Source organism: Heptranchias perlo, chromosome 15 (assembly GCF_035084215.1).
Source record: "Heptranchias perlo isolate sHepPer1 chromosome 15, sHepPer1.hap1, whole genome shotgun sequence".
NCBI lineage: Eukaryota > Metazoa > Chordata > Chondrichthyes > Hexanchiformes > Hexanchidae > Heptranchias > Heptranchias perlo.
This window is the reverse complement of record NC_090339.1, coordinates 2,035,277-2,107,365: the sequence shown is the minus strand read 5'-3', so window position 1 is coordinate 2,107,365 and position 72,089 is coordinate 2,035,277. Positions and strand designations below refer to the sequence as shown.

The 72,089-nt window shown below is 46.2% G+C and overlaps 1 protein-coding gene across 1 annotated transcript; it reads right to left on the bottom strand.

Moving 5' to 3' along the window:
* Positions 1-32,482: 32,482 nt before the first annotated feature.
* On the bottom strand, positions 32,483-51,287 carry LOC137332663 (interferon-inducible GTPase 5-like). Its single transcript, XM_067996611.1, has 2 exons — positions 51,120-51,287; positions 32,483-35,853 (listed from the first exon to the last, which is right to left on the bottom strand). Exon 2 carries the CDS (start codon positions 35,844-35,846, stop codon positions 34,662-34,664), a length of 1,185 nt encoding a protein of 394 aa, XP_067852712.1. The 5' UTR covers positions 35,847-35,853; positions 51,120-51,287; the 3' UTR covers positions 32,483-34,661.
* Between the last annotated feature and the right edge of the window lie 20,802 nt (positions 51,288-72,089).

Sequence of the window (72,089 nt, the reverse complement as noted above, 5' to 3'; positions counted from 1 at the left end):
CTGCCTTCCTCACTGGTGTACGTTCCATGGACAGTGATGACTCTCTGCCTTCCTCACTGGTGTACGTTCCATGGACAGCGATGACTCTCTGCCTTCCTCACTGGTGTACGTTCCATGGACAGTGATGACTCTCTGCCTTCCTCACTGGTGTACGTTCCATGGACAGCGATGACTCTCTGCCTTCCTCACTGGTGTACGTTCCATGGACAGCGATGACTCTCTGCCTTCCTCACTGGTGTACGTTCCATGGACAGTAATGACTCTCTGCCTTCCTCACTGGTGTTCGTTCCATGGACAGTGATGACTCTCTGCCTTCCTCACTGGTGTACGTTCCATGGACAGTGATGACTCTCTGCCTTCCTCACTGGTGTACGTTCTATGGGCAGTGATGACTCTCTGCCTTCCTCACTGGTGTACGTTCCATGGACAGTGATGACTCTCTGCCTTCCTCACTGGTGTACGTTCTATGGGCAGTGATGACTCTCTGCCTTCCTCACTGGTGTACGTTCTATGGACAGTGATGACTCTCTGCCTTCCTCACTGGTGTACGTTCTATGGGCAGTGATGACTCTCTGCCTTCCTCACTGGTGTACGTTCCATGGACAGTGATGACTCTCTGCCTTCCTCACTGGTGTACATTCTATGGGCAGTGATGACTCTCTGCCTTCCTCACTGGTGTTCGTTCTATGGGCAGTGATGACTCTCTGCCTTCCTCACTGGTGTACGTTCCATGGACAGTGATGACTCTCTGCCTTCCTCACTGGTGTACGTTCCATGGACAGTGATGACTCTCTGCCTTCCTCACTGGTGTTCGTTCTATGGGCAGTGATGACTCTCTGCCTTCCTCACTGGTGTTCGTTCTATGGGCAGTGATGACTCTCTGATACTTTGCCCAACTTCACTTTATTCATCTGTGAGCCTCGACAGCAAGTACCAGCCATGTAACTGTAGAGGGCGGCACAGTCCTGCCTGACCCAGTCCTCACTTGACATCCCTTAGGGTTGGCTGTTCAACGACAAGAAGTGGGAATCCTGACTTATTTTCCTGCTGTGGCCAATTGTGGAAACCTTACTGCTGCACTTGCGGAGATGAGCGAACTCTGCACAGACTGCTGATTGAACATCGGACCTCTCCAGCCTGTCTTGCTCAGAAACAGACTTTTTGTTTGAAATCTCAGCCATCAGGATAATCATTAGCATGCTCTCCAACACATGGGGAGTAACCAGTTCTTCGAACCGAAATGTGCATCTCGCAACAATCAATTGATCAGCTCATCGTTTGGAACTCAGATGCATCGAAAAACGGAAACTTCAACTGAATTGAGCAAAAGAAAAGGCTCGTCACCTCAAAGTAAATTAGGACATTCTGCTAAAACAAAAGGATTTTTAACAACGCAACATGATCTGACCTGAATGGAAACTGCTGAGAGTTCAGGCAGTCCCCAAAAGCACTCCAAAGCTCCTAGTCTATTTCCTTCATAGAATGTGGGAATGAATAGGGAATGTTTGCACCAGCAATATATCATAGTATCACAGTATGTTACAGCACAGAAAGAGGCCATTCGGCCCATCGTGCCTGTGCCTGCTCTTTGAAAGAGCTATCCACTTAGTCCCATTCCCCTGCTCTTTCCCCATAGTCCTGTAAATTTTTTCCCTTCAAGTATTTATCCAAATCCCTTTTGAAAGTTATTATTGAATCTGCTTCCACCGTCCTTTCAGGCAGTGCATTCCAGATCATAACAACTCACTGCATAAAAAATGTTCTCCTCATCTCCCCTTTGGTTCTTTTCCCGATCACCTTAAATCTGTGTCCTCTGGTTACCGACCCTTCTGCCACTGGAAACAGTTTCTCCTTATTTACTTTATTAAAACTGTTCATGATTTTGAACACGTCTATCAAATCTCCTCTTAACATTCTCTGCTCCAAGGAGAACAGCCCCAGCTTCTCCAGTCTCTCCACATAACTGAAGTCTCCCTGGTACCATTCTAGTAAATCTCCTCTGCACCCTCTCTAAGGCCTTGACATCCTTCCTAAAGTGTGGTGCCCAGAATTGAACACAACACTCCAGCTGAGGCCTAACCAGTGTTCTATAAAGGATTAGCATAACTTCCTTGCTTTTGAACTCTGTACCTCTATTAATAAAGCCCAGGATCCCTTATGCAACTGTTCCTTTCCCAGTAATGGCTGCTCAGATCAGTGACCAGTCTCACCAACCTCAGTTTTAGATTTGCAGAAGAAGTCTGAGGGGACAATAGTGTTGAGTTAATTTCCAACAGTACAGTTGTGGCTCTGACCCACCCCCTGCATTGTTTAGGTTACCACATCAAATCACTTTTCAAAATAAAAACACTCATGATTAAAAGGGAGTCATTTTCATGATACAATATTTGGGACTTGTGACACACAAACAAGGCCTATTTTCTTTGAACTTGCAATCAATGCATATTCACTTGGTTCAGCTTTAACTTTTTCGAAGGCACAACACTAGCCTCTAAATGTTACGCCTACACCTATTCACCAGTACTCACAATTTCTGGTGTCGACCTTTTGCACTGGTCAAATGTGCATTTTGCTGCACTGCTGCAAAAGCCAAGCTTTGTAGATCTTTCCAAGAGTGCTTTATCTAGCTGCCTGACATTAATCTACAAAATAGCAACAAGTCAACACGTTTGATCACATACATTATACACTGATATCAACAGGAACAAAAATGTCCCGAGCTTTTATAATTACTAAGAAGAATTATCACAGGTAGGGGGCAATATCCATTTCAAGTGCTTATTACAAATGCTGGTCTGCCAAAGACCTTCTCCAGTTTAGTGGAGTCAGTCACTCCCTTAAGTGGCCTGAGCTGGTCTATACGAGGGAGGGGAAGGCTGGTTATCATAGAAAATCATTATGCTCCCTGGACTATTTATTCACAGACAAGAAAGTTGATTTTGCCTTTTGCAATATGCAAGGGAAATCACAAATTAAAAAGAAAGGCACTAATAATTTTTATAAAATATTAGTCATTCCCCTGTGGTGTTGCAGACAGAGAATCACAAATAAATGTAGTCTTCAAGTTAAAGAGAGCGAGAAGGTGGAAAATAATTGAATCAGGGCTGAGGTGGGGCTGCGCAGATAGAAGGTGAGAATTGGGAAGGTGGACGATTATGGGGAAGGTAGAGTGAGGTGGGGCAGGGTAGAGACTGACATGGCAGGGTAAACAGGTAGAGCAGGGTTAGTGGGTCGAATATAGTGAGAGGTCAGAGGAAGAGAGTTAGATGTCCATAGGGTGGGGGAGGGAGGGAGGGAGGGAGGAAAGAGAAAATTGAAAGGTCAACACACAGGATGTTAAAGCAGATTTGGAAGAAGAAAGAAAGAAAGAAAGACTTGCATTTAAATAGCGCCTTTCACAACCTCAGGATATCCCAAAGTGCTTTACAACCAAAGAAGTACTTTTTTTGAAGTGGAGTCACTGTTGTAATGTAGGAAACACAGCAGACAATTTGCACACAGCAAGGTCCCACAAACAGCAATGTGATAATGACCAGCCAATCTGTTTTAGTGAAGTTGGTTGAGGGATAAATATTGGCCAGGAGACCGGGGAGAACTCCCCTGCTCTTCTTCAAATAGTGCCATGTGATCTTTTACGTCCACCTGAGAGGGCAAATGGGGCCTCGGTTTAACGTCTCATCCAAAAGACAGCACCTCTGACAGTGCAGCACTCCCTCAGTGCTGCACGGAAATGTCAGCCTAGATTCTGTGCTCAAGTCTCTGGAGTGGGATTTGACTCAGAGGTGAGAGTGCTGCCATAGTGACACTGGAGGCTAAAGGAATCAGCTGCGCTGTTGGAACCAGTGACAAAAATGGGAGGGAAGAGTATCGGCAGGGAAGGACAGAGCAGTCAAAAATAAAAATGGATTGAAGAAAAATGAATGAAATGAAGATTGATTGTTCATGAAGGGTTAAATTCAGTTGACTGAGTCACCTGACGTTAGCTGGGATAACACAATGTTCATAACACCACCTACAGGTACAATATCACTAGAACACTGCAACAATTCACCATTTTTAATATAATAGATATTATATACCCTCGTATCGATAAGCTTTACCTGAACTTAAACCAACACTGTATCTATGATCGGTTTCATTAAGTTTTCAAGGGAGAGGTTTGAGGAAATAGCAGGAAACTCAGCTTTAGAGCGTTTTGTGCAAGCAGCATAAACATTCACTTTTTACTGAAATTCACATGGACATGGTCATGAGCAAGCTGCAAATGAAAGTGGGATTAATTTTTTTAAATTAATTTTGCTCCAGAGCTTCAGGATTTTGCTCGAGCAAAATGAGATGAACTGAACCCTGTAAAACATCGTCTCTGGGACAAAAAGTCACTGCATAAGAGAGTCCACAAACACAAACTGAGTTCACTGTGGTTCGATAACTGGACCAGCTAACAGGGCACTCGTCATTAATCAGAAAAAGCACAAAGCAACCTTCAGACACCAGCTGCATTATATTTAGGACTGCAGTTAACAATAGCAAAGATACACTCCAATGGTAATAGGCTGCTTACAGAGAGATGAGTCTGAGAAACAAGAATCCCCATTTCATTCACACCTTCGCTGGTCTTTTGGATTGGATCTATTATGAAAAATGTAAAGAATTATAATATGATGACATTCTCCACGCTATATATTCAGTAGTTTAAGCATTAGTGAGACTCACAATTAAGTTTAGATAGAAAGGTAATTATCAACAAACACAGGCTGTGCAGTGTATGAGTGTAACACAATTGTGGAGTTCGGTGAGAAGCAAAGCTTTCAAAGTTTACGATGTCATGAGGACCTCGATATTGTGGCAAGAGTCCATAATTCCATCCAGCATAAATATTGTATAATGGAATATTCAAAAACAGTCATACTTATTATTGGTCACATCAGAGTTAAACCATCTCGAACTGTGGAGTGACCACAGTGACAAGAGTAGAAACTAGAAGTTTGACTTTGTCAGATTGCATTCATTGGATGACGATCAGGTTGAGTGCAGTCCATTACAGGACAAAATGCACGTGGCCTGTGGAGGGAACGTGCTTTAGGAGCAAATAGTCTTTTCTCAAACCACCCCATCTTATGTTACATTAATAGCAGTTACATCAAAAGGTTCAGGTATATGACGTTACATTGACAATAACTAATCCAATTGCAAAAAGAATTAAAGGGACAGTTAATCTACTGCACTAAGGAGAATAGAATGTGGAATTCTCCACCACAAACCATTGGTGAAGCAGAGCTCATGAAAAATAAATTTCACCTTAAAATAAATTTTACAACTACTTGACAAAGATGATAATAAACAGCATGGGGAGCAAACAGGAGAATGAGATTCGATTAAGCAGCTGGTTTATATGGAGAAGATCACCAGCACGGATTTGATGGGCTGAATTACCTGTTCCTGGGTTATAACATTGTATGACTTTTCCTGGTATCATACTGGAAAATTATAGTATATGTGTCTATATGTGTACACACACACACACACACACACATATAAAGACATGATGTAGACTTTTTTTTAAAAGCCCATCTCACTTTGGCGTGTACAATTAAACCTAATAAATCATTTGGATTCAAGTTCTAGCTTTTGCAAGATGAAAATTCTTTCTTTCTTGAGACCTGTATAACATGAGTTACAGCACCACTGCGATTTGTAGGTTTGAACCGAGCTCTCATTATATTCTACCCACTAACCCTGCTCGACCTTTTTTTTCCTGCCATGTAAACTGGGGAAGTTATGCTAAACCTTTATAAAACCTCAAACCTCAGCTGGAGTATTGTGTTTAATTCTGGGCACCACACATTCGGAAAGATTTGAAGGCCTTCGAGAGGGTGCAGAAGAGATTTACTAGAATGGTACCGGGGATGAGGGACTTCAGTTATGTGGAGAGACTGGAGAAGCTGGGGTTGTTCTCCTCAGAGCAGAGAAGGTTAAGGGGAGATTTTACAGAGCTGTTCAAAATCATACACGGTTTTGATGGAGTAAATAAAGAGAAACTATTTCCAGTGGCAGAAGGATTGGTAACCAAAGGACACAGATATAAGATGATTAGCAAAAGAGCCAGAGTCGACATGAGGAAACATTTTTTACACAGCGAGTTGTTATGATCTGGAATGCAGTGCCTGAAAGGGTGGTGGAAGCAGATTCTATAGTGACTCTGGGCAGTACAGGCCCGAGAGTGAGACCACATGTACAGATTCTATAGTGACTCTGGGCAGTACAGGCCCGAGAGTGAGACCACACGTACAGATTCTATAGTGACTCTGGGCAGTACAGGCCCGAGAGTGAGACCACACGTACAGATTCTATAGTGACTCTGGGCAGTACAGGCCCGAGAGTGAGACCACATGTACAGATTCTATAGTGACTCTGGGCAGTACAGGCCCGAGAGTGAGACCACATGTACAGTTGACGTCAACTCACACCGGCAGAAATTTGAAAGAGTGACATCCCAGGTAGGTGATTGGTTCATGAGTATTACTGTTTTTCTTCTCTCTCAGTTCGGTCAGTGGGTTAAACTAACCGCTTAAATCAATAACTTAAAGCAGATAAGATGGGTAAGATGGATATAGAGGGATATGGGCCAAGTGCAGGCAATTGGGACTAGCTTAGTGGTATAAACTGGGCGACATGGACATGTTGGGCCGAAGGGCCTGTTTCCATGTTGTAAACTTCTATGATTCTATGATCTATAAATCGATGAGTTAATAAAACTAAGAATAGCGAGTGATTAAAAACTCTAATAAAGTAAATAATTAAAACCAGGTTGGATCAGGGATGGCAGAACACGTGGTGTGTCGTAACTGCAACATGTGGGAGTTTGTGGGGCCCAGTGAGATCCCGAGCAATCACATCTGCAGTAAGTGTCTGCAACTTGAGGGACTGCGGCTCAGAGTGGTTGACCTGGAGGCCGAGCTGCACACGTTGTGATGCATCTGGAAGGGGGAGAGTTACCTGGACACTTTGATCCAGGAGGCAGTCACACTCCTTAGATCAGGTAGTAGTTTAGATTCGTTCAGTGGTCAGGGACAGGAGGGTGTGACTGCGAGTCAGGCAGGTCTGGGGACCCAGGATGCAGTGATGGACGAGCCTCAGCCCCTGACCTTGTCCAACAGGTACGAGGTACTTGCTACCTGTGTGGATGAGAGCAATGACTGCAAAGAGGATGGGCAAACTGACCGGGACACCATGGTACCGGAGGCCATTCAAGTGGGGGGAGTAAAAAGGAATGTGGTAGTGGTAGGGGATAGTATAGTCAGGGGGACAGACACTGTTCTCTGTGGCCACGACCGAGAGTCCCAAAGGCTGTGTTGCCTGCCCGGTGCCAGGGTTAAGGACATCTCCTCGCGGCTGGTAAAGAACTTGGAGCATGAGGGGGAGGGTCCATTGCCATGGTCCATGTAGTGACCAACGACATAGGAAGAACTAGGAATGAGGTTCTGCTGAGACAGTTTGAGGAGCTTGGGTCCAAAATTAATTAGCAGAACCTCAAATATAACAATCTCTGGATTACAACCTGAGCCACACGCAAATTGGCACAAGGACAGACAGATCAGAGAGTTAAATGCTTGGCTCAAAGAGTGGTGTGTGAGACGGGGGTTTCAATTCATGGGGCACTGGCACCAGTACTGGGGAAAGAGGGAGCTGCTCCGTTGGGACGGGCTCCACTTAAACCAGACTGGGACCAGTGTTCTGGCGAATCGAATAACTAGGGCTGTAGATCGGGCTTTAAACTAAAAAGGTGGGGGGAGGGGTCAGGTGAGGTGAAATTTCGAAAGCTAATGAGAAAAGTCAAGGCAACAGAGCAGTGTAGTGATTTGGGTAAAGATAAGCAGAGTGTGGCAGGAAGGGACAGAGAGTTTAACAGTAATAGTACATCAGCAAATAAGGTCAAAGCAGGAAAAATGATAAAAAGTGAAAATTAAAGGCTCTTTATCTGAATTCACGGAGCATTCGTAACAAGATAAACAAATGAGTTGCACAAATAGAGAGAAATGGGTTTGATATAATAGCCATTACAGAGACATGGTTGCAAGGTGACCAAGGTTGGGAACTAAACTTTCCAGGGTACTTGACGTTTAGAAAAGACAGGCAGAATGGAAAAGGAGGGGGTGTGGCCCTGATAATAAAGGATGACATTAGGACAGTGGTGAGAAAGGATCTTGGTTCAGTAGATCAGGGTGTAGAATCAGTGTGGGTGGAAATAAGAAAACACTGGTGGGAGCAGTTTATAGGCCCCCTAACAGTAGCTATATCATTGGACAGAGTATTAATCAAGAAACAATAGGAGCTTGTAACAAAGGTAATGCAATAATCGTGGGGGACTTCAATCTTCATATAGACTGGGCAAATCAAATTGGCAAAGGTAGTCAAGAGGATGAGTTCATGGAATGCATTCGAGACAGTTTCCTCAAACAATACATCATGGAACCAATCAGGGAACAGGCTATTTTGTCTTGTGTAATGAGACAGGGTTAATTAGTAATCTCACAGTGAAGTGTCCTCTGGGGAAGAGTGATCATAATATGATACAATTTCACATTGAGTTTGAAGTGACATATTTAAGTCAGAAACTAGTCTTAAACTTAAATAAATCCAATTACATATGTACGAGGGGTGAGTTGGCTGAGGTAGATTGGGAAATTAGATTAAAGGGCATGATGGTAGATAAGCAATGACAAACATTTAAAGAAATATTTCAATATTCTCAACGAACATACATTCCATTGAGAAATAAAAACTCCACGGGAAAAGTGATCCATCCGCGGCTAACTAAAGAAGTTAAGGACAGTATTAGATTAAAAGAAGAGGCTTATAATGTTGCCAAGAAGAGTAATAAGCCTGAGGATTGGGAGAATTTTAGAAACCAGTAAAGGATGACCAAAAAATTGATAAAAAGGGAGAAAATAGAACATGAGAGTAAACTAACAAAAAAAAATAAAAACAGATTGTAAGAGCTTCGACAAGTTTGTAAAAAGGAAGAGAATAGTAAAACTAAACGTTGGTCCCTTAGAGGATGAGACAGCAGAAATTATAATGGGGAATAGGAAATGGCAGAGACGTAAAACAAATATTTTGTATCTGTCTTCACAGTAGAAGACACACAAAGCATACCAGAAATAGTGTGGAACCAAGGGGCTGATGAGAGTGAGGAACATAAAGTGAGTAATATCAGTAGAGAAAAACTACTGGAGAAACCAATGGGACGAAAAGCCAATAAATCCAATCCAGCCAATTACCGCCCCATCAGTCAACTCTTAATCATCAGCAAAGTGCTGGAAGGTGTCGTCGACAATGCTATCAAGCGGCACTTACTCACCAATAACCTACTCACCGATGCTCAGTTTGGGTTCCGCCAGGACCACTCGGCTCCAGATCTCATTACAGCCTTGGTCCAAACAAGGAGAAAAGAGCTGAATTCCAGAGGTGAGGTGAGAGTGACTGCCCTTAACATCAAGGCAGCATTTGACTGAGTGTGGCATCAAGGAGGCCCAGTGAAATTGAAGCCAATGTGAATCAGAGAGAAAATTCTCCATTGGCTGGAGTCATACCTAGCACAAAGGAAAATGGTAGTGGTTGTTGGAGGCCAATCATCTCAGCCCCAGGACATTGCTGCAGGCGTTCCTCGGGGCAGTGTCCTAGGTCCAACCACCTTCAGCTGCTTCATCAATGACCTTCCCTCCATCGTAAGATCAGATGTGAATATGTTTGCTGATGATTGCAGTGTTCAGTTCCATTCATAACCCCTCAGATAATGAAGTATTCTGTGCCCGCATGCAGCAAGACCTGGACAACATTCAGGCTTGGGCTCATAAGTGGCAAGTAACATTCGTGCCACACAAGAGCCAGGCAATGACCATCTTCAACAAGAGAGAGTGTCACCACCTCCCCATGACATTCAACGGCATCACCATCGCCGAAACCCCCACCATCAACATCCTGGGGGTCACCATTGACCAGAGACTTAACTGGACCAACCACATAAATACTGCGGCTACAAGAGCAGGTCAGAGGCTAGGTATTCTGTGGCAAGTGACTCACCTCCTGACTCCCCAAAGCCTTTCCACTATCTACAAGGCACAAGTCAGGAGTGTGATGGAATACTCTCCACTTGCCTGGATGAGTGCAGCTCCAATAACACTCAAAAAGCTCAACACCATCCAGGACAAAGCAGCCCGCTTGATTGGCACCCCAATCACCACCCTAAACATTCACTCCCTTCACCACCGGCGCACAGTAGCTGCAGTGTGTACCATCTACAGGATGCACTGCAGCAACTCGCCAAGGCTTCTTCGACAGCACCTCCCAAACCCGCGGCCTCTACCATCTAGAAGGACAAGAACAGCAAGCGTATGAGAACACCACCACATGCACCTTCCCCTCCAAGTCACCATCCTGACTTGGAAATATATCGCCGTTCCTTCATCGTCTTTTGGTCAAAATCCTGGAACTCCCTTCCTAACAGCACTGTGGCAGTACCTTCACTGCACGGACTGCAGCGGTTCAAGAAGGCGGCTCACCACCACCTTCTCAAGGGCAATTAGGGATGGGCAATAAATGCTGGCCTTGCCAGCGATGCCCACATCCCATGAACGAATTTTTAAAAAAAATTGAAAATAAAAAAATCCCCTGGACCTGATGGCCTACATCCTAGGGTTCTAAAAGAGGTGGCTGCAGAGATAGTGGATGTATTGATTGTGATCTTCCAAAATTCCCTAGATTCTAGAATGGTCCCGGTGGATTGGAAGGTAGCGAATGTAACCCCGCTATTCAAGAAAGGAGGGAGAGAGAAAACAGGGAACTACAGGCCAGTTAGCCTGACATCAGATGTCGGGAAAATGCTGGAATCGATTATTAAGTAAGTGGTAACAGGGCACTTAGAAAATCATAATATGATTAGGCAGAGTCAACATGGTTTTATGAAAGGGAAATTGTGTTTGACAAATTTTCTTGGAGTTTTTTGAGGATGTAACGAGCAGGGTAGATAAAGGGGAACCAGTGGATGTCGTATATTTGGATTTTCAAAAGGGATTCGATAAGGTGCCACATAAAAGGTTGTTACACAAGATAAGGGCTAATGGGATTGGGGGTAATATATTAGCATGAATTGAGGATTGGTTCACGGACAGACAACAGAGAGTAGGGATAAAAGGGTCATTTTCAGGTTGGCAGGCTGTAACTAGTGGGGTGCCACAAGGATTGGTGCTTGGGCCTCAGCTATTTACAATCTATATTAATGACTTCGTTGAAGGGACTGAGTGTAATGTATCCAAGTTTGCTGATGATACAAAGCTAGGAGGGAAAGTAAGCTGTGAGGAGGATTCAAAGAGCAAAGGGATATAGACAGGTTAAATGAGTGGGCAAGAAGATGGCAGATGGAGTATAATGTGGGGAAATGTTGAGGTTATTCACTTCGGTAGGAAGAATAGAAAAACAGAATATATTTTAAATGGTGAGAAATTATTAAATGTTGGTGTTCAGAGAGATTTGGGTGTCCTCACACAAGAAACACAGAAAGTTAGCATGGAGGTACAGCAAGCAATTAGGAAGGCAAATGGCACGTTGGCCTTTATTACAAGGGGATTGGAGTACAAGAGTAAAGAAGTCTTGCTACAATTGTACAGGGCTTTGGTGAGACTTTACCTGAGTACTGTGCACAGTTTTGGTCTCCTTATCGAAGGAAGGATATACTTGCCTTAGAGGCGTTGCAATGAAGATTCGCTAGATTAATTCTTGGGATGAGAGGCTTGTCCTATGAGGAGAGATTGAGTAGAAAGGGCCTATACTCTGGAGTTTAGAAGAATGAGACCTGATCTCATTGAAACATATAAGATTCTGAGGGGGCTTGACAGGGTAGATGCTGAGAGGATGTTTCCCCTGGCTGGAGAGTCTAGAACTAGGGGTCATGGACTTAGGACTGAGAGGAGGAGAAATTTTTTCACTCAGAGGGTTGTGAATCTTTGGAATTCTCTGCCCCAGAGGGATGTGGATGCTGAGTCGTTGAGTATATTCAAGGCTGAGATCGATTTTTATAATCTAGGGGAATCAAGGGATATGGGGATCAGGCAGGAAAGTGGAGTTGAGGTTGAAAATAAGCCATGATCTTATTGAAGGGCGGAGCAGGCCCGCGGGGCCGCATGGCCTAGTCCTGCTCCTATTTCTTATGTTCTTATGTTAACTTTCAAAAGGGAATTGGATAAATACTTGAACGATAAAGGTTCCGTCGCTATGGGAAAGAGCAGGGGAATGGTTCTAATTGAAAAGCTCTTTCAAAGAGCTGGCATAGGCAAGATGGGCCAAATGACCTCCTTCTGTGCTGCAGCATACTATGATACTATGGAAGATTCTTTACTTAAACAGACTTGCATAAAAAAAAGAAATTCAGTATATTTCTGCATAAAGTAATCCTGTTAATGTGCATTTCCTTTGTAATGTGGCCCTTCACTATAATGCTGCCTCAAGCAGAGACAGCAAGTAAAATAGTCCTGAATCCACCCTAATTAGAATGTGTTGTGTGTGACTCTCGTGTATTGTGAAGGTTTCTCGTTCACGTGTAGGCAAAAGCTCATTACCTTAACGGTGATCCGTCGGGGCAAATTAACTTGAGTAATCAAATGTGATCATTCCAGTTCTGTGCGTTCCAAGGATCTATTGATAAGACCCAGCAAAGTACTGACTTCATTTTACCAGTGTTTTTTTTAAAGGACTAATTTAAATATCATCAAATAAGCCTAAGAATTTTAAAGCTGCATTTTAAAATGACTATGGAAGACTTCGAGTTCTCAGATGTTATGCGAGCCTAAAGGAACATTTAATCTTATCAGGTTGGCCTTTGGGTTTTCATTTGTAATCCATCTTTCACCCCGTCCCCCTCACCGACGGCTCCTTTTTCTCCCCTTCTCATTCTGCACTTTCCTCCCCATCACTAAGTTACCAGTGAAGATGGATCTTTGCCCACCATTGTTCATCAGTTAAAGGTTGCTCGGCAACAAATCAAATGGTTATTTCCCTCAGTATCTGTACCCCTCTCCCCGATACACCTTCAAATATATTCCCACCACTTTTATTCCTACTTCTTCCTCTTTCATTTTTGACTGCTAATGTTAGCATAATTAAGTGTTAAGTTAACCACTCTGTTTAGCATTTAAACCGGTTTAATGTATAGAAATGATCACATCACAACCATTGTCATTTCTACTTATAGACAACATAGCTGCAGTAATTGGGCCAAAACTCGAGTGACAGCTTCCTGTGACCAATATCAAAAATCATTAGCTATTCCTGTGCAGTAACCAATGATTTGTTTCATATGAACACAAAACAGTGGATTTTATGCACCTTGTTCCAGATTATCAAAGTGAATGCAGCTTTCGTGTTAAATGTCAATCACAATGTCAAGTCATAACCTGATGCCCAAGAGCACAAGTCATGTTCTGGGTTACTTTTACACAACTCCCAGAGGTTGGGTCAAAAGCTGCATTGGTGGTGGAGTCAGAGCGAGAGTCTGCAGTTGGCACATTGGTCACAAAAATCTAAATCAAGGGAGGAAGAAAGACAACACCAAATGGACAAGAATGTATGTCCTCTTCCCAAATAACTGGAGATTATGCAAAGAAGCTGCTTTAAATGGTACAACACTATATTAAAATGATGACTGCTTCTTTCACCCTTCCCATTGACATTTTTGTGGCTCGCAATATATAATTTATAATATCCATTTCATCCTCTGTTTCTATTTTATATGGCACCACAGGACAAAGCAACAATATTTATTACAATGTATTGTCCCAAAACATTGTAGTTTGATTGTGGCACCATTCCCACATTGCCTAAGGGAGAAAGAAAGACAGGAAATATAAAATGCTTTGTTCATTCCTTTTTCAGATAAATCACTTATTTTGTGCAGGTATATTCATTGATTAGAAGGTTCAGTGAGTCTGTAGACAGGGGTTGGATATTACCATTTGCACGGCGAGCAGAATCCAACCACGGACTGGAGACTTCTGGAAAAATCAGCCATGGTTGAAATGAATCCAAAGCTTGACCCTTCCTATCATGATGGATAGGCTTTCGGTAGAAATGAAAAGGAACAGTCTGTAGAGTTGTTATATAATCAAGAATTCTCATTGCTGTTTCACCTGGGAATGAAGGTTAAAAAAACAGTTAGTACAGCTGGATACAACTTTTGTTATCTCTAATGAACTTTCCATTAAGGTACTGACCTTAAAATGTTTTAACAATGACACAACTGTGTTCTACACAAGACTTCCAACTGGGGAATTGGTGAACACTTGTACTCAGCAGCAAGTTTACAGAACTGCTCGACTTCCTTATTTTGGGCATTTTGTTTTGTTTGAGGCTTCCCCCAACTGGTTCATCAGGTCAAGACACTCAGGTCCAATACACACTGCAGCCTCACTTATCCAGAATGGATGGTTATTAATATTCACCCTTATATATGGAATGTATTGTGCAAAGCCACAATGGCAATGTCATTTCTCTAGTTGCTTGCCGCATCCCTTTTCTTTCATTTTCCCCATGTCTCTATTGTTTCTGTCCTGTACTTTTGCTGCTTTCTTTGTATTCAGTTATGCGGTCGCCGACTTTTTTCTGCACATTTTCCACTTTTACCTTCTTTGTTCACACACTCTATGATCTCCTTCCTGTCTCAGTCGCTCGGCAAATGCATTTATTGTAAACACTGAATTGAATTTACTACAGCTAATGGAATGGACAGGTCTCATTACAAAAGATAAATTGGAAAACGAGTGATCGACCGCACAGTCTTTTATGTTCAATCTTAAAATAGTTGACATCTGCATTCAAATCCACAACAAAGGAATATTTAGCTTCCATATCACTGCCGCTTAACAATTTAACATAAACACAGGATGCTTTTATTATATATAATCACACACATAAAAAACTCAGATCTTCCAAAAATGTTTAATTCAAAAAAAGTTTCTATCTTGAGTGAGTACTATGCTACTTTAAGACACTTCACAGTCCTAAAGTGCATGAGGGAATCTTGAGACCTCAGTCACAAAGAGCAGTGTACTCCCTCAGCAAAAATGATCAAACTACCTATGTACACATCCCCTTTATCAGAATATACTGCCAGCTATCTGTTGTTCAATACATCCAGGACATGAGGATTTTCCCCGACTTCTACCAGCCTCCTCAACTTATTTAACAGTTGCAGACACGTTAAACTTCGAAACCATCACCTCAGTCAACTCATTAAAAAGGATTATGGCTTCTTCACCCCTGCTTTGTCGAACTCATATCGTAAACCTACACCAAGTCTATCATTTTGGTCCAATTTAGTCTAGGAGTACAAAAGTTCATCTCAATCTTTTATCTATTGATAATCTAATGATTCGGAATGAGTTCCGAGCACGTTTTGCCCACTGTAATCCAGCCGTGGCCAAGTTTTGAGATCTTGCATTAAGTCCCAAAATGATTTCACCCCAGTTTTCACATTTCTTTTTTTTAACCATAATGCAGAGAGAAAACCACATCTTAGAACTGTATAGCTAATCGATACTTAAGTAAAAGAAAACAAGTTTATATATTCATTCTAGATTCTATATTTGATTTTTTGTCAAGATTTTCTCTCCAAGACAATAAATGTTATTGTAAACATTCAAAATTTGTTAATTAAGAATTTAATTTCGCTGATCTCTGATTAAAATACTATTAGTATAAATACATGAAGGTAATTTTAACTGTACATACCGAGTTTACTACTGTCCAAGATAGTCCCAGAACCAATCACAGGTCTGCGTTTGGTGAGCTGATCGATAACTGATCTGAATAAAAGTAACTGAACATTGAAAAGAAAACAATTCTATAATCTCATTCGACAGGTCAGGTCATTCTAGATTCTAGATTCTATTTTTGTTCAAATTAATTCAACACATTTGCCAAATAATTTTGAGCTCAAAATTGAAACAAAACAATTCTATAATTTAATTATACAGGTCATGAGATTCTAGATTGTATATTTGATTTTTTGTCCCAATTATTTTGACACATTTGCTAAATAATTCAGAGTATAAAATAACATTTGCCATATATTATATATTATACTTATTATATATACTTAGTATATATTATATTTATTTCCTGCGATTTCATTGTTCACTTGCCTGTCTCAAATATATTACGGTTAATATTTTCTGGTAAATGGAAAGAAACTGTAGAGACTTTCCGTCTGATTGATATTTTATTGATGACCCTGATCAATGTGTTTTTGATGGAGATTTTGAACCAGGAATCGGCCGAAGCTGCTTTGTGAAGCCCCTTTTGCCCCTTTGTCATTGGATCATCACTTGTTGTGGAACCAGGAATCACAGAGCGATGACAATGAGAGTTCTGTCACATTGTCCTGTGGACCAAACACAGCATCCAAACTAATGAGCAACAGACACCAGAGAAATGGTTCCAATAACCAGGGGAAGTGAGTTCCTAAATAAACACTCTCTGAATCCCCTTGGTCCCACCTGGCCTGCATTTACTAACGGACGCGTCAAGTGACAACAGCATCGTCATAGCGATTGCTGCTACTGACAATGCGTGGTCAATAATAATAAAAAAGGTTTCAACCATGACCATTAGCCCCAATCCTAACCCCTAAGCCTGACCCTATACCATAAATCATGGAATCATTGAATCATAGAATAATACAGCACAGAAGGAGGCCATTCGGCCCATCGTGCCTGTGCTAGCTCTTTGAAAGAGCTATCCAATTAGTCCCATTCCCCTGCCCTTTCCCAGAGCCCTGTAAATATTTCCCCTTCAAGTATTTATCCAATTCCCTTTTGAAAGTTATTATTGAATCTGCTTCTACTCCCCTCTCAGCAGGGCATTCCAGATCAGAACAACTCGCTGTGTAAAAACATTTTTCCTCATCTCACCTCTGGTTCTTTTGACAATGACCTTAAATTTGTCCTCTGGTTACCGACCCTCCTGCCAGTGGAAGCAGTTTCTCCTTATTTACTCTTATCAATGATTTTGAACACCTGGATTAAATCTCCCCTTAACCGTCTCTGCTCTACGGAGAACAACCCCAGCTTCTCCAGTCTCTCCACGTAACTGAAGTCCTGCATTCCTGGTACCATTCTAGGAAATCTCCTCTGCACCCTCTCTAAGGCCTTTACATCCTTCCTAAACTGTGGTGCCTAGGATTAGAATCATAGGATCATGGAAAGGTTACAGCACGGAAGGAGGCCATTCAGCCCATCGAGTCCATGCCGGCTCTATGCAAAGCAATCCAGCTAGTCCCACACTCCCCCACCCTTTTCCTGTCGCCCTGCAATTTTTTTTTCTTTCAAGTACTTATCCAGTTCCCTTTTGAAGGCCATGATTGAATCTGCCTCCACCACCCCCTCGGGCAGTGCATTCCAGATCATAACCACAGTGTGCCAGCTGGTGCCTGACCAGTATTTTATAATGGTTCAGCAGAACTTCCTTGCTTTTGTACTCTGTGCCTCTATTTATAAAGTCAAGGATCCCATATGCTTTTTAATAGCCTTCCCAACTTGTCCTGCCACCTTCTAAGATTTGTGTACAAACACCCCGCAGGCCTCTCTGTTCCTGCACCCATTTAAAATTACACCTTCTAGTTGATATTGTTTCAACCGTGCGGTGCCAATGTGTGAAGTGGGGCTGGCTGCGTGGTAAATAGTTATTGTGAAGTCATCGATGATAGAGGTTGTCTATGGTCAATAATCACTCCGTTTACTAACATAGATACCAAGCTTTGTCCAATAAATGTGGAACCATCATGTTGGTTATATGATAAGCTGCACCAGGAACAAAAAGTAAGTAGAATAAATTGTTTGCATCATCACTATTACCAAATGCAATTGTTTGGCAATGCGATCACTAATAACTAGTCATTAATTGTGAGAAAGTGTTACTGTTCAAATATGCTTCTATGAGAAGTATCAGCAATTTGTCAAGCAAATAGAGATGGAAAATGTGTGACTCGTTCTGTGGATGCAGAATGTCCTCTGCAGATCAATGGAGAGGACTTTCACGATGGCAGCACTAAAACCAATCTGACCCTCCCATGCCCAGTAGACCCGTTGGACGGGGGATGGAATGTATTGGGTGGGTGAAATGTCCCGTGTATTCTTGACTTGCTGGTTTCATTGAAAGCCCTGTGTGAACATACACAAAACACATGTGCAGGTGCAGTGGGCCACAAACCCCAGAAACCAGAACACCACTGATTGGGACAGACATCACCTGGCCAAAGTGAGTGAGGCAGTGGTGTTAACCCCCTGAGTATAACAAGAGCAAAACAGTGTGCAAAAGTGCGATTCTTCACAGAATTTCCTAAAATATTTCTCAGGTTGTCTTTTCAAACAATTTGTGTCTTAATGATGAATTATTTTTCATATCATTATAAAATCATTATCAGATCTGCTCAGTTAAATTTTAGCGGTTATCGGTGTCAGACGAACACTTGCAGAGTGCAATGTGGGGCTGGCAAATCAAAGTTTTGTCATTGGTTCTCACATCGCTCTCCCAAAGTGCTTCACCAAGCCCACCTGCCCTCTCAGGTGGACATGAAAGACCCCTTGGCAGTATTTGAAGAAGAGCAGGGGAATTCTCCATGGTGTCCTGGCCAATATTTATCCCTCAACCAACATCACGAAATCAGATTACCTGGTCGTGTATCTCTGCTATTTGTGGGGCCTTGCTGTGCTCAAGTTGGCTGCTGCATTTCCTCATTACAATACTTCAAAAGACCTTGTATTTATACAGAGCCTTTCACAACTTCAGGATGTCCCAAAGCACCTGTGAGGCATCATCGTAAGACATGGGGACAGGTTTGTTGGGTGTTTTGGGGTTGTTCTCACCCTATTGATCGGTGCAGATATCTGGTCCCCGGTCCAGCCAAGGAACACTTATACCTCACGGATCGGGGGTTCAGGAAAACGGGACTTATGCTAACGCACCTGGTGATGGATCACGTAGCCGAATAGCACAGAGAACACACAAACTCAGTGTTTGAATTGAATTGGAATGTTGGTTTTATTATACCGTCAACACGAAGAAAATAACGATACAAACGGCCCTATACAGTACATTGAGTTACACGCACCCACTACAGTACTTTATCCCGCTAAACTAAGAGGTTGGTGGGGACCCTGGAGACACCTATCACACACACACGTATGGTCGAGGCTCACCAATCCTTTGCACTTGCAGGTCTGGCTGACCTGTTCTCTCACGTGGGGTTCGTTTGTTTCACTGGAAGCTGCTCTCCTCCCTGGAGAGCTCGGGTGAAAAGCAAGAGAGCAAAACAAGAGAGAGCAGAACAAGAGGGAGAGGGATTTCGAGCTTCCACTTCTATATCCCTCTCTTACAATAGTCTTCGTCACTTAAATGAGGCACTTCATGTCTGTTTAAACAGTTCTTACAAAGTCCTGAAGAATCTTTGATGGCTTTTGATGGTCTCTCATCATGTTGCAATTGCTTCTCTCGATGGGCCATTGTTTGTTCCGATTTGTTGAGCACTTGCCACACAAGGCTTCCTTTTCATCCCACGTCCAAGGTGTTGATCGGTTTTGCTTTAAAGCAAAGACATGGCCCCACCATGTCTGGAGCAGTTGCCTCTCTCAATGGCATACTGCCTCTCTGATTGTTGACCACCTGCTGTAGGTTTTGCATTAAAACAGACATGTCTGAAGCAGTAATTCTCCCACATTCCACTGTGTGTGTTGTTGATTCGTCTGGTGACCTCTCACCTATCCTTCCATCTTAGGATTTTGGTCAATGGCCAAAGTTTTACATCCTCAGGGAAAAGGTAGAATTCCCAGAATTCTTACAATCGCCCCTACGAGGAAGCGAGTCCCTTAAAGAACGTGGATTCCTCGAAAAGTGCTTTTCCCTGGTTGATGCTTCCTGGTGCGGTGCTTGTGTGAGTCGGCCCCCCCCAGCGATGCCAACCAAGCTCTCCCTCCCCCGTTACAGTAACTCGGGGAGGCATTGCCTCGTCCATTCCCCCCCCCTCTCAGTGACAGACACATTTTCAAAATCAACTGAACTGTCCATGTGAAACATTACATCACAAACACCGGCACCTGACCTGAAGATGTCCTTTGGTCAAACTTTTGTCGACAAAGGATTGTACGAGCTTTTGGACTTTTCATTTCAGAGAACTAAAAACCTTTAATTGCAGAGTTTAAAACAACTCATCATAGCTTGTCGTGCATCTCATGGGCTGTATATCGGGGCCCCGATGGGTCTTTCCAGCAACCGGTCCTGTCTGTGCCGGAGAATGTCTCGATTCCCCGCACAAGCTTCTCGTATCAGGTACAGAACCATGAGAAGCTGGAACACAATGAGAACATGTGAAATTATTCGGATCCACGTTGGGATCTCCATATTTGAACCAAAGTCCCACCATGGTGGCGATACCACATCCAGGATCTCGTTCCCATCCCCCAGGACCTTTTGCAACTGGTTCCTGAGGGTGTTTATCTGCACCTGGAACTCAGCATGATCCAGACTGTTAATCACCGACGTTCCCGTACTGAACGTAGTCGCTACATCGTTTATCAGTCCACGCTTCGACCTATTAGAATCGACGCCTTCCCTGGAGCTTCTCTCAACGTTTGAGTGATCCTCACCGTAGCTTAATTCATAGAACAGATGGTACATGGTTCTGAGCAATGTCTCGTACAATTGCTCCATCTCTACCGGGCACCATGATGGTAACTGGACTCACGTGAGGTTCAGTATCACTGAGGTGATCTGATGGTGTACCTCGTGGTTTAATACCCTTCCCGTGGGGACTAACACTAACCCATTCCCGGGACCTGGTGTGGTGTGCGGACAACCGATCTCATCTTCCCTAACCGGTCGGGGTGTTGGCGGGGGCCTCTTCTCCTGTGTCACAATCTCAGTGGCATTTATTGTGTTGTAGGGATCCAGGGACACACAGGGAATGTGACTCCTGTACCATCCCACACCTGTCCCTTCGTCCTGCCATTGCCTCTGGAAGGCAATCGACACACCCTTCATACAGACCCACAACGATCCCCACACACACAAATAAATCCCTTGTTCCTCCTTCCACCACTTGTTCCAACACTCTTCTACACCCCCTTGTTTCCCTGTGATAATCCGGTAGGTGTCGTTCCCTGGCCTCTCCCAGGCTGCTGTGACGTTGCCCTTGTCCTGATCTAACTTCCTCAACCACCACCACCTTCCCAGGGAATTGTGTCCCGCGGATCTGAGGCAGACGCACTTGGCCTTCAGCTCCCCTGACCCTGTTGGTGACTATCCGAGTCCGGAGACATGGCACGGATGCTTCCCCGAAGGTGAACCCAGTCTCATTCAGGTAGCGTGTCGAATTCGACCCTACCCACCCAGGCCACCTCCCCACATGGGAATACTGACCCTGTCCGTCCACTGACCCCTCACCCCCTATAGTCACCGTCAGTCCGAGTCCTCCAGAACATCCATACACGAAGGATGCTTCGGTATCTCCCCTCTTCGCGCTCCCGGTCTGGAGCATTCCCAGGATGAATGCCATTGTCAATATGGCGCCGTGTGCTGCCCTTTTCCGCTGGGCCTTCATGCTCTCTGAAACCCCAAAAAACAAACAAACTCCACCATAATCCTCGGTGTGAGGCGACTACCTCCACAGGTCGGTGATTATAAAACAAACATTATTGTGAAACTGTACAACACAAACTGAAACTACTGTAAACATGGTTGTCGACAAAGCCACCCACGACTACAGGGAAACTCGCCGGAGTTTTTGCAACGTGCGGGGGTGAGTTTGGTGGCGTCCATCGCTCCGGTGGCTGACGCACCCGGTCGCTCCTTCTCACCCCCACCCTGGCCTCGTCCTCGTCATCCCACATGATCGGTGGGAGACCACGGCTCGCCAACGAGGACACCTGACCTGTGCCGTCCTTCACCTTGACTGCTCTTCTCTCCTCCCTAGGAGTATATAGCTCGCACTGATTGATGAGCAGCCATCTCGTCCTCCTGGGGAGCTTCACTGCATAAACCATGGGGCGAGCCTTATCTACGATGTTAAACGGCCCCATGTACAGTGGCTCGAACGCCCCTACGTGGGGGTAGTTACGGACCATCACCTGGTCCCCGACCTTCCATACCTGGCAGCGCTGTGGCTCCAGCAATAACTGGTTCTGCCTGTGCTGCCTCCCTATATTACCCCAGCTCGCAGGTAAATCGCCCGCAGCGTCTCGTGAAGGTTACTGACAAACCCGTCTTGCATCACTTCCCTGAGCTGCGTCTCATTCAAGCCTGGCGCTAATAAATGCGTGGGGGTCCTCATCTCTCTCCCCGTCATTAACTGGTGTGGGGAATACCCGGTGCTCTGGGACGGGCTGGTCCGTACCCCCATGAGGATCGTAGGAAGGGCCTCATCCCACCGCTTGGGAAAAGCTCCAATCTCCTTCCTGAATCTCTCCTTCAGGGTCCGGTTCATGCGTTCCACAATTCCCGATGACTGGGGATTGTGGGACACATGCCACTTCCCTTGTTTCCCCAAAAGCTGAAGCCTGGCCCTCATTCCCCTTCCGGTAAAGTGGCTCCCCTGGTCGTACTCCACCACATGTGGCAACCCCCACCGGGAGAACACCTCCCTCACCAGCAATCAGTTGTCGATGCTCTGCCGCACCCTCGGGAGGCAGTTCCCCACCAAGAGTCGCAGCCCACGACTCCTCGCATCCTCTGCGAGCTGGAACCTGTCTCCCACTATTCCTACCGTGGCCCGGCTGTACACCGGCCACAACCGAATCGCAAAGGCTTCCGGTGGATCGTCCTTTCCACCTGGGCAAACGGACAACCCTTATGATGACCCGTGGCTCTGAGGATTTCTTCCTTCAGCTCTTCTGTACGTCCGTCCTCGTGATTAACGGCGGAGGGGGGGCTTCCGTACAGACGCCCATCTAGGGAGAACAACAAGAGCTTGTTGATCTCCTCCTCATTACACCCGTGGAGCCCACCCACCTGCTCGATCGCAGCAAAATGGACGGAGGCACCCCCTTCTCTCGTTAGTTGCGTTTTCCCCGCCACCATTGCCTGTAACTGCTGTGTGTTGAATGGAATCACGTCGTCACTCTGGAACTGCCCTCGGTCCCCGTTATCTGCCGGCGGGCCGAACTTCTGCTGTCGCAGAGGTCACATGGGTCACCTCGGCCTGACCGGACCCTCTAGGCTTCCCTTTCCCAGGAGCTCACCTGCCCTCACTAGACCTATCAGGGGCCTCCCTCTGTTCCCAATGGAGCATCCAGACCAGTTCGGGTCTTCCAGACCTCCCCTACCCATGGGATCCTCGAGCCTCCCCGGACCCTCCCCACTTCCCATGCCCCCGAGATTCCCTGGCCTCACCGGACCATCGGGGTCTCTCGCATACCCGGGGTTCCCGGACCTCTTCGGGCCTTCCAGGTTCCCCGCACCCATGGGATCCTCAGGCCTCCTGGACCCTCCGGACTTCCCATGTCCCTGAGTCTCCCTGGCCCCGTCGGACCATCAGGGACGCTCAGCACCGTCCTTTGGGGTAGACTCCCCCCGTCAGTCCCACTCTGGGATCCAACGGCCACCCTCACCTCGGGTTCCGCTATGCTACCTCCCCCTCGTCTCCCATCCCTGGCCACCGAGGCTGCCCCCGGTGCTACCAGACACACCATTCCTCTGGCGTTGGACAGAGCTTGGGTTAACTCCTGAATCCTTTCCTGGAACAGACTGTGATCTGTCCCTCCCTGGGTCGTTTCTTTCATCACCATATACGCGCCCCTCGTATTCCTGAGGCGCTCTTCTAGCTCTGCATTCTCGTACTCTAATGCCCGTATTTCATCCCGACTGTTCCTAACCAGGGTTCTTGCCTCGGTCAGCTCACCCCTTAGGAATTCTCCCTCAGTCCGGGAGGCTTTTACTTGGTTACTCATCTCACGCTCTGTGTCATGGAGCCTTTCCAACAACTGGCTCGACACGACACCCCTTGCTTCTGCTTCCCTATCTGCTGCCTCTAGTTCCTGCTCTAGCCGGTCCAGCTGCTCTCTTAACAGCTGGACTTGTTTCACTGGACACAGCAACCAAACGGCCTTCTCCTGAGACTTCTTATGGTCTTTGGACTCCGTCCACACCACCGCATTCTGTTGCGGGCAGCTGGAGTGTACCAATTCCAGAACCCACTGCTTAGACACATTAATCTTCGTGTAGGCATAGCTGTTAATCCGCCTTTCCATCCCTTTCAATTCTACTGTGCTATGACTCAGTGATCCAACGGGCACACTGCCTGTTTCTCCTGCCTGGCTCGCCATTTCCTGTAGGGTGTTTTGGGGTTGTTCTCATCCTATTGATCGGTGCAGATATCTGGTCCCCGGTCTAGCCAAGGAACACTTATACCTCACGGATCGGGGGTTCAGGAAAACGGGACTTATGCTAACGCACCCGGTGATGGATCACATAGCCGAATAGCACAGATAACACACAAACTCGGTGTTTGAATTGAATTCGAATATTGGTTTTATTATACCGTCAACACGAAGAAAATAACGATACAAACGGCCCTACACAGTACATTGAGTTACACACACCCACTACAGTACTTTATCTCACTAAACTAAGAGGTTGGTGGGGACCCTGGAGACACCTATCACACACACACGTATGGTCGAGGCTCACCAATCCTTTGCACTTGCAGGTCTGGCTGACCGGTTCTCTCACGTGGGGTTCGTTTGTTTCACTGGAAGCTGCTCTCCTCCCTGGAGAGCTCGGGTGAAAAGCAAGAGAGCAAAACAAGAGAGAGCAGAACAAGAGGGAGAGGGGTTTCGAGCTTCCACTTCTATATCCCTCTCTTACAATGGTCTTCGTCACTTAAATGAGGCACTTCATGTCTGTTTAAACAGTTCTTACAAAGTCCTTGATGGCTTTTGATGGTCTCTCATCATGTTGCAATTGCTTCTCTCGATGGGCCATTGTTAATTCCGATTTGTTGAGTACTTGCCACACAAGGCATTCATTTCATCCCACGTCCAAGGTGTCAATTGGTTTTGCATCAGAACCGAGGCATGGCCCCCCCATGTCTGGAGCAGTTGCCTCTTTCAATGGCCGACTGCCTCTCAAATTAGTGCTGAGTGTTGACCACCTGCTGTAGGTTTTGCATTAAAACAGAGACATGTCTGAAGCAGTAATTCTCCCACATTCCACTGTGTGTGTTGTTGATTTGTCTGGTGACCTCTCACCTATCCTTCCATCTTAGGATTTTGGTCAATGCCCAAAGTTTTACATCCTCAGGGAAAATGTGGAATTCCCAGAATTCTTACAGCCTCTGGAGATATGGAGACACTTGTTGAACAAATGCGTTTCTTTGAAGACCTGTCCACTTACGTCGATTCCATCGAAGCTGGCGAATGGATAATCCTCGGGGAGGATTTTAACTGCACCCTCAAGGCCCGAACAAGGTCCCCTCCCCCCGCCGCTGAGCCTGTCATCGGTGGAGAAGTTGAGGGACCTGATCGGGCCTTTGACTTGGTGGACGTTTGGCGGATTCTCCATTCTGACTGACCAGTCCTACACCGTCCCGGGATACTCAAACCACACTGACCAGTCCTACATCGTCCCCGGCCACTCGATCCACACTGACCAGTCCTACACCGTCATGGGACACTCGATCCACACTGACCAGTCCTACACCGTCCCAGGCCACTCGATCCACACTGACCAGTCCTACACTGTCCCCGGCCACTCGATCCACACTGACCAGTCCTACACCGTCCTGGGACACTCGATCCACACTGACCAGTCCTACACTGTCCCAGGCCACTCGATCCACACTGACCAGTCCTACACCGTCCCAGGCCACTCGATCCACACTGACCAGTCCTACACTGTCCCTGGCCACTCGATCCACACTGACCAGTCCTACACTGTCCCCGGCCACTCGATCCACACTGACCAGTCCTACACTGTCCCCGGCCACTCGATCCACACTGACCAGTCCTACACTGTCCCCGGCCACTCGATCCACACTGACCAGTCCTACACTGTCCCCGGCCACTCGATCCACACTGACCAGTCCTACACCGTCCCCGGCCACTCGATCCACACTGACCAGTCCTACACTGTCCCCGGCCACTCGATCCACACTGACCAGTCCGACACTGTCCTGGGACACTCGATCCACACTGACCAGTCCTACACCCTCACGGGCCACTCGATCCACACTGACCAGTCCTACACTGTCCCCGGCCACTCGATCCACACTGACCAGTCCTACACCGTCCCGGGCCACTCGATCCACACTGACCAGTCCTACACTGTCCCCGGCCACTCGATCCACACTGACCAGTCCTACACCGTCCCGGGCCACTCGATCCACACTGACCAGTCCTACACTGTCCCCGGCCACTCGATCTACACTGACCAGTCCTACACTGTCCCCGGCCACTCGATCCACACTGACCAGTCCTACACTGTCCCCGGCCACTCGATCCACACTGACCAGTCCTACACCGTCCCCGGCCACTCGATCCACACTGACCAGTCCTACACCGTCCCCGGCCACTCGATCCACACTGACCAGTCCAACACCGTCCCCGGCCACTCGATCTACACTGACCAGTCCAACACCGTCCCCGGCCACTCGATCCACACTGACCAGTCCAACACCGTCATACACTGTCATACGCCCCCTTTTTCTGCTGCATCTTACTCACTATCTCTTTCATCATCCTTGCCCGCATGCAGCAAGACCTGGACAACATCCAGGCTTGGGCTTATAAGTGGCAAGTAACATTTGCGCCAGACAAGTGCCAGGCAATGACCATCTCCAACAAGAGAAAGTCTAACCACCTCCCCTTGACATTCAACGGCATTACCATCGCCGAATCCCCCACCATCAACATCCTGGGGGTCACCATTGACCAGAAACTGAACTGGACCAGCCAGATAAATACTGTGGCTACAAGAGCAGGTCAGAGGCTGGGTATTCTGCGGCGAGTGACTCACCTCCTGACTCCCCAAAGCCTTTCCACCATCTACAAGGCACAAGTCAGGAGTGTGATGGAATACTCTCCACTTGCCTGGATGAGTGCAACTCCAACAACACTCAAGAAGCTCGACACCATCCAAGATAAAGCAGCCCGCTTGATTGGCACCCCATCCACCACCCTAAACATTCATTCCCTTCACCACCGGCGCACTGTGGCTGCAGTGTGCACCATCCACAGGATGCACTGCAGCAACTCGCCAAGGCTTCTTCGACAGCACCTCCCAAACCCACGACCTCTACCACCTAGAATGACAAGAGCAGCAGGTACATGGGAACAACACCACCTGCGCGTTCCCCTCCAAGTCACACACCATCCCGACTTGGAAATATATCACCGTTCCTTCATCGTCGCTGGGTCAAAATCCTGGAACTCCCTACCTAACAGCACTGTGGGAGAACCTTCACCACAAGGACTGCAGCAGTTCAAGAAGGCGGCTCACCACCACCTTCTCAAGGGCAATTAGGGATGGGCAATAAATGCCGGCCTCGCCAGCGACGCCCACATCCCATGAACGAATATTTAAAAAATCATCCAGGGAGCTCTGGCTTTAGTTGCTCTACCTTTCCCCCTCATAGAGTCATAGAGTCATAGAGTCATACAGCATGGATAGAGGCCCTTCGGCCCATCGTGTCCGCGCCGGCCATCAGCCCTGTCTACTCTAATCCCATATTCCAGCATTTGGTCCGTAGCCTTGTATGCTATGGCATTTCAAGTGCTCATCCAAATGCTTCTTGAATGTTGTGAGGGTTCCTGCCTCCACAACCCTTTCAGGCAGTGAGTTCCAGACTCCAACCACCCTCTGGGTGAAAAAGTTCTTTCTCAAATCCCCTCTAAACCTCCCGCCTTTTACCTTGAATCTATGTCCCCTTGTTATAGAACCCTCAACGAAGGGAAAAAGCTCCTTAGTATCCATCCTATCTGTGCCCCTCATAATTTTGTACACCTCAATCATGTCCCCCCTCAGCCTCCTCTGCTCCAAGGAAAACAAACCCAATCTTCCCAGTCTCTCTTCATAGCTGAAGCGCTCCAGCCCTGGTAACATCCTGGTGAATCTCCTCTGCACCCTCTCCAAAGCGATCACATGGGAATGTTTGTCGACTGTACTCAAATCATTTCCGCTTTAAAGGCCACCGATTATACTTTTGCCTGCAATCTTTGATTCCAATTTACCCCGGCCAGACCCATTCTCAACAAATTGAAATTAACCCTCCTCCAATTAAGTATTTTTACTCTAGATTGCTCCTTGTCCTTTTCTATAACTATTCTAAACCTTATGATATTATGATCGCTGTTCCCTAAATGTTCCCCCATGGACACTTGCTCCACTTGACCCACCTCATTCCCCAGGACCAGATCCAGCAATGCCTCCTTCCTCATTGGCCCGGAAACAGACTGATCAAGAAAGTTCTCCTGAACACACTTTCGAAATCCCTCTCCCTCTTTGCCCTTCACACTATTACTATCCCAGTCCATATTAGGATAGTTGAAGTCCCCCATTTTCACTACTCTATAGTTCTTGCACCTCTCTGTAATTTCCCTGCAAATTTGCTCCTCCATCTCCTTCCCACTAATTGATGGTCTATAGAACACACCCAGTAGTGTAATGGCACCTGTATTGTTTCTTAACTCCAACCAAATAGATTCTGTCCTTGACCTCACCAGGACATCCTCTTTCTCCAGCACTCCAATATTCTCCTTAATCAATACTGACACCCCGCCCCTCCTTTTTTTCCTTCCCTATCTTTCCTGAACACCTTGTATCCAGGAATATTTAGTATCTAATCCTGCCCTTTTTTGAGCCAGGTCTCTGTTATCGTATTCTCTCTTCGTCTGATCCATCTGATGCTGTACTATTTCTGACTCTCGTGCTATCTGTCGCTCCCAATCCTTTGTGCACCTTGTTTCTCTTTTATAATACGACATCCTGGTGCCCATCCCCCAGCCAAATTAGTTTAAACCCCCCCACCCCGCCACAGCACGAGTGACCCTCCCCGTGAGGACATTGGTCCCAGCTCTGTTGAGGTGCAACCCGTCCGTCTTAAACAGGTCCCTCCTGCCCCAGAACAGGTCCCAATGCCCCAAGAATCTGAAGCCCTCCCTCTTGCTCCATGTCTCTAGCCACACATTAACCTGCCTTATCTTCCTATTTCTCTACTCACTAGCACGTGGCACTGGGAGTAACCCAAAGATCACTCTCCTTTGAGGTCCTGCTTTTTAACTTCCTCCCTAGTTCCTGAAACTCTAGTCATCCCTTTTCTTTCCCATGTCCTTGGTTCCCACATGGACCACGACTTCTGACTGTTCCCCCTCCCCCCACAGAATGTTCTGCACCCTCTCCGTGATGTCCTTTACCCGGGGACCAGGGAGGCAACACACCATGTGGGACTCACATCGACGGTCACAGAGACGCCTGTCTGTCCCCCCGACTATTGAATCCCCTGTGACTACTGTATTTCTACACTTCACTGTGCCCCCCCGTGCCATCCTTTGCCCCATGGTGCCATGCTCAGGACTGCTCTCCTTCGAGGTGTCGTCACCCTCTCTGGGATTCAATGCTGAATACCGGTTTGAGAGTGGCCACACACCCAGAAGATTCCCGCACTGCCTGCCTCTTCCTGCCCTTTCGGACGGCCACCCACTTGCTATCCTGAACTCTCTGTTGCTGCAGGGTGACCATCTCCTGGAACGGACCATTCAGGAAACCGAAACCTCCCTTATGCTCTGCAGTGACTCCAGCCGCCCCTCGACCTCAGAAACCCTCAGCTTGAGCTCGAGCAACTGGAGGCATTTTCTGCACACGTGGCCCTCTGGGACACACGAAGAGTCCTGAAGTTCCCACATGGTGCGGGAATTGCAGGCAATGGGTCTCAGCTGCCCCTCCATTATATTTAGAAACCTGTTATTTCTAAATTCCTTTAGATTCTCGTTTATTATTAATTTACTTCTTGTTTACTAACCCCGATTAACCTCCCCTTTTATTCCAGTCTCTCAGAGCTCCTCCTCTCTGTTCACTGTCCTTCCCCCTCTGCACCTAATTCCCCCTCTCACCAAACTCCCAAGTTCCAACTCTGTTCACAATCCACTCTTCACAATGCGTTCTGTGATTCAGCAGATAATCTTCTACTTTATACACCTTTTGAGAACAGCAGTTCCAACTGTTCAATCAGCTCCCAGCTCCCAGTGATTTCCCTCTATTCAGTCTCTCTTTCATGTATATGTGGAGTGTGAGAGGTTGCAGCCCCTCTTCCATTATTTGAAGGGGCTGCTCCTCGACTTCTGGTAGCAATTCAGTCCCACGCTCCTGATCATTGGTCGTCTGGTGCGGAGGGGAGCAGGTGAGTGGGAGGACCTCCTCATGGGGCTCTTCTTGGGCCTGGCCAAGGTGACCATCCACAGGCCCAGGATGGACAGGGCCAGTGGGCGGTCGCTCGATCTGTCTGTCTCTCCTCCGTGGTCTTGTCCGTGCCCAGGTGGCCCTGGAGAAGAAGCATGTGTTGTTCGCCGATACATGTGAGGCCTCCCATGACTGGTGGGTACAAGGACTGGAATGTATAGTCAACACCAGGTATAATATTATTATTTAGTTTATAAATTTCCTTTCTTCTTATGTTTAAATTCCTTATTAGTTTTGCCCCTTTAGGGGTCACCTTTGTTTGATTTGTTTGGTGATACTGGGGCAACCCAGTGTCCCATTTATTGGAGACTAAATCCAGGGACCACTTACACTGAGACTATAATTTGGAAATCAGAGTGCCTCAGTACGGGGGACGGTCATGGTGGTGAAACCAGCTCCAGTGAAGGTGAAAGGTGGGTAATGGGTGAAGATATCATGGTGGAATCAGATGGCGACTGGAGGGATTTGTTGATATGTTATTGTCAGAACCCATTTGCAGACAGCCCGATGACCGAATGGAACCAGCACAACACCTGGACCCACCTGTTCTTGTGCCAAAATCCCAAAGGATGGAAGACACATTGGCCTTGGATACCTGGGCAGAAGACAACAATGTACGGTCTCGGTAAACGGAGGCAGTGCGGTTACCAACACCACCAGCCCGGAGACATCGTGGTTCTTACATACTTCCTGGTAAGGTGGTTGGTATCGCAACTCTGCTCACAACGCATCGATGACTAGAACTAGTTATGAAATGCCAGAAGGACAAGGGATCTGCATTTTATGCCACTGCCCCGTTGTACGTTTGACCGCAGGCTCACTGGATGCACCGGCCGAGATACAGCCAGCCATATTCTAGAAGAGGGGTCGAGGAGGGTTCAAGTGGAATCAGATAGGTGACGGTGTGATTCCAGCCCAGGGAGGACATAAACTCTGCTGGCCTCGGTCCTGGTCCACCGAGAGGGGCATTATTACCTATCACTGTAATAACGAAAGGCCAAGTGTTACCCCTTTTGTCGGGATGTATTATAACATGAGGAGTGTACTGCAAAATGCTGGACGGTTACAAATATGAAAGGACAAGGTGCCAAGGAAGATGACCCAGAATCACACCTGTCCCTCGGTGGGAAAGGGACCCGCTAATGGACTAATAGCTCGAGGTACAGGACAATATCTATTTAATGACGTGCGATATGAAATATTTCAGGTGGTGTTTAACTTTAATAATGTGTCCATGCCAAAGACACTGACATTTGTAACCTTTTACAAACAGTTGGAAGAGCCCACACTCCAGAACTTCCAGCATCGAGTTCCAGCCCCTGCCCCCGTCACAACAAGTGAGGATAACCAATCCTCTGCTTTACCCCTCTCCCAACGCCAGAACAGGCAGGGAGTGGTTGAATAGCTGGGTATTGGAGCTGTGGGGAACACTGCCAGGTGTAATCAGATGGACATCGAGTCACTAGCAGAGAGCGATGAGAAACTGCAACGGAAGCTTAAAGGAATTTTGCTGAAGGAAAAGCAAACGGTCGACGAGCAGGGAGGGGAGGGGAGGTTAGACAGGTGTTGTTCTCAGTGACTGAATGGGTCTTAAATGACCAGAGAATCCAGGACAAAATTAACAAACTCATCAAAGAGGATGCCCAGGCTTCAAGTGACGCCTCGAAGGGAGTCGCTTGTAGCAGGTGTGGGACATTCGTTCTGTTCCAAACACAACAGGGACTGGATGATATCGGGAACAACCGTATTCCCACCTTTGTCTCAGGAGAACAGCTCACAAATTGGAAAGTAATTACTTCCTCACATCCCACCTGTGAATTAAGGAGGTTGGGCAGGGTATGGTCGACATCTCATTGGTGTGATGAAAAGCCCAAGGGTGTGGGAGGAATGGTTATCATACTCCCAATCTTTGAGGCCTATCGAGCCGTAAAGGAATGGTCAGTGGGATCAATTATGGTATTGCAAGGGCAAATGCATAAGGAATGTCACCCCTTCCCAACATATGGATAAGTGAAACATGGACAGAGCCAGACATGGCAGGATGCTCCTTGATCAAAGACACGTGGATGTGTCGATATGGTCCCATAGAAACTAATAAACCAGCATGTGGATTTGCATGTGGAATATGGAACCCATGTCCAATTGCACCATGTCTGTAACACGGTGACACCTGAGACAAACTAAGCATAGTTATGTCGGGCAGGGACGTTATTGTGTCACACCGACCGTGACCTGTTTAGAGTATGGACCCCTCAGCCTCCCTGTCACCCACTCCTCTCTTTGCTTTGAACCTACACAGGTCACCAGGATAGATCATGAGCTCCTGATACCAGTGGCCAAACATGATGTTACCAACATCACAGTGGATGATGGTATGTTCTCAAACACTGATAAATTGCTGATTCGATCTGGATATCTGATTCTCCCCTTCACACTTAAAATCTTAGAATGAACTTAGATCTCAGTCAGACATCTGTATCGGCTCCATCAGGAAATTCAGAATGTGGAAGAAGAAATTGAGGGGTTCGGAAGGAAATCATGGTGGGAGAACGGGAATAATATATCAATACACGCGTGGATGAGAATTATTGTGCTCCTGTTAATTATTTTACAATGTTGTGTACTGTTGTTGGTAATTATCATGTACAGGTTGCTGAAATGAACCCTCACCAAGTTGAATAGTAAACGAGCAGCCAGGGAGAAGGACTCGCTCAAGTATGGAGTACAGGGAACTAAACAGGATGAGGGCAGAACAGAGTTTTTTTGATAACCTGATACATTGTAGGTGGAATGCGTAATATTAACCAAATGAAACTTGGAAGCAATACAGATTTTTTTATGTTGTACTCTGTAAACTCAGGAGGATCTTAGGCAAGACCAAGGAGATAGTTGGGGGATAAAGTGAATATTGAACCAGAGTGGTCTCACTCAGATTCAAGAGGAGGGAGATGTAAGAACATGGTTTAAAACAAGCATAGAAAATATTGGTTCGCATAGTGTCGAGATTATTAGCAAGATCGCAGGTTTACATAGGAGGGAAAATGTCCTCATCTCTCTGAGGAAAATAACTTACAGGAAGCCAAGAGGTCATTGAAAGAGTGCTGAGGCATTAGAATAGTGAAAAACAGTAAGATTCAAGAGACATCGTGTCCTAATCTAGTATAAACATACTAAGACCTGACAATAGTGAAAGGCTATGTAAACACTGAGACATTAAACAATCCTTTGTGATTTATGGAGAGTCAGCACAGTAGGATGGTTAACAAACAGGAGATAAGACCAGAGGTGCTTACATGCAGACCAATGCAGTCGAATAGTACAAAGATAGGGCATGCTCCCTCCCAAAGGTTAGAGCTCTCAAGAGGGTTGGTCTGAAGTCCATTGCCACAGGAAGCCACGAAGGCTAAGTCTGATCAACTTGGGTTCTTTGGATAGATCAGGTTGTATTGATTGCTTGTCATTTAATGGAATCTGTAGACAGTCGTATTAAACTATAATACTGTTGAATGTAATGTTGAAGACAGCTGTAATGCAACTCTGTTGAAAGTCAATCTATTAAACTTACTCTTTTATAACCACTCGGGCTGGAATTAAGCGGAAGTAATTGTTGAAGGATTAACAACCCATAGCTGTGACAGTAACAGGGAAAATCCGCTAACAAGGGGTCAAAGATGAGGAACCAAAGATACAAGGTTAAATGTTAGTGATTTAGAACAATGATCAAGAGAAAACTCTTTACACAGAGAGTTGTGAGGCTGTGGAATTGTGGAATTCACTTCCAGGGTTAGTGGTTGTGGCACAAAGTTCTGTAGTGACAGGTGGTCCTCATGTTTTTATCCAGGACAGGCCTCAGCCCAGTCATTTGCTCCAAATGTTGATGCAATGATTCAAGCTAAGAGATGCCAGTTATTGGGAGCAGCAGTAGCAGTAAATAAAATCTAAATGTAAATAAGTACCAATATAGTTTATCTTCATTTATTTCTATTTTAATAATTTTTGCTGAATGTGGCCCACACCAAGTGCCAAATATCAGATCAGACCCTCAGTAGAAAATCAGTTTGACGTCCCTGTCCTCATACAGGTTAATCTGTGGAACATTCGAGATCAAACAGCACTACAGTCTCTCCAAACGGAGGAGTAATGTTGATAGATGTGACGTACAGGAGATCATGTCAATCTATTCTAAGTGCACTCCTCACCACCTGCTGTCGAGCTTCCAAATGGTCTTTTAGTGAATCATTCAGTAACATGTAGGTCAAAGCAAAGGACGACACTGTCCCAAAGATAGAGAGGGTCACCGGACTGAAGCTGTGTTTGATCCCAGCTATCATGCAGGTGATGACGGTGATACCTAACAGTACCTTGGTAAATGCTGGTGGGATCTTACTTGGCAATCGACGACTCATTTCAGTTTTCAGAACTGAAGTGGGTTTACCAACTTTGCTGGCCAGGCTTTGCAGAGACTTGTCATTGAGTCCCACCTGTTTCTGGAGGTTTATCAGCCCAGAAACTGTCAACCCAATGCCAGTAATGAAAGACAACCCTGGCACTGGCACTGCACCCACTGCTCCAGCGAGCACGGCCAACAGACAGACTCTCTTCTTCAACATTCGCATTTTGGGTTCTGTAATTTCCAACATAAACTTTGGGAGTGAGAGCGAGAAAGCAATTGATTTTATTCTCAGGAGGTCACTGGCGAGAGTGGACTTTAATTTAGGAAATTCATATTTGTCCAGGTCAAAACTTGAGATCAGAAAAATGGCTGGTGGTGTAACTCCAACACTTTGGAAGTTGCTGACACAATCCATGCGAATTGTCCTCAGCCCTTCACCAAAGTCGGCACCTTGCATCTTCAGTGCGTGGACATCATTGTCTATTTTGGACCGGACATAGTGGAACTCTTTGTCCTGTTCTTGAATCTTTTTGGCAAGCTCTGCATCGTTCTCTCTGAATCGTGACTGGGACACAATGATGAAAAAGTCATAGCTTTCAAACCTCACCATCTTTAGGTAATTATTGATTTCAAAACGGAAGGAATTTGTTCCTGGAAGATCCCAGAGTGGAAGATTAGGCAGAGCTCGATAGGGATACCTGGTTGGCTCCATCCGGGTTTCTTTATTCCCAGTTGGAGCAGCTCCCTGATCTTCGCTGTGAAGACCTCTCACAGTGTTGATGAAGGTGGATTTCCCTGAGCCCGCATCACCCACCACTGCAATGTTAAGCTGCATGTTGTCTAAATTGTCGAACTTACTCTTTATCTGAAGAATCACTGCTTCCAATTCACCAGTCCTATACTCAGATTGCAGGTTCCTGCTCTCCTCAGCAGTGAAGAACTTGGAGAGTGTAGACTGGGCCATTTGATCTCTGAAAATAGCATCAATACACAAATGTTACACATGAGTTCAGGAATGATTGAGAAGTTTCAGCTCTTTCGGAGGATGTGATCTGGTCCCATGTTACTGAATGTGGGCAAAGTTTAACAACAAAGTAAATTGAGTAAAGAGTTGAACAAGGCTGGCAGAAAACATGGTTGGACTTCCATTTTTACTGCTACTCGTTCTTGCTCCCACATTAAACTGCTGCCTCATGTTAGACCACCAGAAAAAGAGTGTTAAGAGTGTTCAGTACTTGTTAAAGGCCAGTCGTGATAAAACCCAACTCAGCATTGGATAATTACACCAACTGAAATCATTGCTCACAGTCGTGTCTGAGAGGCGATTGTGTGATTGGAGCGAAAGATTTCAAGGTTGTAGCAGAACACTGACAGGAGCAGCAGTGATTTAGGGGAGACCCTCTGTCCCGGCAGAGCCTGGCCCATTCCTGGACACAACCCACTGCCAGTTCACCGACACTGAAATTCAAGAATTAACAGCTAACAGGTCCACAACTCTTAATACAGATAGAATGGGGAGTGAAGTGAAAAGCTGTATAAAGATTAATGAAATAAAACATTGATATACTGGAATGAGTGCTGTAGATGGGCAGTGCTGTCCCTCTGTTATGTGAGTTGTTCATTCATTTCTTAGCAGCAGTGCAGGTAATTTCTTTTTTCTCAAATATCATTGAAACAATTTGTAATATAAATAAAGTCAACAGTCTTTTGGCTGTTACAGAGTAGGTTTGTATGATGATGATAAAGAGAAAGATCCATAATAAGTTCACCATTCATGGATTCATACAGCACAGAAGGAGGCCATTCGGCCCATTGTGCCTGTGCTGACTCTTTGAAAGAGCTATCCAATTAGTCCCACTCCCCGCTCTTTCCCCATAGCCCTGCAATTATTCCTTTTCAAGTATTTATCCAATCTCCTTTTGAAAATGACTATTGAATCTGTTTCCACCACCCTTTCAGGCAGCGCATTCCAGGTCATAATAAATTAAAATAAATTCCTTCATCTCCCCTCTGTTTTTTTTTGCCAATTATCTTAAACCTGTGTCCTCTGGTTACTGACCTTCCTGCCAGTGGAAACAGTTTCTCCCCATCTACTGTATCAAAACCCTTCATAATTTTGAACACCTCTATTTAATCTCCCCATAACCTTCTCTGTTCGAAGGAGAACAATCCCAGCTTCTCCAGTCTATCCACATAACTGAAGTCCCTCATCCCAGGCACCATTCAGGTAAATCTCCTCTGCACCCTCTCCAAGGCTCCAAGTTACCTTTCTGATAACGACTGTAAGGTGCCCCCTATTTTGTCAAGGAATGGGAAACACTGCCTTGAGCTGCCAATGGTTCTGTTCTACAATGAGGCTTCTGACTGCGTGGGCCTCACTGCATCAGCGCTTTGCTTCTGTCCATGGCTGCTGCAAGGATACCATACATCATGGCTGGCAGAGGTAGCCTCAGTCTCTTAGGAGCCATCTTTCCAGGCTACCTTTACCTTTACGGTGTTAGCCATGGCTCAGTGGGTATCACTCTCGCCTCTGAGTCAGAAGGTCATGTGTTCAAGTCCCACTCCAGAGACTTGAGCACATAATCCATCCAGGCTGACACTCCAGTGTAGTGCTGTGGGAGTGCTGCACTGTCGGAGGTGCCGTCTTTCAGATGAGACATTAAACTGAGGCCCCATCTGACCTCTCAGGTGTATGTCGAAAGTCCCATGGCATTATTTGGAAGAAGAGCAGGGGAGTTCTCCCCGATGTCCTGACAAACATTTACCCCTCAACTAACTTCACTAAAACGGATTATCTGATCATTATCACATTGCTGTTTGTGGGATCTTCCTGTCTGCAGATTGGCTGCCATGTTTCCCACATTACAACAGTGACTGCATTTCAAAAATACTTCATTGGCTGTAAAACACTTTGGGACATCCTGAGGTCATGAAAGGTGCTACATAAATGCAAGTTCTTTCTTTCTTTGAACAAGCCTGGCCCAGGTGATTGTCTTAAAGTGACTGCTGCATGGGAAGTGGGTATTGACCTGCATTGTATGGCATTGTGGGCCGTGACCAGCTGCACATTGCTAAAATGGAAGGCCTTTCCATTCGTGTAGGCCATTGGTTTATGCCGAGGGGCCGGGTTGGCCACTTACTTTGGGAGATCCAGCAGTGTGGTGAAATTGGGCAGCTTTGCTGTGTTGTTCAGCAGGAAATGAGATGGAGATGTGGACCCTGCTGAATAAAGCATTGGTCACCTGTTTGACCCACCAGTGGGCAGCAGTTTGCCTGATACAACAGGTGATCCTCATGTTGCCTGGAAGGAGGAAGAGATATAAACATTGAGAGTGATGGTGACCATGACTGCCACGGACTCTACCATCCATTGGCAGAGGTTGGTTGCAGGGCTCCCCGTGGTAAATGTCACAGCTTCTCTGCCTCCTCTCTAATGAACCTGAGCCCATGGAGCCAGTTCACCTCCCTCACTGTCAGATAGCAGTGTCTGGGCCATCAGATATGGTTCAATGTAGAATGGTGGGTTTGGACAATCCACATCTGATGCCATCGGATCTCTCCAGATTCCCTCCCTTCTTCTTCTTATCTTCCTCCGTCAAATCTAATGATATTTTTGATCAGTTGAGTATCTGACAAACTCAGAAACCCATTCCCATGTTTAAAAGTCTCCAAATCAAAACCACGGAGAAATCTCCACCCAGCACAGGGGTTCTGGTTCCTCAATTTGATTGGATCGAGGTCCGCTGTAGGCGTCCAGGGAGCGCCAGAATCATTTAAAAACCTCATTATCATATTTAAATAAGGGTCCTACGCTTGTTGGAGGACCTTTTGTGATATTAGGCTACCCAGTGCCTGACTCACCTCGTGATAAACTCGTGGTGCTAAAAGGACCCTATTTAAAGGGCTCATCCACTACATTCAGGTTAGTTATTGGTTTGTCCCATTAGGCTGCTGGTTAACCCGGGTGTTTTTTGGCCTTGAACCAGGCCATGGACAGCACAGCCTGTGACTGTCAAGGTCACCGTGACCCTTAACTTCTTTGCAACAGGCTTCTTCCAGGCTGCAGCAGGTGACATCAGTATCATCTCCCAGTTTGCAGACCAGTGCTGTATCAGAGAGGTCACTGAGGTTTCTATAACAGGAGGAACACCGACATCTCCTTCCTCATGGACAGAGTGAAGCAGGACGAGAGAGCACTGGGCTGCGTACTCATGGCAGGAAGGTTCCGTAGACTGGACACACATTGCCTTGCGTGTTCCCTGTAATCAGCCTGGACTCTTTATCAATCGATAGGTATTCCACTCCCTCGATGTACAGCTGGTTTGTGGCCACAATCCAACCAGATCGACCTTGCCCTCCCTCCACGACAAACATTAACAGCAACACCAAATGCAGAACAAAAAAAACTCCATTCCATATGTGTATAATATTAAACAGGAATAATCATGAATCACTATAATGATTTTACTGCCTGTATTCTGTGCTTGTTTGCCATATGGCCCCTCGAGCCTGCTCCAGCATTCAATAAGATCATGGCTGATCTTCTGCTTCAACTCCACTTTCCGGCCCGATCCCCATATCCCTTCATTCCCTTAGTGTCCAAAAATCTATTGATCTCAGTCTTGAATATACTCAATGACTGAACATCCACAGTCCTCTGGGAGTAGAGAATTTCAAAAATTTTTCCTCATCTTGGTCCTAAATGGCCGACCCCCTATCTTAAGACTATGACCCCTAGTTCTAGACTCTCCAGCCAGGGGAAACAGCCTCTCAGCATCTACCCTGTCAAGAACTCTATGAATTTTATATGCTTGAATGAGATCACCTCTCATTCCTCTAAACTCCAGAGAATAAAGGCCCATTCCACTCAATCTCTCCTCATAGGACAACTCTCTCATTCCAGGAATCAATCTAGTGAACCTTTGTTGCAGCCTCTCCATGGCTAGTATGTCTTTCCTTAGGTAAGGAGACCAAAATGCACACAGTACTCCAGGTGTGGTCTCACCAGAGCCCTAAATAATTGCAGCAAGACCTCCTTACTCTTGTACTCCAACCCCTTTGTAATAAAGGCGAACATACCATTTGCCTTCCTAATTGCTTGCTGTACCTGAATGCTAACTTTCTGTGTTTTGTGTTCAAGGACACCCAAATCCCTCTGAACACCAACATTTAATAGTTTTTCACCATTTAAAAAATATTCAGTTTTTCTATTCTTCCTACCAAAGTGAATAATTTCACATTTCCATCTGCCACCTTCTTGCCCACTCACTTAACCTATCTATATCCCTTTGCAGACTCTTTGTGTCCTCTTCACAGCTTCCTTTCCCAGAAAACTTGGATACATTACTCTCAGTCCACTCATCTAAGTCATTGATATATATTGTAAACAGCTGAGACCCAAGCACTGATCTTTGCAGCATCCCACTGGTTACAACCTGCCATCCCGAAAATGACCCGTTTATTCCTACTCTCTGTTTTCTGTCCGTTAACCAATCGTTAATCCATGCTAATATATTACCCCCAATTCCATCAGCCCTAATCTTGTGTAACAACCTCTTGTGTGGCACCTTATCGAATGCCTTTTGAAAATCCAAATATATTACATCCACTGCTTCACTCTTATCCACACTCCTAGTTACACCCTCAAATAACTCGAATAGATTTGTCAAACACGATTTCCCTTTCATAATATCCATGTTGATACTTTCCAATCCTTTAAAACCCGAGGATGTCGGCCATCAGGAACAGGGGATTTGTCAGCTTTTAGTCCCATTAATTTCTCCAGTACTTTTTCTTTACGAATCTTAATTGCCTTCAGTTCCTCACTCCCCTGGCAGGTCAGAAGATTGGACAGAATATAAAACACAGCAAAGAATGACTGAAAGAATAATTAGGAGGGAGAAATTTGAGTACGAGAGAAAGCTAGCTAGAAATATAAAAACAGATAGTCAGACTTTCCACAGGTATTTAAAAAGGAAAAGAGTAAGTAAAGTGAGCATTGGTCCTCCAGAGAGTGAGTCTGGGGAATTAATAATGGAGAATAAGGAAATGGCGGATGAATTGAACAGATATTTTGCATCATTCCAGAAATAATTGTGAATGAAGAGGTGAAAGGGAGGGAGGAACTTAAAACATTTACAATCACCAGGGAAAGGGTTCGGAAAAAATTATTAGAACTAAAAGCTGACAAGTGCCCAGGTCCTGACGGACTTCATCCTAAGGTCTTAAAAGAAGTGGCTGCGGAGATAGTAGATGCATTGGTATTAATTTTCCAAAATTCCCTAGATTCTGGAAGGGTCCCATCAGATTGGAAAATAGTGAATGTAACTCCTCTATTCAAGAAAGGAGGGAGACAGAAAGCAGGAAACTACAGGCCAGTTAGCTTAACATCTGTCGTAGGGAAAATGCTAGAATCTATTATTAAGGAGGTTACAGCAGGGCACTAAGAAAATCTCAATGCAATCAGGCAGAGTCAACACAGCTTTGTGAAAGGGAAATCATGTTTGATTAATTTATTCGAGTTCTTTGAGGAAGTAACAAGCAACGTGGATAAAGGGGATCCTGTGAATGTGGTGTACTTGGATTTCCAGAAGGCATTTGACAAGGTGCCACATCAAAGGCTACGACACAAAATCAGAGCTCATGGTGTTGGAGGTAACATATTAGCATGGATAAAGGATTATTTAGTTCACAGTAAACAGAGAGTAGGCATAAATGGGTCATTTTCAGGTTGGCAAGATGTAACGAGTGGAGTGCCACAGGGATCAGTGCTTGGGCCTCAACTATTTACAATCTATATCAATGACTTGGATGAAGGGACCGAATGTATGGTTGCTAAATTTGCTAATGACACAGGTACGTAGTAAAGTAAGTTATGAAGAGGACATAAGGAGTCTGCAAAGGGATATAGATAGGTTAAGTAAGTGGGCAAACATTTGGCAGATGGAGTATAATGTGGGAAAATGTGAACTTGTCCACTTTGGCAAGAGGAACAGAAAAGCAGTATATTATTTAAATGGAGAGAGATTGCAGAACTCTGAGGTACAGAGGGATCTGGGTGCCCTCGTACATGAATCACAAAAAGTTAGTATGCAGGTACAGCAAGTGATTAGGAAGGTAAATGGAATGTTGTCATTTATTGCAAGGGGAATGGAATATAAAAGTAGAGACGTTTTGCTGCAGTTGTACAGGGCATTGGTGAGACCACATCTAGAATACTGTGTGCAGTTTTGGTCTCCTTATTTTAGAAAGGACATAATTGCTTTGGAGGTGGTTCAGAGAAGGTTCACTCGACTGATTCCTGGGATGAGGGGGTTATCTTCTGAGGAAAGGTTGGACAATTTGGGCCTGTATACACTGGAGTTTAGAAGAATGAGAGGTGATCTCATTGAAACATATCAGATCCTGAGGGGACTTGAAGGGGTAGATGCTGAGAGGTTGTTTCCCCTTGTGGGAGAGACTAGAACTGAGGGCCACAGTTTAAAAATAAGGGGTCTCCCATTTAAGACGGAGATGAGGAGAAATCTTTTCTCTCAGAGGGTCGTGAGTCTGTGGAACTCCCTTCCCCAGAGAACGGTGGAGGCCGGGTCATTGAATATTTTTAAGGCTGAGTTGGATAGATTCCTGATTAACAAGGGAGTCAAAGGTTATAGTAGGTAGATGGGAAAGTAGGGTTGAGGTCAGAATCAGATCAGCCATGATCTTATCAAACGGCAGAGCAGGCTTGAGGGGCCGAATGGCCTACTCCTGCTCTTAATTCGTAGGTTCACATGTTCATTAGACCCTTGGTTCCCCATTATTTCCGATGTGTTTTTCGTGTCTTCTACAGTGAAAACAAATACAAAATATTTGTTTAACGTCTCTGCCATTTCCTTATTCCCCATTATAATTTCTCCTGTCTCCGTCTCTAAGGGAATCATGTTTCCTTTCACTAATCTCTTCCTTTTTCTATACTTGTAGAAGCTCTTACTATCTGTTTTTATATTTCTTGCTGGTTTACTCTCATATTCTATCTTCTCCCTCGTTATCAACATCTTGGTCATCCTTTGCCGGTTTCTAAAACTCTCCCAATCCTGAGACTTACTATTCTTTTTGGCAACATTGTCAGCCTATTCTTTTAATGGAATACTCTCCTTATAAGATCCTGAGGTGACTTGAAGGGGTACGTGCTGCGAGGATGTTTCCCCTTGTGGGAGAGACTAGAACTAGTTAGCCATGGTTCGATCACTTTTCCCATGAATTTTTTATTCCTCAAGGGAATGTATATTCGTTGGGAATTATGAAATATTTCTTTAAATGTTCACCATTGCTTATCTACCATCATATCTTTTAATCTAATTTCACAATCTACCTTAGCCAACTCACCCCTCATACCTAACTAATTGGCTTTGTTTAAATTTAAGACCCTAGTTTCAGACTTAACTGCATCACTCTCAAACTCAATATGAAATTCTATCATATTATGATCACTCTTTCCCAGAGGATCTTTAACTATAAGATTACGAATTAACCCTGTCTCATGATACAGTACTAGATCGAAAATAGCCTGTTCCCTAATTGGTTCCTTGACATTTTGTTCTAGAAAACGATCTCAAATTCATTCCATGCAAACTACTTTTGCCAATTTGGTTTGCCCAGTCCATACGAACATTAAAGTCCCTCACGATTATTGCATTACCCTTATTACATACTCCTCCAATTTCGTGATTCATACTCTGTCCAACAGTATAACTGCTGTTCAGGGCCCTGTAAACTACTCCCACCAGTATTTTCTGTCCCTTGTAATTTCTTAGCTCCACTCATACTGATTCTACATCCTGATTATCTGAGCGAAGATCCCTTCTCTCCACTGCCTTGATCTTCCCCTTTATTATCAGGGCTTCACCACCCCCTCCCTCCTTTTCCATATTGCCTGTCTTTTCGAAAAGTCAAGTACCCTGGAATATTTAGTTCCCAACCTTGGTCATCCTGCAACCACATCTCAGTTAAGGCTATTAACTCCCCACACCACTCTTTCAGCCACGCATTTAACCATCTAATCTGTTTGACCCTGTGCCAATTTGTGCGTGGCTCAGGTAGTAATCCAGAGATTATTACCTTTGAGGTTCTGCTTATTAATTTAGACCCAAGCTCCTCAAGCTCCCTCAGCAGAACCTCATTCCTAGTTCTAACAGTGTCCTTGGTTCCTCGTGGACCATGACAAATGGATTCTCCCCTTCTGAGTCCTTCTCCAGTTGTGAGGAGATGTTCTTAACCCTGGCACTGGGCAGACCAGGTAGCTTAACGTCGGTGGTCAGAAAGATAATGGAATCTTTACTCAAAGATGTGATAGAAAAAGATCTAGAAACCGAAAATATAATAAAGAATAGTCAGCACGGATTTCAAAAGGGAAGGTCATGCTTGACCAAACTTATTGAATTCTTTGAAGAGGTAAAAGAAAGAGAAGACGAGGATAACGCATTAGATATAATATATTTGGATTTTCAAATGTCTTCGACAAGGTACTGCATAGTAGACTCATGATTAAGATCAGAGCAGGTGGAGTCAGGGGACAGGTAGCAGAATGAATAGCAAGCTGGCTACAAAACAGAGAGCAGGGGTTAAGGGCAGCTATTCAGACTGGCAAAAGGTGTGAAATGGTGTTCCACAGGGATCGGTGCTGGGACTTTAATAAACTTGCAGAAAGGGTGTGTAATTGGCAAATGAATTTCAATATAGATAAGTGTGAGGTGGTGCATTTTGGTAGCAAGAATAAGGAGGCCACATATTCTTTGGAAAATAAGAGTCTAAATGGGGTAGAGGAGCAAAGGGAGTTATCGGTACAAATACACAATTCACTCAAAGTAGCGACGCAGGTTAATAAGGTCATAAAAAGCAAACAAAGCACTGGGGTTCATTTCTACAGGGATAGAATTGAAAAGCAGGGAAGTTGTGTTCAACTTGTATGGAACCTTGGTTAGACCACACTTAAAGAGCACTGTGTGCAGTTCTGGTCTCCATATTATAAATGGATATAGAAGAAATTGAAAAGGTGAAAAAAGATTTACAAGGTTGATACCAGAACTGAGAGGTTAAACTATCAGGAAAGATTGAACAGGCTGGGGCTCTGAGGGGTGACCTGCTTGAGGTCTTTAAGATTATGAAAGGGTTTGATCGGGTAGATATAGAGAAAATGTTTCCACTTGTGGGGGTGACCAAAACTAGGGGCCATAAATATAAGATGGTCACTGATTAATTCAATAGGGGATTTAGCAGAAATGTCTTTACCCAGAGAGTGGTTAGAATGTGGAACTCACTCCCACATGGAGAAGTAGAGGCGACTAGCATAGATGCATTTAAGGGAAGCTAGATAAACACATGAGGGAAAAAGCAATAGAAGGATATTCTGATAGGGTTAGATGAAGAGGGGTGGGAGGAGGCTCTTGTGGAGCATGTACACCGGCATGGTCCAATTGGGGTGAATGGCCTGTTTCTGCACTGTACATTCTATGTAATCTTGTACCCTTCACCCGCTCTGTGTCCCATCTCAGACTATTACATCTTGTTCCCTATTCCCACTCTGTGTCCCATCTCAGACTATTACATCTTGTTCCCTATTCCCGCTCTGTGTCCCATCTCAGACTATTACATCTTGTTCCCTATTCCCACACTGTGTCCCATCTCAGATTATTACATCTTGTTCCCTATTCCCGCTCTGTGTCCCATCTCAGACTATTACATCTTGTTCCCTATTCCCACACTGTGTCCCATCTCAGACTATTACATCTTGTTCCCTATTCCCGCTCTGTGTCCCATCTCAGACTATTACATCTTGTTCCCTATTCCCACACTGTGTCCCATCTCAGACTATTACATCTTGTTCCCTATTCCCGCTCTGTGTCCCATCTCAGACTATTACATCTTGTTCCCTATTCCCACACTGTGTCCCATCTCAGATTATTACATCTTGTTCCCTATTCCCGCTCTGTGTCCCATCTCAGACTATTACATCTTGTTCCCTATTCCCGCTCTGTGTCCCATCTCAGACTATTACATCTTGTTCCCTATTCCCACTCTGTGTCCCATCTCAGACTATTACATCTTGTTCCCTATTCCCGCTCTGCGTCCCATCTCAGACGATTACATCTTGTTCCCTATTCCCGCTCTGTGTCCCATCTCAGACTATTACATCTTGTTCCCTATTCCCGCTCTGTGTCCCATCTCAGACTATTACATCTTGTTCCCTATTCCCGCTCTGTGTCCCATCTCAGACTATTACATCTTGTTCCCTATTCCCACTCTGTGTCCCATCTCAGACTATTACATCTTGTTCCCTATTCCCACTCTGTGTCCCATCTCAGACTATTACATCTTGTTCCCTATTCCCGCTCTGTGTCCCATCTCAGACTATTACATCTTGTTCCCTATTCCCGCTCTGTGTCCCATCTCAGACTATTACATCTTGTTCCCTATTCCCACTCTGTGTCCCATCTCAGACTATTACATCTTGTTCCCTATTCCCACTCTGTGTCCCATCTCAGACTATTACATCTTGTTCCCTATTCCCACACTGTGTCCCATCTCAGTTTTGGTCTCCATACTTAAGAAAAGACATACTTGCTCTCGAGGCAGTACAAAGAAGGTTCACTCGGTTAATCCCGGGGATGAGGGGGCGGACATATGAGGAGAGGTTGAGTAGATTGGGACTCTACTCATTGGAGTTCAGAAGAATGAGAGGCGATCTTATTGAAACATATAAGATTGTGAAGGGTCTTGATCGGGTGGATGCAGTAAGGATGTTCCCAAAGATGGGTGAAACTAGAACTAGGGGGCATAATCTTAGAATAAGGGGCTGCTCTTTCAAAACTGAGATGAGGAGAAACTTCTTCACTCAGAGGGTGGTAGGTCTGTGGAATTTGCTGCCCCAGGAAGCTGTGGAAGCTACATCATTAGATAAATTTAAAACAGAAATAGACAGTTTCCTAGAAGTAAAGGGAATTAGGGGTTATGGGGAGCTGGCAGGAAATTGGACATGAAGCTGAGTTCGGATCGGTCAATGCCCTGTGGGTGGCGGAGAGGGCCCAGGGGCTATGTGGCCGGGTCCTGCTCCGACTTCTTGTGTTCTTTAGATTTGTGGTTGGGATCAGATCAGCCATGATCTTATTGAATGGCGGAGCAGGCTCGAGGGGCCGATTGGCCTACTCCTGCTCCAATTTCTTATGTTCTTATGTTCTTATGTTCTTATGTTCTTATTCCCACTCTGTGTCCCATCTCAGACTATTACATCTTGTACCCTATTCCCGCTGTGTCCCATCTCAGACTATCACACAAACAGGACTGCCCTGGGAGACCCATCATTTCAGTTTGTTCTTGACCCATGGAACTTATTTCCTCCTATCTTGACTCTATTTTTTCTCCCCTTGTCCAGTCTCTTCCAACCTACGTCTGTGACACTTCTGACACTCTCCATCACCTTAACAGTTTCAAGTTCCCCGTCTAGCCGTCTCTTTTTCACCATGGACGTCCAGTCCCTCGACACCTCTATCCCCCACCAGGGCGGCCTGCGGGCCCTCCGCTTCTTCCTTAAACGGAGGCCCAATCAGTCCCCATCCACCCCCACCCTCCTCCGCCTGGCTGAACTTGTTCTTATGTTGAACAACTTCTCCTTTGACTCCACTCACTTCCTCCAAATAAAAGGTGTCACAATGGGAACCCGTATGGGTCCCAGCTATGCCTGCCTTTTTGTGGGATACGTGGAACATTCCTTGTTCCTGTCCTACTCGGGTCCCCTCCCTCACCTCTTTTTCTGGTACATTGATGACTGTCTCGGTGCCGTTTCCTGCTTTCGCCCCAAACTGGAAAATTTCATCAACTTTGCTTCCAATTTCCACCCTTCCCTCACATGGTCCATCTCCATCTCCAACTCTTCCCTTCCCTTCCTCGACTTCTCTATCTCGATTTCTGGGGATAGGCTGTCAACCAATATCTATTATAAGCCCACCGACTCCCACAGCTACCTTGATTACCCTTCCTCCCACCTCGCTTCCTGTAAGGACTCTATTCCCTTCTCCCAGTTTCTCTGTCTCCGTCGCATCTGTTCTGACGATGCCACCTTCCACACCAGTGCTTCCGATATCTCTTTTTCTTCAACTGAGGATTCCCCTCCACTGTACACCCACCATCACAGAAGCCAGTCTTCAGCCAATTCGATTCACTCCACGTGACAGCGAGAAACGGCTGAGTGCACTGGATACAGCAAAGGCTATGGGACCCGACAACATCCCAGCTGTAGTTCTGAAGTCTTGTGCTCGAGAACCAGCTGCGCCTCTAGCCAAGCTGTTCCAGTACAGCTACAACACTGGCATCTACCCGACAATGTGGAAAATTGCCCAGGTATGTCCTGTCCACACAAAGCAGGACAAATCCAATCCGGCCAATTACCGCCCCATCAGTCTGCTCTCAATCATCAGCAAAGTGATGGAAGGTGTCGTCGACAGTGCTATCAAGTCGCACTTACTCACCAATAACCTGCTCACTGATGCTCAGTTTGGGTTCCGCCAGGACCACTCGGCTCCAGACCTCATTACAGCCTTGGTCCAAACATGGACAAAAGAGCTGAATTCCAGAGGTGAGGTGAGAGTGACTGCCCTTGACATCAAGGCAGCATTTGACCGAGTGTGGCACCAAGGAGCCCTAGTAAAACTGAAGTCAATGGGAATCAGGCGGAAAACTCTCCAGTGGCTGGAGTCATACCTAGTGCAAAGGAAGATGGTAGTGGTTGTTGGAGGCCAATCATCTCAGCCCCAGGACATTGCTGCAAGAGTTCCTCAGGGCAGTGTCCTAGGCCCAACCATCTTCAGCTGCTTCATCAATGACCTTTCCTCCATCATAAGGTCCGAAATGGGGAAGTTCGCTGATGATTGCAGTGTTCATTTCCATTCGCAACCCCTCAAATAATGAAGCAGTCCGTGCCCGTATGCAGCAAGACCTGGACAACATCCAGGCTTGGGCTCAAATGTGGCAAGTAACATTCGCGCCAGATAAGTGCCAGGCAATGACCATCTCCAACAAGAGAAAGTCTAACCACCTCCCCTTGACATTCAACGGCATTACCATTGCCGAATATCCTTCAACATCCTGGGCGTCACCATTGACCAGAAACTTAACTGGACCAGCCATATAAATACTGTGGCTACGAGAGCAGGTCAGAGGCTGGGTAATCTGCGGCGGGTGACTCACCTCCTGACTCCCGAAAGCCTTTCCACCATCTACAAGGCACAAGTCAGGAGTGTGATGGAATACTCTCCACTTGCTTGGATGAGTGCAGCTCCAACAACACTCAAGAAGCTCAACACCATCCAAGATAAAGCAGCCCGCTTGATTGGCACCCCATCCACCACCCTAAACATTCACTCCCTTCACCACCGGCACACAGTGGCTGCAGTGTGTACCATCCACAGGATGCACTGCAGCAACTCGCCAAGGCTTCTTCGACAGCACCTCCCAAAACCACGACCTCTACCACCTAGAAGGACAAGAGCAGCAGGTACATGGGAACAACACCACCTGCACGTTCCCCTCCAAGTCACACACCATCCCGACTTGGAAATATATCGCCGTTCCTTCATCGTCGCTGGGTCAAAATCCTGGAACTCCCTTCCTAACAGCACTATGGGAGAACCGTCACCACACGGACTGCAGCGGTTCAAGAAGGCGGCTCACCACCACCTTCTCAAGGGCAATTAGGGATGGGCAATAAATGCCGGCCTCGCCAGCGACGCCCACATCCCATGAACGAATAAAAAAATAGTTGACAAGACCCTCGTCCATGTCCATCCTATTTCTGCCCTCAGCCCTTTCCTTCCCTCCCAGAACCACGATAGGGTCCCCCTTGTCCTCACCTTCCACCCCACCAGCCTCCACGTTCAACGTATCGTCCTCCACCATTTCCGCCACCTCCAGCGTGATCCCACCACCAAACACATCTTCTCCTCCCCTCCCCATTCAGCATCCGAAGGGACCGTTCCCTCTGCGATACCCTGGTCCACTCTTCCATCACCCCCAACATCCCCACACCACCTTCCCGTGCGAGCGCAGGAGATGCAACACCTGCCCCTTCACCTCCTCCCTTCACACCGTCCAGGGCCCCAAACACTCCTTCCAGGTGAAACTGTGATTTACTTGTACTTCTTTCAATTTACTATACTGTATTCACTGCTCACAATGCGATCTCCTCTACACTGGGGAGACCAAATGCTGGCTCGGTGATCACTTTGCTGAAAACTTCCCCTCTGTCCACAAGTGTGACCCTGACCTGCCGGTCACTCGCCATTTTAATTCCCCGTCCCAGTCCCACTCTGACCTCTCTGTCCTCGACGTCTTACACTGTTCTAATGAAGCTCAATGGAAGCTCGAGGAACAGCACCTCATCTTTTGTTTAGGCATTTTACAACCATCTGGACTCAACATTGATTTCAATAACTTCAGATATTAACCCCTGCTCCCATTTTTTGGACAGCAGGTGCTGGTAATGGTTCTGCTGTTGCCATTTACAGCTCCTCCTGACCAATCCATTGTATCTTAACCTGTCCCATTCCCACCCTCCTTGCCTCGTACCATCATCCCTTTTATCATTTAATCACTCGTGCCCTCTACCCTATCACAGACCTTCCCTTCTGTTCTTTCCTCCCTCTTCCCACCCCACCTTTTCCTCGCTCTGCATTTGCTTCAAAACTTTAACATCTTCCAGTTCTGATGAAAGCTCTTTGACCTGAAACGTTAACTCTGTTTCTTTCTCCACAGAGGCTGCCTGACTTGCTGAGCTTCTCCTGCATTTTCTGTTTTATTTCAGACTATTACATCTTGTTCCCTATTCCCACTCTGTGTCCCATCTCAGACTATTACATCTTGTTACCTATTCCCACTCTGTGTCCCATCTCAGACTATTACATCTTGTTCCCTTTCCCGCTCTGTGTCCCATCTCAGATTATTACATCTTGTTCCCTATTCCCGCCCTTTGTCCCATCTCAGACTATTTCATCTTGTTCCCTATTCCCGCCCTTTGTCCCATCTCAGACTATTTCATCTTGTTCCCTATTCCCGCCCTTTGTCCCATCTCAGACTATTACATCTTGTTCCCTATTCCCGCTCTGTGTCCCATCTCAGACCCTGTGCACCACACTCTCTGGACCCTGGGTTTCAGGATTATGATGACTCCAGTTATTAAAGGAATTGAACAGCACACAGACATCCAACATACCTGTTACCTGAGACCTGTTACTGGTCCCACCAGCGAGACAGGGGTGGAGACGGAGGTTGTACAAACGTGTAGTTCCTTCACTGCCTGCAATCTCTGTTTCTCTTCAGGTTCTGGATGTTTTCGTGAGGACTCGGAAGCTGCAGGAGGTTTCAGTGAAAATAAAACTCTCAGAACTGAAACTGAAACTGCAGGAAATGTCAAAGGTCGGGCCTTTTATGGGAATGGGGAGGGGCGTGTAACAAGGGGACAGGGAGTGGGAATTACTCTCTCTCGAGGTGGAGGTACAGTCAATACAAAGACAGCAACAGAACAACTCACTGCAAACATTTCACACAACCTTCACTGGGGGCTGAGCTTCAGATACTTTTACTGATAACAGAACAGGTTGAGCAGTGACTGGGAATCTGAATTCAGTTTTTGTCTGTTTTTGTTTATCACCCGGGCAACAGGTCATTCAGTGAATGAGGTTGTATCAGAACCTTCTGATCTGGTCCATAGTCTCAGAGCTGTGGTCAGCCTGGGCTCAGTGGCAGCAGTCTCACCTTATGTTACAATGTCTGCCTTCTCTCTGCCTTCCGGATGTTTCTGGCTCTCTCTGTTTTTCTTCTCTGTTTTTTTTCCTGTTTGTTTTTTTGTTGAATGTGTATTCGGGGGTTCTGCAGGTGACACCTCTCTGTCTGAACACGGTGATTGCCTTGGCAACGGGCAGTTGCAGGGGCAGTCTGTAAACACCATGTATTGTTCTATATGTATAAATGCGTAGGCTTCAAGGAGATCCTGAACATTTACCTGAGGAAGGAGGAAGTCTCCGAAAGCTTGTGAATTTAAAATAAAATTGCTGGACTATAACTTGGTGTTGTAAAATTGTTTACAATTACTTATGTTACAAAACACCAGACGAGCTCAGTATCTCTGCTGCCTTCAGACCGACTGCTGAACTGGCAAAGATTCAGGCACAGTTTGTTCACAGAGAAATGGCCAAACCCCATGATCATTTCAGAGACATTGGACGATCTCCACCAAACCTTCTCTCCTCTCCGAGTAGTTTTAAATACAGATGTTGCAGTGGCTGCAAAACCAAACATCTGCACCTGGTGGTGCTATCGAGCTATTAGAAATTACTTCCCAGCAGGCACCATCACAACAACAACAACAACAACAACAACAACAACAACAACAACTCACATTTATATAGCACCTTAAACGTAGTAAAACGTCCCAAGGTGCTTCACAGGAGCGATTAGCAAATAAAATTTGACACCGAGCCACAAAAGGAGATATTAAGACAGGTGCCCAATAGTTTGGTCAAAGAGGCAGGTTTTAAGGAGCGTCTTAAAGGAGGAGAGAGAGGTAGAGAGTCGGAGAGGTTTAGGGAGAGAATTCCAGAGCTTAGGGCCTGGGCAGCTGAAGGCACGGCCGCCAATGGTGGGATGAGGGAAATCGGGGATGGCCAAGATACCAGAATTAGAGGAGCCCAGAGATCTGGGAGGGTTGTAGGGCTGGAGGAGGTTACAGAGATATGGAGGGGCGAGGCCGTGGAGGGATTTGAAAACGATGATAAGAATTTCAAAATCGAGGTGCTGGCGGACCGGGAGCCAATGTAGGTCAGCGAGCACAGGGATGATGGGTGAACGGGACTTGGTGCGAGTTAGGATATGGGCAGAGAGTTTTGGATGGCCTGAAGTTTATGGAGGGTGCAAGGTGGGAGGCCGGCCAGGAGAGCATTGGATTGGTCAAGTCTGGAGGCAACAAAGACATGGATGGGTTTCAGCAGCAGTTGAGCTGAGGCAGGGCAGAGACGGGCGATGTTACGGAGGTGGAAGTAGGAGGTCTTGGATGCAGCAGATATGTGGTCGGAAGCTCATCTCAGGGTCAAATACGAACAGTCTGGTTCAGCCTCAGACAGTGGCCAAGGAGAGGGATGGAGTCGGTGCCTAGGGAACAGAATTTGTGGCAGGGACCCAAGACAATGGCTTCGGTCTCCACAATATTTAGTTGGAAGAAATATCTGCTCATCCAGTACTGGATGTTGGACAAGCAGCGTGACAAATCAGAGAGAGTGGAGGGTGGTGGTGAGGTAGAGCTGGGTGTCATCAGTGTACATGTGGAACCTGATGTGTTTTCAGATGATGTATGTGGATAAGAAATAGGAGGCGACCAAGGATAGATCTTTGGGGGACCCCAGAGGTAACGGTGTGAGAGCAGGAAGAGAAGCCATTTCAGGTGATTCTCTGGCTACAGCTGGATGGACAAGAAAGGAACCAAGTGAGGGCAGTCCCACCCAGCTGGACGACGGAGGAGAGGTGTTGGAGGAGGATGGTGTGGTCAACCGTGTCAAAGGCTGCAGACAGGTCAAGAAGGATGAGGAGGGAGAGTTTACCACGGTCACAGACACTGAGGATGTCATTTGTGACATTGATAAGGGTCTGTGACAGTGGCGGAAACCTGATTGGTGGGTGTAAGAGTTGTTTAAATCTTACTTGTCCACTCGGTAGCAATTAAATAAAATAGTTCGGGCCACTGTACTCGATAGAGATAGTTTCATTGACCTGCTTAAACATAAGTGCTACTATCAACTACAAGCAATGCTTAACGCACAATACTACTACAAGCAATAACATGATACGCTACTTCTAAATTCTAAAAAAAAAAGTTATGTTTTTAATATTCTCTCTCTCTCTCTCTGCCATTTGGGTCTCTTTCTGTCTGTCTGTGTAATTGACACAATGTATATCCAGTGTACTGGGACGTGCTGTTCTCCGTGACTGGCCTGTTTGAACAACAACGACACCTTTTGATTGGTGTGATGCTGTCCCAGCCTAGTATAAGATATGCGATTTGAGAACCTTTTCACTCATTCACCTGACGAAGGGGATAATCTCCGAAAGCTTGTGATTTTAAAATAAATTTGTTGGACTATAACCTGGTGTTGTAAGATTCCTTACATTTCTCTAAATTACAAGCAGTAATCGAAACATATAACAAAAGCCTTTAAAGACACAGGGAAATTAAAATTATACTTTATCTGAATAATGAAATCTAGATCTGTTCAGACATATTTAAAATCTCATCCAATTAAAAGATTTTAAAGGGTGATTTTAGAAACTTGGGAATTCCAGGATACTTTCCTCATTGTTTTTGTCCACACTTTGTGAGATCAGCCCTTCCTTTAACGGCACCTTAACTCCCTGTTTGAAACTCCCAGAAACTGGGCTGCCAACTGGGCAGGAGTGGAAGACCAACATATGGGGTTAGAATTGGTGGAGCCTCCTGTTGAATCGATGGGTGAGTCTCGGTTGTTGTGGGTGTGCTGATGGGAGAGGAGCCAAGTCCTGAAAGTACGTACACGGCCGCACGTATCGCAATGGGAGCCCGGTGAGGTGGAGAGAGGAGTCGCAGCCAGATCTCACAACCCCAAATTCAGTCACAGCCGCCCGGCAGACGTGACACCATCACGATCTGTGAGTGCTGCATCTTCCCAAGTGTCGGGGTTAATGTGGCCAGAGTTCAAGGTGGCCTTCAGTGTTCTAATATTATTAGGAGTGAGAGAATAGGTAAGAATGGAGGAGGAGGGTTGGTGATATTGGGGAAGGAGCAATTCCATCTGTCGGGAAGATTGATGTTCGCAAAAGAGGTGTGGACAGAGCCAATTGGTTAGAGATCAAAGATAAAAAGGGATTGTTACATTGATGGGGTTGTACTACAGACCCCTAGGTGGGGGAGGAGGGCACTGCGCAAGAGACCAAACCCACAGAGGGTCTTCAGGAATCACTTCTCCAACCTGAACTCCACAAAAACAACAACAACTTGCATTTATATAGCACCTTTAACGTAGTAAAATGTCCCAAGTCGCTTCACAGCAGCGATTTGACACCAAGCCACATGAGGAGGTATTCGGGCAGGTGACCAAAACCTTGGTCAAAGAGGCAGGTTTTAAGGAGCGTCTTAAAGGAGAGAGAGGTGGAGGTGGAGAGGTTTAGGGAGGGAATTCCAGAGCTTAGGGCCTAGACGGCTGAAGGCACGGCCGCCAATGGTGGAGCGACTGAAATCTAGGATGCACAAGAGACAAGAATTGGATGAGCGCAGAGATCTTGGAGGGTTGTAGGGCTGAAGGAGGTTACAGAGATAGGGAGAGGGGCGAGGCCATGGAGGGATTTGAAAACATGAATGAGGATTTTAAAATTGATACGTTCCCGGACCGGGAGCCAATGTAGGTCAGCGATCACAGGGGTGATGGGAGAACGGGACTTGGTGCAAGTTAGCACAGGGTAACAGAGTTTTGGATGAGCTCAAGCATATAGAGGGTGGAAGATGGGAGGCCGGCCAGGAGAGCATTGGAATAGTTGAGTCTAGAGGTAACAAAAGCATGGAGGGTTTCAGCAGCAGATGAGCTGAGGCGGGGGCAGAGAGGGACGATGTTATGGAGGTGGAAGTAGGCGGTCTTGGTGGTGGACCAGAAATGGGGTCGGAAGCTGATCTCAGGGTCACTGAGGAGCAATGTCTCAGGCACCTTCGTTTCACCAAGGAGACTGTCACTGAGCTATATCACCTGCTGCAGTCACAACTCGAGCCTTGAACCAGGATATGGACAGCCCTATCAAGGTTACTGTGGCCGTTAACTTTTGTGCCATGGGCTTCATCGTCGCTGGGTTAAAATCCTGGCACTCTCTAACTAACAGCACTGTGGGAACACCTTCACCACACGGACTGCAGAGGTTTGAGAAGAAGGCCGACCACCACCTTCTCACGGGTAAATAGGGATAGGCAATAAATGCCGGCCTTTCTACAAACACCCACATCCTGAGAATGAGTTAAAAAAGGGATTTACCGGCCAGTTAGTTTAATATCTGTGGTAGGGACATTTTTGTAATCTATAATTAAAGATGAAATTACTAAATATGTGCATGAAGAGAAAATAATTAGAAGAAGCCAACATGGATTTCAGAAAGGGAGATCGTGCTTGACAAACCTGATTGAGTTCTTTGAGGAGGTGACAGATCTGGTGGATAGTGAAATGCAGTGGATGCGGTGTACATGGACTATCAGAAAGCCTTTGACAAGGTACCACACAGGAGACTATTGAAGAAGATTAAGGTGTATCGAATTAGTCTTTAAGTCTTTAAGTTTATTTTTGTTAAGTTTAGTTAATAACATAATAAATTGAGGCATGGCAGGGCAGCCCCATCGAATGCAAGGCCTGCGCCATGTGGGAACTCCAGGACGCTTCCCGTGTCCTGGACAACCACGTGCGCAGGAAGTGTCGTCAGCTGGAGGAGATCGAACTCCCAATTTCGGAGTTTGAGCAACAGCTGGCCTCACTGCAGTGTATCCGTGAGGCTGAGAGCTACATGGATAGCACGTTTCAGGAGGTGGTCACCCCGCAGCTTAAGAGAGTGCAGGCAGAGGGACTGGGTGACCGCCAGACAGACAAGGAGGACCAGGCAGGTAGTGCAGGAGTCCCCAGAGGGCATCTCACTCTCTAACCAGTATTCAGTTCTGAATAGTGGTGAGGGCCAGGGTTCCTCTGGGGAGTGCAGCCAGAGCCAAGTCCACAGCATCATGGGTGGCTCAGCTGTACAGGGGGGAGGACAAAGGTCAGGGGAGCGATAGTGATAGGGGATTCTATAGTTAGGGGAACAGATAGGCATTTCTGCGGCCACAGACGAGATTCCAGGATGGTGTGTTCCCTCCCTGGTGCCAGGGTCAAGGATGTCACCGAGCAGCTGCAGAACATTCTGGAGAGGGAAGGTGAACAGCCAAAGGTCATAGCCCATATCGGTACCAGCGACATAGGTAGAAAGAGGGATGAGGTCCTGCAGGCAGATTTTAAGGAGTTAGGAAAGAGATTAATAAGCAGGTCCTCAAAGGTAGTAATCTCTGGATTACTCCTGGAGCCACGAGCTAGTGAGTATAGAAATAGGAGGGTAGAGCAGATGAATGCATGGCTGGAGAGATGGTGCAGGAGGGAGGGCTTTAGATTCCTGGGGTATTGGGGACGGATTTGGGGGATGTGGGAACTGTACAGGCCGGACGGGTTGCCTCTCAACAGGGCCAGGACCGATATCCTCGTGGGGAGGTTTGCTAGTGCTGTTGGGGAGGGTTTAAACTAGCTTGGCAGGGGGATGGGAACCTGAGCGTAGATTCAGAAGGGAGAGAAGCTGGAAATGGGAGGCAGAAAATTAGTCAGTGAATTTGGAAGGCAGAAGAAACAAAGGTTCGAAACTAGACAACGAAGGAGTTTGGCAGTGCTTAATGGTATATAGCTATTGAGGAGTAGAGTGACTAAGGCAGATGAGCTCAGGGCACAGATAGACACGTGAAAGTACGATATCTTAACTATTACTGAAACATGGCTTAAAGAGGGTCAGGAATGGCAGCTCAATGTTCCTGGTTACAGGGTTTTCAGACGAGATAGAGAGGGGGATATAAAAGGAGGGGGAGGGGGTGGCAATATTGGTTAAAGAAGCAATTACGTCTGTGAGGAGGGATTATATGTTACAAGGATCAGCAAATGAGGCCATAAGGGTTGAGCAAAGGAACAAAAAAGGGGCAGTCACACTGCTGGGAGTGTACTATAGACCCCCCAAACAGTCAGGGGGAGATAGAGGAGCAAATATGTAGGCAAATTTCTGAGAAGTGCAAAAACAATAGGGCAGTAATAGTAGGGGGTTTCAACTACCCGAATATTAACTGGGACACAAACAGTGTGAAGGTACAGAGGATGCAGAATTCTTAAAATGGTTTCAGGAGAACTTTTTTAGCCAGTGCATAGCAAGCCCAACAATGGGGGAAGGGGCAGTTCTGGATTTAGTTTTAGGGATTGAAGCTGGGCAGGTGGAAGGAGTATCAGTGGGAGAGCTTTTTGGTGGTAGTGATCATAATTCAGTCAGATTTAGCGTAGTTATGGAAAAGGACAGAGATAGAACAGGAGTAAAAGTTCTCAATTGGGGTAAGACTAATTTTACTAAGCTAAGAAGTGATTTAGCCAAAGTGGACTGGAAACAGCTACTTGAAGGTAAATCAGTGTCAGAGCAGTGGGAGGCATTCAAGGGGGAGATTCAAGGGGTTCAGAGTAAACATGTTCCCACAAAGAGAAAGGGTGGAGCTGCCAAATCTAGAGCCCCCCTGGATAACAAGGAGCACACAGGGTAAGATAAGGCAAAAAAGGGAAGCTTATGTCAGACACCGAGAACTCAATACAGCAGAAAGTTATGAAAATAAAAAGGAAATTAAGAAAGCAAAGAGAGGGCATGAAAAAATACTGGCAAGTAAAATTAAGGAAAACTCAAAGGTGTTTTATAAATACATAAAGAACAAGAGGATAACTAAGGAAAGAGTAGGGCCGATGAGACCAAAGAGGTAAACTATGTGTGGAGGCGGAAGATGTTGGTGTGGTTGTTAATGAATGCTTTGCGTCTGTCTTCACAAAAGAGAGGGATGATGCAGAGATTGTAGTTAAGGAGGAGGAGTGTGAAATATTGGTTGGGATAAACATAGTGAGAGAGGAAGTATTAAGGGGTTTAGTATCTTTGAAAGTAGATAAATCGCCAGGCCCGGATGAAATGTGTCCCAGGCTGTTAAAAGAAGCAAGGGAGGAAATAGCGGAGGCTCTGATCATCATTTTCCAATCCTCTCTGGATACAGGCGTGGTGTCAGGGGATTGGAGGACTGCTAACTTTGTACCGTTGTTTATAAAGGGAGAAAGAGATAGACCGAGTAATTATAGGCCAATCAGTCTAACCTCGGTGATGGGCAAATTATTGCAATCAATTCTGAGGGATAGCATAAATCGTCATTTAGAAATGCACGGGTTAACCAAGGTCAGTCAGCATGGATTTGTTAAGGGAAGGTTGTGTCTGACTAATTTGATTGAATTTTTTTGAGGAGGTAACAAGGAGGGTCGATGAGGGTAGCGCATTTGATGTAGTCTACATGGATTTTAGCAAGGTTTTTGACAAGGTCCCACATGGCATACTGGTCAAAAAAGTAAAAGCCCATGGATCCAAGAGAAAGTGGCATGTTGGATCCAAAATTGGCTCAGTGGCAGGAAGCTAAGGGTAATGGTTGATGGATGTTTTTGCGCGTGGAAGGCTGTTTCCAGTGGGGACCCGCAGGGCTCAGTACTCGGTCCCTTGCTTTTGTGGTGTATATTAATGATTTGGATTTGAATGTGGGGGGCTTGATCAAGAAGTTTGTAGATGATAAAAAAATTGTCCGTGTGGTTGATAGTGAGGAGGAAAGCTGTAGACTGCAGGAAGATATCAATGGACTGGTCAGGTGGGCAGAAAAGTGGCAAATGGAATTCAATCCAGAGAAGTGTGAGGTAATGCATTTGGAGAGGGCAAACAAGGCAAGGGAGCACACAATAAATGGGAGGATACTGAGAGGTGTAGAGGAACAAAGGGACCTTGGAGTGCATGTCCACAGATCCCTGAAGATAGCAGGACAGGCTGGGGTTGTTTTCTTTAGAACAAAGGAGGCTGAGAGGAGATTTAATTGAGGTATATAAAATTATGACAGGACTAGATAGAGTGGATTGGGAGGACCTATTTCCCTTAGCAGAGGAGTCAGTGACCAGGGGGCAGAGATTTAAAGTAATTGGTAGAAGGATTACAGGGCACCTGAGGAGAATTTTTTTCACCCAGAGGATCTGAAACTCACTGCCTGAAAGGGTGGTAGAGGCAGAAAACCTCAACTCATTTAAAAAGTACTTGGATATGCACTTGAATTGCTGTAACCTAAAGGGTTACGGATCAAATGCTGCAAAGTGGGATTCAGCTGGATCGCTCTTTTTTGGCCAGCACAGAAACGATGGGCCGAATGGACTCCTCCTGTTCCATAACTTTCTCTGATTCTTTGATTCTATGAATTGGGGGAGGGTAACAACTTGGTTTAGAAGGGAGAAAACAGAGAGTCAGAGATCAAGGTAGTTTCTTGCAGTGTTTGGAAGGGGGTATGGTGTCCCACAGGGTGAAGTTTGGGACCACTTCTGTTCACTGTGTACATAAATCGACAGACAACAATAAAATAGGAGGCTTCGTAAATAATTCTGAGGACCAAAGATGGTGGCATGGGTACAAAGGTGGCAGGTGGAATTCAATGTCAGTAAATGGGAGGTGGTATATTTAGGTAAAAAGACAAATAATATTTATATTTTGAATGGCATAAAGTTATGGGTGAACAGAGGGATTTGGGGGTTTAGGTTCACAAGACATTAAAAGCAACACCTTAAATAGATAAGGCCATAAAAAAACGAATGGAACACTGGGTTTCATGGTAAGAGGTATAGAATATAAAATTCAAAATGGTCCTTGGGGAACATACAATCATCTCCATTACAGCCCTTGGGGAAAACACTGTGATACAGTCCTTGGGGAACATACTGTGATACAGTCCTTGGGGAACACACTGTGATACAGTCCATGGGGAACATTCTGTGATACAGCCCTTGGGGAACACACTGTGATACAGTCCTTGGGGAACACACTGTGATACAGTCCATGGGGAACACACTGTGATACAGTCCTTGGGGAACACACTGTGATACAGTCCATGGGGAAAACACTGTGATACAGTCCATGGGGAAAACACTGTGATACAGTCCATGGGGAACACACTGTGATACAATCCTTGGAGAACACACTGTGATACAGTCCATGGGGAACACACTGTGATACAGTCCTTGGGGAACACACTGTGATACAGTCCATGGGGAACATACTGTGATACAGTCCATGGGGAACATACTGTGATACAGTCCATGGAGAACACACTGTGATACAGTCGATGGGGAACACACTGTGATACAGTCCATGGGGAACACACTGTGATACAGTCCATGGAGAACACACTGTGATACAGTCCTTGGAGAACACACTGTGATACAGTCCATGGGGAACACACTGTGATACAGTCCTTGGGGAACATACTGTGATACAGTCCATGGGGAACACACTGTGATACAGTCCATGGGGAACACACTGTGATACAGTCCATGGGGAACACACTGTGATACAGTCCATGGGGAACACACTGTGATACAGTCCTTGGGGAACACACTGTGATACAGTCCATGGGGAACATACTGTGATACAGTCCATGGAGAACATACTGTGATACAGTCCTTGGAGAACACACTGTGATACAGTCCATGGGGAACACACTGTGATACAGTCCTTGGGGAACATACTGTGATACAGTCCTTGGGGAACACACTGTGATACAGTCCATGGGGAACACACTGTGATACAGTCCTTGGAGAACACACTGTGATACAGTCCATGGGGAACACACTGTGATACAGTCCATGGGGAACACACTGTGATACAGTCCTTGGGGAACATACTGTGATACAGTCCATGGGGAACACACTGTGATACAGTCCATGGGGAACACACTGTGATACAGTCCATGGGGAACACACTGTGATACAGTCCATGGGGAACACACTGTGATACAGTCCATGGGGAACACACTGTGATACAGTCCTTGGGGAACATACTGTGATACAGTCCATGGGGAACACACTGTGATACAGTCCTTGGAGAACACACTGTGATACAGTCCATGGGGAACACACTGTGATACAGTCCATGGAGAACACACTGTGATACAGTCCATGGGGAACACACTGTGATACAGTCCATGGGGAACACACTGTGATACAGTCCATGGGGAACACACTGTGATACAGTCCTTGGGGAACACACTGTGATACAGTCCATGGGGAACACACTGTGATACATTCCATGGGGAACACACTGTGATACAGTCCATGGGGAACACACTGTGATACAGTCCATGGAGAACACACTGTGATACAGTCCTTGGGGAACACACTGTGATACAGTCCATGGGGAACACACTGTGATACAGTCCATGGGGAACACACTGTGATACAGTCCATGGGGAACACACTGTGATACAGTCCTTGGGGAACACACTGTGATACAGTCCATGGAGAACACACTGTGATACAGTCCTTGGGGAACACACTGTGATACAGTCCTTGGGGAACACACTGTGATACAGTCCTTGGGGAACACACTGTGATACAGTCCATGGGGAACACACTGTGATACAGTCCATGGGGAACACACTGTGATACAGTCCATGGAGAACACACTGTGATACAGTCCATGGGGAACACACTGTGATACAGTCCATGGGGAACACACTGTGATACAGTCCATGGGGAACACACTGTGATACAGTCCATGGAGAACACACTGTGAAACAGTCCATTGGGAACATACTCTGATACAGTCCTTGGAGAACACACTGTGATACAGTCCATGGGGAACACACTGTGATACAGTCCATGAAGAACACACTGTGATACAGTCCATGGGGAACACACTGTGATACAGTCCTTGGGGAACACACTGTGATACAGTCCATGGGGAACACACTGTGATACAGTCGTTGGGGAACACACTGTGATACAGTCCATGGAGAACACACTGTGATACAGTCCATGGGGCACACACTGTGATACAGTCCATGGGGAACACACTGTGATACAGTCCATGGAGAACACACTGTGATACAGTCCATGGGGAACACACTGTGATACAGTCCATGGGGAACACACTGTGATACAGTCCTTGGAGAACACACTGTGATACAGTCCATGGGGAACACACTGTGATACAGTCCATGGGGAACACACTGTGATACAGTCCTTGGGGAACATACTGTGATACAGTCCATGGGGAACACACTGTGATACAGTCCATGGGGAACACACTGTGATACAGTCCATGGGGAACACACTGTGATACAGTCCATGGGGAACACACTGTGATACAGTCCATGGGGAACACACTGTGATACAGTCCTTGGGGAACATACTGTGATACAGTCCATGGGGAACACACTGTGATACAGTCCTTGGAGAACACACTGTGATACAGTCCATGGGGAACACACTGTGATACAGTCCATGGAGAACACACTGTGATACAGTCCATGGGGAACACACTGTGATACAGTCCATGGGGAACACACTGTGATACAGTCCATGGGGAACACACTGTGATACAGTCCTTGGGGAACACACTGTGATACAGTCCATGGGGAACACACTGTGATACATTCCATGGGGAACACACTGTGATACAGTCCATGGGGAACACACTGTGATACAGTCCATGGAGAACACACTGTGATACAGTCCTTGGGGAACACACTGTGATACAGTCCATGGGGAACACACTGTGATACAGTCCATGGGGAACACACTGTGATACAGTCCATGGGGAACACACTGTGATACAGTCCTTGGGGAACACACTGTGATACAGTCCATGGAGAACACACTGTGATACAGTCCTTGGGGAACACACTGTGATACAGTCCTTGGGGAACACACTGTGATACAGTCCTTGGGGAACACACTGTGATACAGTCCATGGGGAACACACTGTGATACAGTCCATGGGGAACACACTGTGATACAGTCCATGGAGAACACACTGTGATACAGTCCATGGGGAACACACTGTGATACAGTCCATGGGGAACACACTGTGATACAGTCCATGGGGAACACACTGTGATACAGTCCATGGAGAACACACTGTGAAACAGTCCATTGGGAACATACTCTGATACAGTCCTTGGAGAACACACTGTGATACAGTCCATGGGGAACACACTGTGATACAGTCCATGAAGAACACACTGTGATACAGTCCATGGGGAACACACTGTGATACAGTCCTTGGGGAACACACTGTGATACAGTCCATGTGGAACACACTGTGATACAGTCGTTGGGGAACACACTGTGATACAGTCCATGGAGAACACACTGTGATACAGTCCATGGGGCACACACTGTGATACAGTCCATGGGGAACACACTGTGATACAGTCCATGGAGAACACACTGTGATACAGTCCATGGGGAACACACTGTGATACAGTCCATGGAGAACACACTGTGATACAGTCCATGGGGAACACACTGTGATACAGTCCATGGGGAACACACTGTGATACAGTCCATGGAGAACACACTGTGATACAGTCCATGGGGAACACACTGTGATGCAGTCCATGGGGAACACACTGTGATACAGTCCATGGGGAACACACTGTGATACAGTCCATGGAGAACACACTGTGATACAGTCCATGGAGAACACACTGTGATACAGTCCTTGGGGAACACACTGTGATACAGTCCATGGAGAACACACTGTGATACAGTCCATGGAGAACACACTGTGATACAGTCCATGGGGAACACACTGTGATACAGTCCTTGGGGAACACACTGTGATACTGTCCATGGAGAACACACTGTGATACAGTCCATGGGGAACATACTGTGATACAGTCCATGGGGAACACACTGTGATACAGTCCATGGAGAAAACACTGTGATACAGTCCTTGGGGAACATACTGTGATACAGTCCTTGGGGAACATACTTTGATACAGTCCATGGGGAACACACTGTGATACAGTCCATGGGGAACATACTGTGATACTGTCCATGGAGAACACACTGTGATACAGTCCATGGGGAACACACTGTGATACAGTCCATGGGGAACACACAGTGATACAGTCCATGGGGAACATACTGTGATACAGTCCATGGGGAACATACTGTGATACAGTCCTTGGGGAACATACTGTGATAAAGTCCATGGGGAACACACTGTGATACAGTCCTTGGGGAACATACTGTGATACAGTCCATGGGGAACACACTGTGATACAGTCCTTGGGGAACACACTGTGATACAGTCCATGGGGAACATACTGTGATACAGTCCTTGGGGAACATACTGTGATACAGTCCATGGGGAACACACTGTGATACAGTCCTTGGGGAAAACACTGTGATACAGTCCTTGGGGAACACACTGTGATACAGTCCTTGGGGAACACACTGTGATACAGTCCATGGGGAACACACTGTGATACAGTCCATGGAGAACACACTGTGATACAGTCCTTGGGGAAAACACTGTGATACAGTCCATGGAGAACACACTGTGATACAGTCCTTGGGGAACACACTGTGATACAGTCCTTGGGGAACACACTGTGATACAGTCCTTGGGGAACACTCTGTGATACAGCCCTTGGGGAACACAGTGTGATACAGTCCTTGGGGAACAATCTGTGATACAGCCCTTGGGGAACACACTGTGATACAGTCCATGGGGAACACTCTGTGATACAGTCCATGAGGAACACACTGTGATACAGTCCATGGGGAACACACTGTGATACAGTCCATGGGGAACACACTGTGATACAGTCCATGGGGAAAACAATGTGATACAGTCCTTGGGGAACACACTGTGATACAGTTCATGGGGAACACTCTGTGATACAGTCCATGGGGAACACACTGTGATACAGTCCATGGGGAACACACTGTGATACAGTCCATGGAGAACACACTGTGATACAGTCCATGGGGAACACACTGTGATACAGCCCTTGGGGAACACACTGTGATACAGTCCATGGGGAACACACTGTGATACAGTCCATGGAGAACACACTGTGATACAGTCCATGGGGAACACACTGTGATACAGTCCATGGAGAACACACTGTGATACAGTCCATGGAGAACACACTGTGATACAGTCCATGGGGAACACACTGTGATACAGTCCATGGGGAAAACACTGTGATACAGCCCTTGGGGAACACACTGTGATACAGTCCATGGAGAACACACTGTGATACAGTCCATGGGGAAAACACTGTGATACAGCCCTTGGGGAACACACTGTGATACAGTCCTTGGGGAACACACTGTGATACAGTCCATGGGGAACACACTGTGATACAGCCCTTGGGGAACACACTGTGATACAGTCCATGGGGAACACACTGTGATACAGTCCATGGAGAACACACTGTGATACAGTCCTTGGGGAAAACACTGTGATACAGTCCATGGAGAAAACACTGTGATACAGTCCATGGGGAACACACTGTGATACAGTCCTTGGGGAACACACTGTGATACAGTCCATGGGGAACACACTGTGATACAGTCCATGGAGAAAACACTGTGATACAGTCCATGGGGAACACACTGTGATACAGTCCATGGGGAACACACTGTGATACAGTCCATGGAGAAAACACTGTGATACAGTCCATGGGGAACACACTGTGATACAGTCCAAGGGGAACACACTGTGATACAGCCCTTGGGGAACACACTGTGAAATAGTCCATGGGGAACACACTGTGATACAGTCCATGGAGAACACACTGTGATACAGTCCTTGGGGAAAACACTGTGATACAGTCCATGGGGAAAACACTGTGATACAGTCCATGGAGAACACACTGTGATACAGTCATTGGGGAAAACACTGTGATACAGTCCTTGGGGAACATACTGTGATACAGTCCATGGAGAACACACAGTGATACAGTCCATGGGGAACACACTGTGATACAGTCCATGGGGAACACACTGTGATACAGTCAATGGGGAACACACTGTGATACAGTCCTTGGGGAACATTCTGTGATACAGTCCTTGGGGAACACACTGTGATACAGTCCATGGGGAACACACTGTGATACAGTCCTTGGGGAACATACTGTGATACAGTCCATGGAGAACACACAGTGATACAGTCCATGGGGAACACACTGTGATACAGTCCATGGGGAACACACTGTGATACAGTCAATGGAGAACATACTGTGATACAGTCCTTGGGGAACATACTGTGATACAGTCCTTGGGGAACATTCTGTGATACAGTCCTTGGGGAACACAATGTGATACAGTCCATGGAGAACACACTTTGATACAGTCCTTGGGGAACACACTGTGATACAGTCCATGGGGAACATACTGTGATACAGTCCATGGGGAACACACTGTGATACAGTCCATGGAGAACACACTGTGATACAGTCCATGGAGAACACACTGTGATACAGTCCTTGGGGAACACACTGTGATACAGTCCATGGGGAACACAGTGTGATACAGTCCTTGGGGAACACACTGTGATACAGTCCATGGGGAACATTCTGTGATACAGTCCTTGGGGAACACACTGTGATACAGTCCATGGAGAACACACTGTGATACAGTCCATGGGGAACACACTGTGATACAGTCCATGGGGAAAACACTGTGATACAGCCCTTGGGGAACACACTGTGATACAGTCCATGGAGAACACACTGTGATACAGTCCATGGGGAAAACACTGTGATACAGCCCTTGGGGAACACACTGTGATACAGTCCTTGGGGAACACACTGTGATACAGTCCATGGGGAACACACTGTGATACAGCCCTTGGGGAACACACTGTGATACAGTCCATGGGGAACACACTGTGATACAGTCCATGGAGAACACACTGTGATACAGTCCTTGGGGAAAACACTGTGATACAGTCCATGGAGAAAACACTGTGATACAGTCCATGGGGAACACACTGTGATACAGTCCATGGGGAACACACTGTGATACAGTCCATGGAGAAAACACTGTGATACAGTCCATGGGGAACACACTGTGATACAGTCCATGGGGAACACACTGTGATACAGTCCATGGAGAAAACACTGTGATACAGTCCATGGGGAACACACTGTGATACAGTCCATGGGGAACACACTGTGATACAGCCCTTGGGGAACACACTGTGATACAGTCCATGGGGAACACACTGTGATACAGTCCATGGAGAACACACTGTGATACAGTCCTTGGGGAAAACACTGTGATACAGTCCATGGGGAAAACACTGTGATACAGTCCATGGAGAACACACTGTGATACAGTCATTGGGGAAAACACTGTGATACAGTCCTTGGGGAACATTCTGTGATACAGTCCTTGGGGAACATTCTGTGATACAGTCCATGGGGAACACACTGTGATACAGTCCTTGGGGAACATTCTGTGATACAGTCCTTGGGGAACACACTGTGATACAGTCCATGGGGAACACACTGTGATACAGTCCTTGGGGAACATACTGTGATACAGTCCATGGAGAACACACAGTGATACAGTCCATGGGGAACACACTGTGATACAGTCCATGGGGAACACACTGTGATACAGTCAATGGAGAACATACTGTGATACAGTCCTTGGGGAACATACTGTGATACAGTCCTTGGGGAACATTCTGTGATACAGTCCTTGGGGAACACACTGTGATACAGTCCATGGAGAACACACTGTGATACAGTCCTTGGGGAACACACTGTGATACAGTCCATGGGGAACATACTGTGATACAGTCCATGGGGAACACACTGTGATACAGTCCATGGAGAACACACTGTGATACAGTCCATGGAGAACACACTGTGATACAGTCCTTGGGGAACACACTGTGATACAGTCCATGGGGAACACAGTGTGATACAGTCCTTGGGGAACACACTGTGATACAGTCCATGGGGAACATTCTGTGATACAGTCCTTGGGGAACACACTGTGATACAGTCCATGGAGAACACAGTGTGATACAGTCCTTGGGGAACACACTGTGATACAGTCCATGGGGAACATTCTGTGATACAGTCCTTGGGGAACACACTGTGATACAGTCCATGGAGAACACACTGTGATACAGTCCTTGGGGAACACACTGTGATACAGTCCATGGGGAACACACTGTGATACAGTCCATGGAGAACACACTGTGATACAGTCCATGGAGAACATACTGTGATACAGTCCATGGGGAACACACTGTGATACAGTCCATGGGGAGCACACTGTGATACAGTCCATGGAGAACACACTGTGATACAGTCCATGGAGAACACACTGTGATACAGTCCATGGAGAACACACTGTGATACAGTCCTTGGGGAACACACTGTGATACAGTCCATGGAGAACACACTGTGATACAGTCCATGGAGAACACACTGTGATACAGTCCATGGGGAACACACTGTGATACAGTCCTTGGGGAACACACTGTGATACAGTCCATGGAGAACACACTGTGATACAGTTCATGGGGAACATACTGTGATACAGTCCATGGGGAACACACTGTGATACAGTCCATGGAGAAAACACTGTGATACAGTCCATGGGGAACACACTGTGATACAGTCCATGGGGAACATACTGTGATACTGTCCATGGAGAACACACTGTGATACAGTCCATGGGGTACATACTGTGATACAGTCCATGGGGAACACACTGTGATACAGTCCATGGGGAACATACTGTGATACAGTCCATGGGGAACATACTGTGATACAGTCCTTGGGGAACATACTGTGATACAGTCCTTGGGGAACATACTGTGATACAGTCCATGGGGAACACACTGTGATACAGTCCTTGGGGAACATACTGTGATACAGTCCATGGGGAACACACTGTGATACAGTCCTTGGGGAACACACTGTGATACAGTCCATGGGGAACATACTGTGATACAGTCCTTGGGGAACATACTGTGATACAGTCCATGGGGAACACACTGTGATACAGTCCTTGGGGAAAACACTGTGATACAGTCCTTGGGGAACACACTGTGATACAGTCCTTGGGGAACACACTGTGATACAGTCCATGGGGAACACACTGTGATACAGTCCATGGAGAACACACTGTGATACAGTCCTTGGGGAAAACACTGTGATACAGTCCATGGAGAACACACTGTGATACAGTCCTTGGGGAACACACTGTGATACAGTCCTTGGGGAACACACTGTGATACAGTCCTTGGGGAACACTCTGTGATACAGCCCTTGGGGAACACACTGTGATACAGCCCTTGGGGAACACACTGTGATACAGTCCATGGGGAACACATTGTGATACAGTCCATGGGGAACACTCTGTGATACAGTCCATGAGGAACACACTGTGATACAGTCCATGGGGAACACACTGTGATACAGTCCATGGGGAACACACTGTGATACAGTCCATGGGGAAAACAATGTGATACAGTCCATGGGGAACACACTGTGATACAGTCCATGGGGAACACTCTGTGATACAGTCCATGGGGAACACACTGTGATACAGTCCATGGGGAACACACTGTGATACAGTCCATGGGGAAGACACTGTGATACAGCCCTTGGGGAACACACTGTGATACAGTCCATGGGGAACACACTGTGATACAGTCCATGGGGAACACACTGTGATACAGTCCTTGGGGAACACACTGTGATACAGTCCATGGGGAACACACTGTGATACAGTCCATGGGGAACACACTGTGATACAGTCCATGGGGAACACACTGTGATACAGTCCATGGAGAACACACTGTGATACAGTCCATGGGGAACGCACTGTGATACAGCCCTTGGGGAACACACTGTGATACAGTCCATGGGGAACACACTGTGATACAGTCCATGGAGAACACACTGTGATACAGTCCATGGGGAACACACTGTGATACAGTCCATGGAGAACACACTGTGATACAGTCCATGGAGAACACACTGTGATACAGTCCATGGGGAACACACTGTGATACAGTCCATGGGGAAAACACTGTGATACAGCCCTTGGGGAACACACTGTGATACAGTCCATGGAGAACACACTGTGATACAGTCCATGGGGAAAACACTGTGATACAGCCCTTGGGGAACACACTGTGATACAGTCCTTGGGGAACACACTGTGATACAGTCCATGGGGAACACACTGTGATACAGCCCTTGGGGAACACACTGTGATACAGTCCATGGGGAACACACTGTGATACAGTCCATGGAGAACACACTGTGATACAGTCCATGGAGAAAACACTGTGATACAGTCCATGGGGAACACACTGTGATACAGTCCATGGGGAACACACTGTGATACAGTCCATGGAGAAAACACTGTGATACAGTCCATGGGGAACACACTGTGATACAGTCCATGGGGAACACACTGTGATACAGCCCTTGGGCAACACACTGTGATACAGTCCATGGGGAACACACTGTGATACAGTCCATGGAGAACACACTGTGATACAGTCCTTGGGGAAAACACTGTGATACAGTCCATGGGGAAAACACTGTGATACAGTCCATGGAGAACACACTGTGATACAGTCATTGGGGAAAACACTGTGATACAGTCCTTGGGGAACATTCTGTGATACAGTCCTTGGGGAACATTCTGTGATACAGTCCATGGGGAACACACTGTGCTACAGTCCTTGGGGAACATTCTGTGATACAGTCCTTGGGGAACATTCTGTGATACAGTCCTTGGGGAACACACTGTGATACAGTCCTTGGGGAACATACTGTGATACAGTCCTTGGGGAACATACTGTGATACAGTCCTTGGGGAAAACACTGTGATACAGCCCTTGGGGAACATACTGTGATACAGTCCATGGAGAACACACTGTGACACAGTCCATGGGGAACACACTGTGATACAGTCCTTGGGGAACACACTGTGATACAGTCCTTGGGGAACACACTGTGATACAGCGCTTGGGGAACATACTGTGATACAGTCCTTGGGGAACATTCTGTGATACAGCCCTTGGGGAACACACTGTGATACAGTCCTTGGGGAACACACTGTGACACAGTCCATGGGGAACACACTGTGATACAGTCCTTGGGGAACACACTGTGATACAGTCCATGGAGAACACACTGTGACACAGTCCATGGGGAACACACTGTGATACAGTCCTTGGGGAACACACTGTGATACAGCCCTTGGGGAACATACTGTGATACAGTCCTTGGGGAACATTCTGTGATACAGCCCTTGGGGAACACACTGTGATACAGTCCTTGGGGAACACACTGTGATACAGTCCTTGGGGAACATACTGTGATACAGTCCTTGGGGAACACACTGTGATACAGTCCTTGGGGAACACACTGTGATACAGTCCATGGAGAACACACTGTGATACAGTCCTTGGGGAACACACTGTGATACAGTCCTTGGGGAACACACTGTGATACAGTCCTTGG

Coding starts and splice junctions, on each gene's coding strand:
- LOC137332663 (XM_067996611.1), bottom strand. CDS start 35,846: ATGGCCCAGTCTACACTCTCCAAGTTCTTCACTGCTGAGGAGAGCAGG.